This window comes from Erigeron canadensis, chromosome 3, assembly GCF_010389155.1.
Source record: "Erigeron canadensis isolate Cc75 chromosome 3, C_canadensis_v1, whole genome shotgun sequence".
Classification (NCBI taxonomy): Eukaryota; Viridiplantae; Streptophyta; class Magnoliopsida; order Asterales; family Asteraceae; genus Erigeron; species Erigeron canadensis.
Genome location: NC_057763.1, coordinates 6,565,705 through 6,626,652, shown reverse-complemented (window position 1 = coordinate 6,626,652; position 60,948 = coordinate 6,565,705). Strand labels below are relative to the sequence as shown.

The 60,948-nt window shown below is 37.3% G+C and overlaps 3 protein-coding genes and 1 pseudogene across 3 annotated transcripts; all 4 read right to left on the bottom strand.

The window, feature by feature from the left end:
• Positions 1-468: 468 nt before the first annotated feature.
• Positions 469-2,245, bottom strand: LOC122591436 (G-type lectin S-receptor-like serine/threonine-protein kinase At1g34300). Its single transcript, XM_043763704.1, has 2 exons — positions 668-2,245; positions 469-498 (listed from the first exon to the last, which is right to left on the bottom strand). Exons 1-2 carry the CDS (start codon positions 2,195-2,197, stop codon positions 469-471), a joined length of 1,560 nt encoding a protein of 519 aa, XP_043619639.1. The 5' UTR covers positions 2,198-2,245.
• Positions 2,246-8,807: 6,562 nt separating this feature from the next.
• LOC122594303 lies at positions 8,808-12,177 on the bottom strand (annotated as a pseudogene).
• Positions 12,178-14,627: 2,450 nt separating this feature from the next.
• Positions 14,628-17,164, bottom strand: LOC122594140 (dual specificity protein kinase zak2-like). The gene is made up of 2 exons (XM_043766613.1): positions 15,991-17,164; positions 14,628-15,857 (listed from the first exon to the last, which is right to left on the bottom strand). The coding sequence occupies exons 1-2, from the start codon at positions 17,042-17,044 to the stop codon at positions 14,782-14,784; spliced, it is 2,130 nt and encodes a 709-aa protein (XP_043622548.1). The 5' UTR covers positions 17,045-17,164; the 3' UTR covers positions 14,628-14,781.
• Positions 17,165-18,516: 1,352 nt separating this feature from the next.
• LOC122593695 (G-type lectin S-receptor-like serine/threonine-protein kinase At1g34300) lies at positions 18,517-20,463 on the bottom strand. The gene is made up of 2 exons (XM_043766140.1): positions 20,220-20,463; positions 18,517-19,837 (listed from the first exon to the last, which is right to left on the bottom strand). Exons 1-2 carry the CDS (start codon positions 20,260-20,262, stop codon positions 18,636-18,638), a joined length of 1,245 nt encoding a protein of 414 aa, XP_043622075.1. The 5' UTR covers positions 20,263-20,463; the 3' UTR covers positions 18,517-18,635.
• Between the last annotated feature and the right edge of the window lie 40,485 nt (positions 20,464-60,948).

The following is a 60,948-nucleotide window of genomic DNA, read 5'->3' as shown; positions in this document are numbered from 1 at the left end:
GATTCTTCGTTGGTGGTACCAGTCGAATGTGTATGTGATTTTAAAACGGTTACTTGTCTATAAGTAATTATCACTAGTTCATGGTATGATAGTGAATATCATTTTAAGAAAAGATTAAATTTGTCAACGTGATTGATATCGGTTGGTGGTACCACGTTATTGTCACATAGGTTCAATTGATAATTTGATAAGTAAATAAAAACTGATTGTTAGGAGAATTGTCTTGGTCTTGGTGGTACCGGCTTGGGTAATTCAACTAGTAGTTAGGTGATTCGATAAATTATTCATGGATGGTGGTACCACGTGAGTAGTTTAATCGTGTCACAACTACCTTTCAAACTCTAAAGAATTTGTTCCTCATCAAATGCAATCACATTTGAAGTCAAGGGAAGTCAAGGTGGATGACTTTTAATTATTTCGTCTGAATCTTTCTTTAATTTTATGCAATCAATTGGCAAATCAATTTGTTTAATTGTAAAAGGGAATTTCGAGCAACACCTGTTTTCCAAACCATTTAACAAGCAACTAATCATTTCACAGTCCCTGAGAACGAACTCAGACTTACCTCTTTGCTATATTACAAACGATCGGGTCCACTGCCCGTGAGTGCTTAGAAGTTAGTTCTTTGGTAGTTTTAGTTTACAAATATTAAAGCTCGATTTTGCACATCAGATCCTGAGTTTCCACCCACACACTGAATGACATGGGTGAAAAGAACCCTCCATATCCCCGGAAGATTTTGTTTTAAAGGATTGCTTAGGGCAACTGTAGGGTTTCTTAAGTTATGATTATACCCAATTGAAGGCAACCAAGCCTTCCATACATCATCACTAACTGCTTCAAGAATATTATTTTCTTCAGTTTCTTGGGGAAACCGAAGGGTATGGCGAAGTGATTCTGGGGTGATGGTGATTATTTTCGACCCCTGGCGTACAGGGCCGGTAATAGCCTTGGTGGACTCATCATAGTCACATGTCCACCAGAATTCACGAAGAAGATGAACAAAGATCTTCTCGGGATCTGCCATGATGCAATAACTTGCAGGGGATGCGTGGATAAAATCCAGCATAGGCTCATATCTCTTCATGAGAGGGGTCCCTGTGACCACGGTAGACCTGGTGATTACTTCGGATGAAGACCAATTTGAACCACCACCATTCCATGCTATTCGAGCCAAAGAATCATTAGCATCATTGACCCCTGAAAATAAATACGAAAAAGGATTTAAGGGCTCTGGTACCTCTAAAGCTCCTTCCAACATTTTCACAACAATGCTCATCACTGGCCTAGTCTCGGGCCTATACTGTACGCAACATAGAGCTACCTTAAGAATCCTTTCCACAGCTTCTTGATGTTTTTCCTCAAATCCGCAAACTATCATCAAATCTTTCAATTGCTTTTTTTCATATTTATCCCATGCCCATTTCGGGAACCACTGCTGACTATCACCAAGAGTCACATCCATGTTTCTCCTCCTACCTATCATCTCGAAAAGTAGCATGCCAAAACTATAAACATCACATTTGTGAGAAACCGGGAGAGGCATCCAGAGCTCGGGTGCAGTGTACCCTGGGGTACCCCGTCCCCCTGTCTTTGTTATATGAGTGTTATCCCTGTTGCAAAGTTTGGCTAAACCAAAATCGGCTACTTTTGCACAAAAGTTGGAATCCAACAGTACATTTCCTGGTTTGATATCATAGTGAACTATTCTCTGTGGACATTCTTCGTGCAAGTATGCAATGCCTCTTGCAGTTCGCACCGCAATCTCTTGAACCTTCTCAAACCCTATCATATCCCCTTTGTTTGCTTTAAACAGATGGTTATCCAAAGATCCATTAACCATGAACTCGTATACGATAGCTCTTAAACTCGACTCAAAGCAAAACCCAAAAAGCCTAACAAGATTAAAGTGATGGGTTCTTCCCATTGTGCTTACTTCCGCCATGAATTGTTCTTCTATTCTCTTGTCAGTGCTCCCTTTAAGTACTTTCACTGCCACGGCCGTTCCATTGCTAAAGATCCCCTTGTAAACTGTCCCAAACCCGCCTGAACCCAATAAGATGCTGAAGTTTTCCATTGCTATTCTTAGCTGTTGAGATGTAAACCGAATGGGCTTTTCTCGTTCCATGTCGTCCATGAACTTGACCATGGTCAAGGGAATAAAACGGGAGTCATTAACCAGTGGATCCACTTTCATCTTAGATCTTCTGTGACATACATATACAATGATGGCTATCTTTACCACAACCACTGCAAAAAAGAAAAAAAAAATCATTAAGATCAACAAACTTTTTAAACAACTACTCCCATGAAAAGATCAAGTGGAAAAAGTTACCAATAACGAAAGTAGCAACATTGACATCGGTTGGCATAACCTTAATAAGATTATTAGAAATTCAATAATGAAACCTCTTTAGATTCAAAAATGGATACATATATTATGTCTTATTCATTGACACTGTGAATATTTTCCACACACAAATCTTGTGTTAGAACTTGTAAGCTAGAGTAACATTAATGTCTAGGGATAAATATCTTGGGATGTAACAAACTTTGAACGAATGTCTATAGTAGGAAATAACTAAAGTTTTGTGTATTGTATATATAAACAACTTTAAAAAATGTTTATTTTATGTAAGAAAACATACGTGACAACGGTAAACATTATTTTCGAGTTGTTTACATACAATACACACAACTTTAGTTATTTCCTATTATAGACATTCGTTCAAAGTTTGTTACATTACAAGATACTTATCCCTAATATCTATGGCATAAACCTTGGTGGAATTCTCAACAATTGGAGACATTGCCAAGGTTTGTCAATGAAAATGACATGCTCTTTTTTTTGGGTTTAGTATCTGGGGGTGTAAGTAACTTTTACACTTTTTCTATTATGTGAATATATAACTTTCATTTGGTTCATTGTATGTAACTAACTCGCTAAATTGAACGATTAATGTAAAAGTGTATACGTGGCACACCATATGAGCTGCCACGTAGAAGTTTTTATTGGTCAATGTAAAAATTTTACATTAATCGTTCAAATTTAGCAGGTTAGTTACATAGAATGAACCAAATGAAAGTTACATTCACACAATAGAAAAAATGTAAAAATTACTTACACTTCTAGATATTTAAACTTTTTTTTCAATCTTCCGGCCACAGGTATTCATTTAATTTGGTCTAGTTGGATTTGTTTTTCCCCAAAAATGTTTGCATAGAGATGATTTTTTAACTTTTGATTTTACTTACTATACTACAAATTACTTTTAATACCAGTTTTGCCCTTAAAACTTATTACGAGTGTGATTTTGGTTCCTTCAATGATTAAATATTAACCCTTTTAATTATGGGATTAGTTTCCTGGAATGTAACTATCTTTGACTGAATGTCTATAGTAGGAAAAAACTAAAGTTATGTGTATTTTATGTAAGCAACTTGAAAAATGTTTATTGTATATAAGAAAACATACGTGGCAACCATATACAGGTGTCACTTGTCAGATTTTAATTGGCTAAAACGAAATTCTTACATACAATAAACATTATTTCAAAGTTGTTTACATACAATACACACAACTTTAGTTATTTCCTACTATAGACATTCGTTCAAAGTTTCTTATATTCGAGGAAACTGATCCCTTTAATTATTTGATCACACAAACTAATTTAACCTATTCCTCTTACCGCACGTACGTCAGCAGTTATTTTATAGGATTTACACAATACGATTGAAACATCTATTTTATATCAGAATAAATATTGCATTTCATATTTAATTGTTAATTCATGAAAGCACAAATTTTTTAAAGATAGCAAATTAAATTAATGCCTATTATCATATACTACTATTAATTTAATAGGTTTCTATTCTTTTAAATTGTTGATAATCTAAAACAACCACACTAACTATTTGTTCTTGTTGCAAGACGTACGATTATGATGTAACAAATTAATATTCATAGCCATAAAAGCATATGAAGATTTGTTTAAGTGTCCGAACCTTAATGAACCAACAGTTGTGATATACGTTATAAAACTAATTTAACCTTGTTTTTGTAATGTTAATATATACCTTTTTTGTATTACACTAGAAGAAAAAAAAAGAGGCCCAAACTATGAAATACTCAGGTCGGGTTATAAACTAAGAAGTATTCGCTTAACAAAAAATTCAAGGTACCAGTGGAGTAGAAAAACTAAATAATTTAAAGGGTCCAAAATCTATCATCTATCATTAAAGGGAAGAAGTATTATTAAATGCTAAGGGTAAAATTGTCAATAAAAACGATTAGTAGTATAGCAAGTAAAATCAGAAAAATCACCTCCCATAGATAAAATGATTTATTAAGCTATGAGTAGATAAAATAGACAAACACAGGAGACAGAATTGCAAGTCCATGGGAAATTTCGTGGGAAAGTGTCATGTTTAACATAAGACACAGCAAGTTCTATGGATGAATATCGTTAGTGAAACACTGTTTGGGGGTAGGGATGGCCATGAGTCAGTTTAGATAATCTTATACCCGGACCCGATAAAAAGACAAGCTACCAAACCAATTGGGTTTGTGGGGTTTTCCGAGGGGATCAGGTACCATTTAGCTTAAATGATAATGGTGTGTGTATGTGTGTGTTTATATAGATATTAGTCTTCAAAATATTAAAATAAGAGAAAATGTCACAAATGGTTCCTCTGGTTTGTCATATTCACATTTTGTCCCTTATGTTTTTTTTCGTTGCAAATGGTCCCTTACGTTTACATTTTCATTGCCAGAGACCCCTGACACTAACATCCGTCAAATTTCACCGTTAAAACCCTTCACGTGCAAAAAACGTGAGGGTATAATCGTCTATTTTGCAACCTATATCTACATATACATATTTATATTTATTTATACCTATATACTTATACATACATATATTTATTTAACTTGCCTCAATTTCAGTCAGACCCAAACCCAGAAACCACCCAAATCCCTTTTCCTTTAATTCAATCGATACGGAAGATGATGAAAACCCTCCCTGCCATGAGAATACGTTACCAGTGTTCAGAGTCAAGTCATGGAACAAAGATAAATATGCATCTGCATCTATGATATATATATATATATATATAGAAAAAAGAGATCTCTGTATTAATCCACCTGCCACAACAGGCCACCACCATGCCTAACCACTGATACCACCAGTCACTAATTCCGCCGACACATGTATTATTGATAAGATGTTGGTTTGAAATTTTAAGGATATTAAATATCATCTTTGATGAAGATGGTGGTGTGCTTTCGACCAGCGGTGACATTGGTTGTATCATACACTACCCTTTCCCCTCCTATCAACACACACAAATCATACACCGCCTCCCTATCTCTCTTATTGTCGTCGAACACACCTCAATTTCTTAAGTAAAAAACCTTACCAAGTATATTATTATATATACATACTCGTATATGTATATATATAAATATATATTCCTAGAAAGTCACCATAATCTGGAAAATATGTCAAGCACATTAAAAAAGACAGTAACACTTACCATCGATGGGTTCACTTTATGCAAAAAGGGGTTTAATTATCTTTTGATTTCATTAACTGGGTTTTGTTCATATTTAATGGAAATGAAGTTGAAATCCAACAACAACAACTCGTCATCATCATCCATGGTTGCCGATGAAGTAATCAAGACGATGAAGCCGATGAAGTAATAAGAAAAACCCGGTTTTGAACACTCCTATCCACAGTAACACACCATCACCATTCCCTGTTTTCCATTCTTTAAATTTCATTGTTGTAGATAAATATATAGATATATATGTGTCATTGAATATATATATATATATAGAGAGAGAGAGAGAGGGAGACACATAGAGATTGATGGATTTGGTTGGTTTATACAGGAAGATGATATAGATATGGATTCCCTTTATCTTTTATATAAAAGGAAAGAAATACAGTATCAAGTTTATTTAGATATTTATAAGAGAGAAGGTAAAAAAATAGTGTAAATATAGTGGTTGTGCTTTTCAAAAGGAAATATAGTGGTGGTGATATTTGAATGGACAATTATACCCTCTTTAATCGGTCAAAGTTAACAGAAGTTAGTATCAGAGGTCTCTAGCAACGATAATGGAAAAGTAAGGGACCATTTGCGATGGAAAAAAAACATAGGGAGCAAAATGCGAATATGACAAACCAAAGGGACCATTTGTGACATTTTCTATTAAAATAATAAATAACAAAACAGATGAAAAATAACAAAAATATGAACAAAACAAATTTATGAGAATAAACCCTTTTGTAATAGAAGAATAAGCCATAATCAAACTACAATTGACAACAAACTAAATTAAAAGAGATACAAAATAACAATAACATAACAATTCAATATCAAATCATAAACAAACACGAACAATGTACCAAAAATAAAATTAAAATGATTAATTTAAAAAAACAATCGTAGGTTTCTTTTATTGAGAAATTTATTTTAACTTGATTTGTTTATTAATAATAGGAAGCAGAGGAATAATATGAATGAAAATAATTTATAAAAATTTAGGTTGTATATAATTATTTATTGTGAGAGGTTTAAAGATAATGTATATCTTTATAATTTAAAAATATTTGTTTTGATAAAAGTGCATTTATAGTTTTAAATATAATTATTTATTTAATAAGTAAATAAAAATTTAATAAAATCTAGAAAAAAGGAAACAACTCTAGAGTAATTATGAGAGAGTTTTAGGTCTAAAAAAAACTTTAAGAGGTGTCAAGTGTACCCTCAACTAATATGTAAATAAAAATTAAAAAGAATGTAGAAAAAAAAAGAATTCTAGAGTAATTATGGGGAGTTTTAGGCCTAAAAAAAGTTTTAAAGGTGTCAAGTGTAGCCTCTACTTTCTCTTTTAGTTATGATATAGATAGTTGTGTTTAAATGAGAACAACTTAGGGGGAGGGAGTGAAAGGGGAGATGAGGCGGGAGATGAGGGAGTTTCGGCCGCCAGCCTCGCAAGCTCGGAGAGAGATGGGGGGCGCGAGCTTATAGCTCGCTGGAAGATGAAGGCGACAGGGACTGGAGATGTAAATTGGGGTATACCATTGGGGGTCCTGCAGTGTAAAGTTAGATGTGCCAGGGGTGTAAAGTGACAAGTCTACCAAACTGCCCTTTTTTTTTTTTTAGCTGCTGTGCACTTTTTGTTAATTGGAAAAGTGAAATAAATATTTTTTTTAGCAAAGTGAATAAAGTTTTTTTTAGCAAAGTGAAATAAGGTTTTTTTTTCCAACAATTTTTTTTTGGCATAATATAAAAAAAATTTTAGTTATGTAATATTTTATTTTTAATATGTAATGTGTTTTAAGTATTATGTAATGTGTTTTATTATTAATAAAACATATAAATTTAAAAAGGGTTAGTTATGTAAAGTTTATAATGTTAAGGATAAATTATTAAAATGTGAAGGAAAGGTTGAGAGTTTAGGTTACCACTAAAAAAGGTTGAAAAAAAGTTGAAGGGTTGAAATGAAGTGAAGTAATTTGATTGGGTATTTGAAGGGAGATGAGAGAGTTGAACACTCAGCTCCCTCCCCTTATAAAATGAGAGCAATGAGAACACTCAAAGTTTTTTAACTTTGATGCATTATAAGTCCGTAAATTAACATAGTCGGTGCTTATTAATCATTATTTAAGTGTTCAATAAATACTCTTATGTATCAAGCACATATTTTGTTTTATGTATCATTCTTGGATGCATCTTTATCACATTTGTTTTTTGTATATCAACAATTTTTCGACAAATGCATGTTGGAAATCTTATATATATACACACAAATATTCAATTACACACTATCTTGTATCTTATATTTATAACTTATACGTAGTACTATAGGGTGAATTATCATCAGAGCTTTTAAGGCTTTCCGGTACAAGGCTTTATAGGGCGTCATTTTTCCAACTTTTTGTTACAAGAAGCCATAAGAAGCCCAATAAAGCTATATACATTGCCCCCAAGGGCGTTATTGGACAAAAAATTGTAGATGGCGTGATAAATAAGACGCTCCTTTCCATGCTTCAAAGATATCAATTGACACATGGCATAAGATATCTCTATAAGGGGCTTTATGGAGAAGCCCTGCTCCTCATAGCCTAAGAAAAAAACGTGAGAACCTTTCTAAATCACATATTCTCTTCCCTTTTCACTCTCCTTGATGACTTCATCGAAATCATTCAAAATGTTTGATCCCACAAATCGTACATCGTTAGATGAAAAAAAAAGTATGTGTAGTCTTAAAGTTTTGTCCTCTTTCATTAGAAATGCGACTCGATATATTTTTGACGACTTTTAATTTTCATTTTTTTATGCTTACACATAACCTACACATGTATAGGTTAAAAAAAAATTGTGATTCTAATCAGTCTTCACTCTTGAAAAAAATCATAAAGGGTGGATGGTGGAGGTAATAGGTCATAGAGGCTGATAGGTCATAGGGGGTCATCGGTGGTGATCTACCTAATGGGCTCCGCCCTTAGCCACTTTGGCTCTGTCATGGACTGATGAGCACCGTCCTTAGCCACCATGGCTCCTTCATGGATTGACGGGCTCCGCCGTTAACCATCATTGTTGTGTAGAGATGTGTCATTTAGTAATTTACAGGTGAAAAGAAAGATCCTAAACATGTGTAAAGGAAAAAAAAAAAATTATTAAGTCGTTAAAAGTATATCTAGTCGCATCTCTAATGAAAATGGAAAGACTACGCGTAATTACCTTCAATTCTCTGTTTATGTATTCTGGTGTATAGGCCGACAGAGGTATAAGAGAGTTTTTAAGTCATTGCACTGGAAACAGAATTGATACATTATACAGTAATAAAATTAGTACCAGATGATTGGTTAAAAAATGCATGTGGGTAATGTCGCAGGTGGCATATGAGGGGAACATAAACAGGTGGACCGTCTTCTTTATTAATCCTTTTGTTACATAGTAGTTTGGAAAGTGAATTGCAGATCGTCGACATCATTTGAAGATCGGACATCTACCTGTGTAATAGTCAAATCATTATTTGAATTATCGGTTGAAGAAAATCTAGGAGACAATTCCTTTGACATGAAATACGCTGGTTCCTTGGGCCATGGCAAAACAACTTCATTGTCTAACATTTGAACTACACTTGTCATTTCTGGCCTGTCTCTTGCATCGTCTTGAACACATAACAATCCTAGTTGGATTGATCTTAAAACTTGAGGTTCATGGCATGATTCAACTAGAGTAGCATCAACAGATTCCTGTGACCTGTCTTCATTATAAGCACTCCATACCTGAATATAACATTGAAACATAGTTTATATGAAATTTTGTAAATCAAATTAAGGAATAGGTTTGTCACTGGTGAACATACATTTTGAGTAAGATTATGGCCAACAAATCCTGTATTTTTCTTCCCACTCACAATTTCCAACACCAAAATCCCAAAGCTATATACATCTGATTTGGTTGAAAATTTACCATACATTGCATATTCCGGTGCTAGGTAACCACTGCATACATAACAATCAATTTCACTTGGAAAAGAAAATATTCCATACTAATGGATTCGGGTCCATAACCATGGGTTCCAATGCATGAGTGGTATACTAATGAATTCAACAAAACAAGAATGAATGGTTTTTCAGAATGGCTTACTATGTGCCAACAATTCTACGTGTTTCTGATTCGCTCTGATTTTCTTCAAGACTCCTAGCTAGGCCAAAGTCTGATATCTTTGGGTTCATATTCAGATCAAGTAGTATGTTGCTCATTTTAACATCTCTATGAATGATACTTATTAGTGAACCATGATGTAGGTAGAGAAGTCCTTGAGCAATTCCTTTAATGATTTTGAAGCGTCTTGTCCAATCACATAGCATTCTTTGGTTTTCATCTGTGGAACATGTTTGTTAGTCAATTATTTGTATACATGGTAGTGCCTAATATTAGCAATTAACTTGAGTTTGCATATGTGAATGTAATTACCACCAAATATAAATGTGTCCAAGCTTTTATTTGGCATGTACTCGTAGATTAGTAACTTTTTGGCTCCTTTTATGCAACTTCCAATGAGCTTCACGAGATTTATATGCTGAAGTCTTGAAAGGAAAAAGACTTCGTTATTGAACTCTACCAATCCTTGGTTGGAAGTATTGGAGAGACATTTAACTGCGATCTCTAGCCCTTCTTTTAGCACACCCTGAAGATTACAATTTTCATATGTATGTAACTTCACAAAGTGCAGGGCTAACATTCTTTTACAAATTGCTTGTTTATACAATATATATGTATATTCATTCTCTTGTTTTTGTTTGATAGTAATTACCTTATAAACCTTTCCAAATCCACCCTCTCCAAGTAAATTGTTGAGTGAAAACGAGGCAGTGGCAGTAGCTATAGTACGGTATTTGAACATTGGCAACTGAATGTCGTCTTTTGTGTTGTTGGAGACATGCAACGACCTCCCTGGACATTATACAAAAATAAACTTCAAACAGAGAAAATATGTTCAAAATATGCTTCTTAAGTTTATCAATGATATATAGTCCTCGGGGTTTTTTTTTTAATCATTTTAGTACTAATTATTATATTTGAACATTGGCAACCGAAGGATTGAACCCGCTTTTTTAGAACTTTACATGTGGGCCTAGACTTCGTTGGTAGCGGGTACCTTAAAGGAATGGGCAAAGTGTGGATCGAACTCGGGACCTTAAGGTTACCAAGTGCTTGCCATACTACTAGGACAACTCTTCACATATATTGTGAACTTCCACAACTTTCTTAACCCCAAGATCAGTCGCACATGAAGAGGCCAAATAGTGTCATCAGAAATGTTAAGAATAGTAATCAAAAGGACATGGTCCATTTTAAGATGCATGTATATGGAATATGTGAGAAGAGAACATGGAGATGTAGAAATTTAGTGAATTTGCACACACTTACTTGAAGAGATTAGATTATCAGAGTTCTCAGGTCTGGAGGGGAAGGGAAACATATCAATCATTCTACCAAAGAATGTTTTGCCTGTAGTTTGCAATGAGTTTTCGATTTTCTCCTGTAAGGTCAATATAGATTCAAGACCGACAACAACCTCACCCATGGTAGGACGGTTCTTTGGATGGTTATCCAAACATCTCTGAGTTATTCGGACAAACTCCTTAAACATTTTGGGGATATCTGACTCTTTATATCATAGTCAATTATGTTCTTCAAATTACCTTCTTTGATGGAATCTTGAGCCCATGTTGCGAATCCCAAATCAAGACTTGAATCAAGTGGTCTTTTACGACACAATATTTCCAACAATACCACCCCCAACGCATATACATTGGATTTCCTTGTTAATTTACCAGTAGCGAAGTAATTTGGATCAAGATACCCAAAAGTGCCTTTAATAAGAGTATTAACATAAGTTGATGGTTGATTTGTTGGGCTTATCTTTGACAACCCGAAATCTGAAACTTTAGCCGCCCACCTTTCATTTAGTAAAATATTTAAGCTCTTCACATCATGATGTATAACCCCAAACTCAATTCCTGTACCAGTATGGAGGTAGTCTAACCCACAACCAGCACCAATGCAGATCCAGAGTCGTTGACGCCAGGAAAGACGGGTACCAAGTTTATGAAGATGATCACCCAATGCTCCATTGGGCATATATTCATAGACAAGGATAAACTCTTTTTCGTAACTACAATAACCAATCAAAGAAACTAGATAAGCATGGCGTAACTTGGATAGCATTTCAACTTCAGCCCAGAACTCGGTTTCCCCTTGGTTAGACATAGAATCCAAACATTTAATGGCAGCAACAACTAGCTTTGATCCATTGTTGATGTTGCCTTTGTAAACATTTCCAAAACCACCGCACCCAATTACTAATGATTCGTTAAAGTTTTCGGTTGCTAAAAGAATTTCAAGATAGTCTATTTGACGACAAGGTTGTGACCATTGTACCGAGGTGTAGTTGGAGGTCGAAGGCTTGGATCCTGCCATTCTATTGCTAGCTAGTCGCAATACTACTATTAGTCTATCAGTAGCAGTATTATTGGTTCCATAAGTAGAAGCAATGACCTCTAGATATAATTTTAAAGGATGATAGTAAACTCACTGGTAGATGATGCGCTTCTTCCTGGAAAGAGAGATGGACCCATGCATGTCTTTGACTCATATCAGATGTTATGTTTGCCATAAAAAAGTTCGGTGTAAAGCCAACCCCCAATGGTCTATTATATATTATTTGTTTTAACTTTCTTCCACGCACTCTTTTTGACCTGGTCAAATTACTTTATTACACCCATTTTATAGTTAACTTTTTAAAATAATATTTTCATAAACGAAACTAACTATAAAATATATATTATTGAACGGATAAAGATAAAGCAAGGTTGATCTTTTTAGTCTCAAAAGAGCTAACTTTTTTTTAACCACATTTTAATCTAAATATACTCCTAATTACACACATGTCTGGAATGAAACTCAGGACTTTCAAAAAATCTTCTATTAATCCATACCCACAAACGTAGGAAGTGGGACTCGAACCCTCGACCCCAGTTGGATCCTTCCAAGATCAAACACCTTACCAATTAAAATTTTGAAAAAAAACAACGTTGAGTGTTTTGAATTTGCATTAGTCCTATTCTGGGTGCAAAGCCTTTTCCATCAATAAAGACCTCTTTCTTTCTCCTCTGGTTCTTATTTTGTTGAAGTGTGACTCCCAACTCGTGTAACCCTTTACTTACACCTTAAAATTTTAATATTTTAAAGTTAAATGTTTTTTACAATGTCGCATATAACATAATATATTGTTATACATATGTATACATCTTATATTACATACGCGGTTTTGGGATGGGTAATCGAGTTCTGGTAATTCAATGAGTATGTGTACAAGTACACACTTTTCTTTTTGCGGTTTAATTTTTAGTTCCGGAACTCAGTGTAGATGAATAAATTTGTTATATTTTTAGTCACAAAGATCAGAATGCATGTTGTTTATGTAACGTACATGCAAAACTAATAGCGGATTAGGGCAAAAGAACAATGAATAACACATGCCAACCAACCTTTATGATCATTGTAGTATTTGTATCTAGTTTATATGAAATATTTGCATTCCTAGCCAGTTTATGCTAGTTTTTATCATTATAAGAAAACTTTGCATTCCTTGTTTGTGTAAATGACTTGAGCTTTGGTAATATGGTATGCTAGTTTTTTATTAATATTTGAGGTGCAAGACACCATCCCTTTCTATGTTTTCCCAGCTAATTTCGTATGCCTTTTAATTATGCACGTGTTTTAAATTTGAGTTATGAATGCATGTGATTGTCTCCATCTACACTCAATGTGATCATAAGTGACATATGTCTACCAAAAACATGTGCAACAATAACACTTTGACTTACCTATATGATATTTTTAAAAACCATATATGGATTTCTACGAATTCTAAGAGATTATAAAATGAATAGCAATACTTGGTAATTAATTATTATTCTCGATACAACGTGTTGAAATTCATGTTTGTATGAAAAATATAAAACTAATACCACGGAATTGTTAATTCATTATGTACGTTCTCAATTAGAAACTATCCTACACGAAACTATTACCACCAGTGAACACTAAAACAACATGCATTAAGACATTTGACTATGCATTTCTTAGTTAAACTACCGTGCAAACGTCGATGCATATATAATCAACAAACTTCAACCAAGACGTCAAACACCGAGACTTACCCCGCCGTGCATCGCACGGGCCTTCACTCTAGTAGTAATAAACATTCTCGATTCTTGATTGGGGGCGACTTTCATTTGGAGATCGAGGGTATAGACAATAAGTTTATATACCTGTTTAGAGTCTGTTCAACTTCTTGTTCAACTTAATTCCTATTTAATGTAAGATTGGGTTCATACTCAAAATTTAATCCTCTAAGTTTGCATTGATTTACCATTTTACATGAGACTTATATGATTTAATCCTATAAGAAAACACATACCAATTATATGTCACTTATATGAGACGTGTGACTTAATCACATTGAGTTTTAACCTTTTCTGATACATCCAAAGAATTGCATGCAAGACAAATCCGCGAGTAGCTCTCAAAAAGGAACTTTCACAGGAACATTCACAAGATTGAATTGGTCATTTAATTAAGATTTTTCTTATTTGAAAAGTAGCACAAAACATTAAATTAAGATTCAAGACGGCAAACTTTGTTTACCAAGTCCAAATTAGAAAATCATATGACAAATAAATGTAATAGAAGAGTTGGTCTCCATGATCTAGGAAATTACATAGGAAACTTGTGATGGTCCTCAGACGATTGATATATACATTAGGATGCTGTATATTTGTAAAAAAAGTGATATATCCACGTACGCAATAAAAATTGGACAGCCATGTAATGCACAAAAATGCAGGTAATTGGTTTTGATCAGGAATAAAACAAACAGCTAATCACCAATTAATATGAAAAAAAAAAAAAAAAAGCGAAGCACCAAGTAATGCACATATAATAAGTAAACTAAATTTTGATTTGAAAAGAGTAAACTAAATTTACGTTTAGCAACAGAAGCAGAACTTTGAGTTAGCCATAAGCTCCTGTATACATCAAAATAAACTCACCTTTCATTCTGTACGACTATTCAGATTTGTGAACTACAGTCGATTTGTGAACTGCTTCGGATGAAGACCAATCTAGGCCACCAACATTCCATGCCATTTGAGCCAATGTGATTACACCGATGCAAATGTGATCTCATGTTTCTTCGGATGAAGACCAATCTGAGTTTTCAAAATTCAATGCCATTTGCGTAAAAGAATCGCCTGCCTCACTATCACCTGAAATTATATGTGTAAAAGGATTTGGAGGCTCCGGAACCTGTAAAGTCCCTTCCAACATTTGCACAACGATGCTCATCAGAGGCCTAGCCTCGGGCTTATACTGAACACAACAAAGAGCCACCTTAATCATCCTCTCCGCAACTTCTTCGTCCTCTTTTGCAATCTGACAAGCTATCATCAAATCCTCCAATTGTTTCTTTTCATATTTGCCCCATGTCCATACAGGAAACCATTCTTGGCTATTACCAAGGCTCGTATCCATGTTGTTTCTCCTACCAATGATCTCAAAAAGTAGCATCCCGAAACTATATACATCACATTTGTGTGTGACGGGGAGATCCATCCATAGCTCGGGTGCTGCATAGCCAGGGGTACCCCTTCCTCCGGCCATAGTTGTGTAAGAACTATCCCTGTTGCATAGTTCGGCTAAACCAAAATCGGCTACTTTAGCACAAAAATTTGAATCCAAGAGTATGTTCCCTGGTTTGATATCATAGTGGACTATTCTTTGAGGACATTCTTCGTGCAAGTATGTTAGACCTCTTGCCGTCCCCAATGCAATTTCATGGAGCTTCTCAAACCCTATAACTGTTTTTTTCTCCGGTTTAAACAAATAGTGATCCAAAGAGCCATTTACCATAAACTCGTATACAAGAGCTCTTAAATTTGACTCAAAGCAAAATCCATATAGCCTAACCAGATTAAAGTGATAGGTTCTTCCCATTGTGCTCATTTCAGCTATGAATTGTTGCTCAATAATGCTCTCGTCGGAAGTCCCATTTAGTACTTTCACTGCTACAAGTGTGTTGTTACCAATGATACCCTTGTAAACAGCCCCAAACCCACCTGAACCTAGTTTGATTGTAAAGTTGTCTGTTGCTATTCTTAACTGCTGAGAGGTAAACTGAGTGGGCTTTTCTCTTTCCATGTCATGCAGGAACCGGGCCATGGCTAGGTGAATAAACGGAGAGTCACCTGCCTCATTGACCCCTGTAAATAGTGTCATCAGAAATGTTAAGAATAGTAATCAAAAGGACATGGTCCATTTTAAGATGCATGTATATGGAATATGTGAGAAGAGAACATGGAGATATAGAAATTTAGAGAATTTGCACACACTTACTTGAAGAGATTATAATATCAGAGTTCTCAGGTTTGGAGGGGAAGGGAAACATATCAATCATTCTACCGAATAATGTTTTGCCTGTGGTTTGCAATGAATTGTCGATTTTCTCCTGTAAGGTCAATATAGATTCAAGACCGACAACAACCTCACCCATGGTAGGACGGTTCTTTGGATGGTTATCCAAACATCTCTGAGTTATTCGGACAAACTCCTTCAAACATTTTGGGGATATCTGACTCTTTATATCATAGTCAATTATGTTCTTCAAATTACCTTCTTTGATGGAATCTTGAGCCCATGTTGCGAATCCCAAATCAAGACTTGGATCAAGTGGTCTTTTACGACACAATATTTCCAACAATACCACCCCAAACGCATATACATCGGATTTCCTTGTTAATTTACCAGTAGCGAAGTAATTTGGATCAACATACCCAAAAGTGCCTTTAATAAGAGTATTAACATAAGTTGATGGTTGATTTGCTGGGCTTATCTTTGACAACCCGAAATCTGAAACTTTAGCCGCCCACCTTTCATTTAGTAAAATATTTGAGCTCTTCACATCACGATGTATAACCCCAAACTCAATTCCTGTACCAGTATGGAGGTAGTCTAACCCACGACCAGCACCAATGCAGATCCAGAGTCGTTGACGCCAGGAAAGACGGGTACCAAGTTTATGAAGATGATCACCCAATGCTCCATTGGGCATATATTCATAGACAAGGATAAACTCTTTTTCGTAACTACAATAACCAATCAAAGACACTAGATAAGCATGACGTAACTTGGATAGCATTTCAACTTCAGCCCAGAACTCGGTTTCCCCTTGGTTAGACATAGAATCCAAACGTTTAATGGCAGCAACAACTAGCTTTGATCCATTGTTGATGTTGCCTTTGTAAACATTTCCAAAACCACCGCACCCAATTACTAATGATTCGTTAAAGTTTTCGGTTGCTAAAAGAATTTCAGGATAGTCTATTTGACGACATGGTTGTGACCATTGTACCGAGGTGTAGTTGGAGGTCGAAGGCTTGGATCCTGCCATTATATTGCTAGCTAGTCGCAATACTACTATTAGTCTATCAGTAGCAGTATTATTGGTTCCATAAGTAGAAGCAATGACCTCTAGATATAATTTTAAAGGATGATAGTAAACTCACTGGTAGATGATGAGCTTCTTCCTGGAAAGAGAGATGGACCCATGCATGTCTTTGACTCATATCAGATGTTATGTTTGCCATAAAAAAGTTCGGTGTAAAGCCAACCCCCAATGGTCTATTATATATTATTTGTTTTAACTTTCTTCCACGCACTCTTTTTGACCTGGTCAAATTACTTTATTACACCCATTTTATAGTTAACTTTTTAAAATAATATTTTCATAAACGAAACTAACTATAAAATATATATTATTGAATGGATAAAGATAAAGCAAGGTTGATCTTTTTAGTCTCGAAAGAGCTAACTTTTTTTTAACCACATTTTAATCTAAATATACTCCTAATTACACACATGTCTGGAATGAAACTCAGGACTTTCAAAAAATCTCCTATTAATCCATACCCACAAACGTGGGAAGTGGGACTCGAACCCTCGACCCCAGTTGGATCCTTCCAAAATCAAACACCTTACCAATTAAAATTTTGAAAAAAAACAACGTTGAGTGTTTTGAATTTGCATTAGTCCTATTCTGGGTGCAAAGCATTTTCCATCAATAAAGACCTCTTTCTTTCTCCTCCGGTTCTTATTTTGTTGAAGTGTGACTCCCAACTCGTGTAACCCTTTACTTACACCTTAAATTTTTAATATTTTGAAATTAAATGTTTTTTGACAATGTCGCATATAACATAATATATTGTTATACATATGTATACATGCATCTTATATTACATACGCGATTTTGGGATGGGTAATCGAGTTCTGGTAATTCAATGAGTATGTGTACAAGTACACACTTTTCTTTTTGTGGTTTTTAGTTCCGGAACTCAGTGTAGATGAATAAATTAATTTGTTATATTTTTAGTCACAAAGATTAGAATGCATGTTGTTTATGTAACGTACATGCAAAACTAATAGCGGATTAGGGCAAAAGAACAATGAATAACACGTGCCAACCAACCTTTATGATCATCGTAGTATTTGTATCTATTTTATATGAAATATTTGCATTCCTAGCCAGTTTATGCTAGTTTTTATCATTATAAGAAAACTTTGCATTCCTTGTTTGTGTAAATGACTTGAGCTTTGGTAATATGGTATGTGTTGGCATATAATTGCACAAATTTTATGTATTCAGCCTTGTTTAAAGAGCAACTCCATATACCCGCTCCAGTAGGGCAATATTCCTTCCAACTCGAGGCATCCCACTTATAATGATAGATGTGTGAAACGAATTATGTAGAGCCGAGCACAGGTCACTCAACCCCGGCCCTGTGCCACTTTACTGCTCAATGGCACCAAAAATAAAAGTTTGACACAAAATGCAAATCCATAACAAGTGCTCAATGGCACACCGAATTACTTAACAACATTCAAGTATCAGAATGTTTTCATTCTATCTATTCCAATAATTACCAAACAGTGCTTTAATAAAACAATAACAATCATACACAGTGCCACTTTACTGCTCAATGTGATTACACCGATGCAATTGTAATCTCATATTTCTTCATAATTGGTGTTTCCATTAATATTGTAGATTTGGATACGGCTTTAGATGAAGACCAGTCTAAGCCACCAACATTCCATGCGATTTGAGCCAAAGAATCACCGGCTTCACTAGCCCCTGAAAAGAGATGTGCAAAAGGATTTAGAGGATCCGGAATCTCTAAACCCCCTTCCAACATTTTTACAACAATGCTCATCATAGGCCTAGTCTCGGGCCTATACTGCACACAACAAAAAGCAACCTTAAGCATCCTTTCCACAACTTCTTCGTCCTCTTTTGCAATTCCACAAGCTATCATCAAATCTTTCAATTGTTTATTTTCATATTTGCCCCATGCCCATACCGGAAACCATTGTTGGCTATCACCAAAAGTCATATCCATGTTGTTTCTCCTACCAATGATCTCAAAAAGTAGCATCCCGAAACTATAAACATCACATTTGTGTGTAACTGGGAAAGGCATCCAGAGCTCTGGTGCAGCATAGCCTGGGGTACCGCGTCTTGCAGTCATGGTTATATGAGTGTTATCCCTATTGCAAAGTTTGGCTAAACCAAAATCGGCTACTTTTGCACAATAGTTGGAATCTAACAGGATGTTTGCTGGTTTGATATCATAGTGGACTATTCTTTGATGACATTGTTCGTGTAAGTATGTGATGCCTCTTGCCGAACCCAGTGCAATCTCATGGAGCTGCTTGAACCCTATAATAGTTTTTTTGTCCTCTTTAAACAAATAGTGATCCAAAGAGCCATTTACCATAAACTCGTATACAAGAGCTCTTAAACTTGACTCGAAGCAAAATCCGTATAGCCTAATCAGATTAAAGTGATGGGTTCTTCCCATTGTGCTCATTTCAGCCATGAATTGTTGCTCAATGCTCTTGTCGGAAGTCCCATTTAGTACTTTGACTGCTACAGGTGTGTTGTTACTGATGATACCCTTGTAAACAGTCCCAAACCCACCTGAACCCAGTTTGATGGTAAAGTTGTCGGTGGCTATTCTTAGATGATGAGAGGTGAACTGAATGGGCTTTTCCCTCTCCATGTCATCCAAGAACTGGACCATGGCCAGGGGAATAAACCAAGAGTCGTTGTCTAATGGCTCCTTCTTTTTTTTCTTGAAAGAACTTAAATTGCACATTAATCCACAGATGAGTACCGTTATAAAAGCTGAAAAAGAGAAACCAAGTACATTAAGATATAAGGATATGTTAGGCATGTTAAGGATCCTAATGGTCTAGCAAGAGACCCGGGTTCAAACCTCATTATTTAAAAAATCTTAGGTGGTTTCGGAAAAAGTCTAGTATATCGCCATAGAAAACCTCATTATTTAAAAAATCTTAGGTGGTTTCGGAAAAAATCTTAGGTGGTTTCGGAAAAAGTCTAGTAAATCTTAGGTGGTTTAGATTGCTTATATTAGAGCGAACGGCTTGATTCTCCACAGGAAGCTTGAAAAGGGATCCCTATACATTTACCAGTTTTTAGGATGTAAAATTACAAGTGGTATGGTGCCTTCAAGATTTGCTTCTTAAGATTGTGCAATAGAACTTACCGATAATTGCAACCACGATGACGCCAACAGCAGCATTTGACATAATGTTATAATGATAGGAACATTATTTATAAGAGACTTATTTATGCAGAGATCTTTAGTCGATCAATAGGCTGTTTGGAACTTATACTCTGTTAGTCTGTTATGGTAGTATTTTCTTAAAGAGACCAATAGAATATGACTTTTGGTTTTGTTGTTATACAATCATCGCCTTTGATTCAGTTATATGTAGGGCAGTCATGAGTAAGTTTCCACAGAGTAATATGTTGGCAATACAACCACGTAATCACGTATAAATGAGCTAAAAGGTAGCTTTCAGACAGGAAACTTCATGGAATATTTGCGGAGTTTTCTCTTTGCTGGAAGATGACAACCTTTCAGTTTCCTTACCCAACTTTTAAACATTCACTACAAAAAAAAATGGTTTTTTGCCACAAATTTTTTTGCAAACGAAAATTTTTCGTTGCAAAAAACACACTAAACGACAAAAAACTTTTACTTTTTGACTTTTTTAGTCAACTTTATTTTTTTAACGAATTTTCGTTGCAAAAGAGGAATTTAAAAATAGTTTTTATTTTCTTTTACTGAAATTTTTTTGCAACGAAAACGTTTCGTTGCAAATTTTTCCCCGAATTTTTTTTTGCGCTTTTTATTCCCGCCAACGTGAAAAAATTTTCCCGCCATCTTTTTTGCAACGAATTTTCGTTGCAGAAAAAAAAATTTGGCTTCAATCTTTTCCCTCTAAAAATTTCGTTTTCCCGCTAATCTCTTTTGCAACGAATTTTCGTTGCATAACAAAAAATTTGTTTTTCACATTTTGCCTCTATAAAATCTGTTTTCTCGCTAACTTTTTTGCAACGAAATTTCGTTGCAAAAATTTTTATTATTCTTTTTACTTTTTTATATTGTGAATTATAATTAAATTTAAAATTTATATAAAAAAGTTATTAACTTGTAATACTTTAATTAAATGATAGAATGAAAAATAACAATATTATAATCGTATACACAAATAATGATTATAAACGAGTTATATACAACGAATGATTATACGAACACTATAAACGAAGATTCTCGTAGTTTCGAAAGACATATATTGGGCCCATTAGTCTCAATGTTTTATGTTTGACCCAATAAACCAAATACATGAGTTATATACAAAATGAATGATTAAGCAGAGTATTGGGCTTATTAGGCCCAATAATTAGACTAGATGGATGCCATAAACGAAACTTTTCAAAGTTAGAAAAGACAGATATTTAGTCATACATGCATACATATACACACATACACACTTATATTTGACCCAATAAATCAAATACATCAGTTATATACAAAACGAATGATTAAGAAGTGTATCGGGCTTATTGGGCTCAATGGTTAGACGAACACCATCAGCGAGGCTTATTGGGCTCAATGCATACATATACACACATACAAACTTGTATATGAGCCAATAGATCAAATATACGAGTTATATACAACGAATGGTTAAGAAGTGTATCGGGCCTATTAGGCCCAATGATTATACAAACACCATAAGAGAAGCTTCTCGAAGTTAGGAAAGACAGATATCCAATTGTACATGCATACATATACACACATACACACTTATATATGAGCCAATAGATCAAATACACAAATTATATACAATGAATAGTTAAGAAGTGTATCGGGTCTGTTAGGCCCAATGATTATACGAACACCATCAGCGAGGCTTCTCGAAGTTAGGAAAGACAGATATCCAATCATGAGTTATATACAAAACGAATGATTATGATCACCATAAACAAAACTTCTAGAAAGTAGGAAAAAACAGATATCCAATGTTACATGCATACATATACACACATATTATACGAAATTTCCGATAGTTAAGAGAGACATATTATAAGATGATCCACAATAAACGAAACATTTGATAGTTAAGAGAGACATGCAAACATACATATTGAGGGTCAACGATGATCATGATCAATACCTAAAAGCACTTGAGACTCTTTAACTTCCTCTTAATCGTAAATGCAAATTCTTACTTTCACGAACACCAAAATGATCGACTTCACCATTGTCAATTTTAATTTTGTTCAAATGTGATTTCTATTAATTATAAGAAAAAATACAAATTGTGTATGGTATATAATCCAAATATACATCCTACAATATTTATTTAATGTATTTAAAACGTTATAAAATTTTTTTTTAATTATTTTCAATTTTTTTTAACTTTTGATTTAAAAAAAATAATCATATTGCGTACACCATGTTTAATTAATTCACAAATATAAATAAGAATAACATATATACGAAAAAATCTTCATTTTTATTCCATAAAAGATTACAATAATATATATATATATATTAAAAAGTATATAATAAATATAAATACAAATTGATTTTACATAAATAAAAAGCCCAAACTTAACTAAATTTCGGCCCAACCAACCCAAAACCCAAGCCCAAACCCACTAATAAACCCTACCTATATAAACACATTTACCCCTTTCTTTTTAATTTTACACACATACTCCCTAAAAACCTTATCTACTCTCTCCCTCCCTCCCACTTCTTTGAGGATCCAAGTCCGGCCAGCCGCCGGATGCCGGAAAACCGCCCCCTCCACCGCTGTCATCCGCCGGTATTTCTTCTTTTTCTCTCATTTTCTTACGTTTTTCTTTTTTATTTTATCAAAGCTTTGTTTCCTATTTTGTATAATCTTATAACCACAACCACCATGGCACCAGCCACCCACTAACCGCCGGACCACCACTGCCACGCCACCCTGCCGGACCACCAGCCGCCGCTCCATCTACCAGATCTGAATTGGTTTATTTTCTTTTCTTAACTATTTAATTATTAACCTTTATGTATGTATGTATGTATATATATATATGTTATATATACATATATATTTATATTTCAGAAAATTTTAAATTTTCAGTTTTATATTTTTGATTTATTAATTATTTAATTTATTTATATTTTTTCAGATTTGTTCAAGAAGAAAAAGTGAAGGATTGCATATTTAATTGTATAGATTTTGTTTCCTGTGTAATTTTTGTGTTTATATGTTGTTTGTTTATTATATATAAGGTATTGTTATATTTGGATGATATTGTTGTCATAAAATGTAAAATACATACAATTAGTTGTTTATTCATTGTTTGTATATATTTTTGATGATATTAGAAAAATATATATATATCTTTTATAATTTTGTGGATGTAAAATTGGTTGAATTATTGAGTATAAAGAAGTTTTTGATATTTGTTAATTTAATATTTTTATTTGTAAAAGGTGTTTTTAAAATAAAATTTTTTTTGCTTTGTAACAAAATTTCGTAAAAAATAAAAATCAAAAAATTCGATTCTTTGATTTCCCACCTTTGTTTTTGTTTCCCTCCACTTTTTTTTGTTAAAATTTAAATTTTTTTTTTTGCAACAAAAGTTCGTTGCAAAATTTGTTGCAAATTTTCGTCGCAAATTTTTTTTATTTTCTTTTCTATTTTCTTTAAAAAAGTGGGACCCACAAAGTTTTCGTTGCAAATTTCGTCGCAAATTCTTTTTTATTATCACTTATTTAAAACGAATTTTTTCGTCGCAAATTTCGTTACAAAAAACAATTTGCAACGAAAATGAACATTTTGGCAACGAAAAAATTCGTTGCAAAAGGTGATTTTTCTTGTAGTGATTGTATGAAAATAATAAATGTTGGGGAGCTGAGTTAACGGACAAGGATATTTAAGGCCACATGTGGTCTATTGACTTGGTCCTTTACGCGACTAAGTGAACCATTCCAATGATTCTTGAATAGAGACTAACAGCAAGTCATGTACAATATTTTGTGCACAACCTTCATAAATACTAACGAGCATGGTACCCACGCAATGCGACGGCGGTGGTGGGAAGGCGGTGTCAGTGATGGTACTACTGGTGGTGGTGAATGGCGTAGGTTGATGTATTTGTGATAGAGGAAATTTTTAGAAGATGAGGGCTTAAAGTGTTAATTATTAAAATAAAGGTTTAGAGTGTAAATTAATTCATTAAGGGCAAATTTGGTATTTTATAAAAACTTTTTCTATAGTCGGTTTTATTAAGAGTAATTTAGTAATTTCGTATGTAACTATTGTGTAACTATTTCTAAAAATGGTATGTCATAATTTTTATAAAGGGGTATAGATAGAATAACGACCCAACCGTACACCTCCAAATGTTTTTTTTTTTTTTTAACATTCAATTGTATTAATATGCCATCTAGCAAGATGCTAGTAAAAACATACAAAGTCAGGGGGGAAGTAATACAAGCAAGAGATCAACGACCAGGGAAATAACAACACATACAATGGAGATTAAAGATTGGAACCTAAAGGAGTTCCATTGTGGCTAGGTAATGATGTTTGAGTTCAATCGGTTGGAGAGCCATAGGAAGCTGGTTCCTTTGAAATCTCTGATGGCAAAGCGCATTGATGGTGGCTTGTTATTGAAGATACACTCATTCCGTGCTTTCCAAGTTATCCACAAATAGGCAATGATCACTAGAAGTAGAAATTTCTGTTTTTGGTGGTCTAAGGTAGTTCCAAGAGCTGTCGGAGAGATTTTGGGCTTTGGGGTGGAATCACACACCAGGAGAATATGAAGCTCCATAGCATTTTAGCGAACTAACAATGGAGGAATAGGTGTTTGATAGTTTCATCATGTAAGTTGCACAACGAGTAGAGCGTGGACTGGGTTTGGATGTTTATGATCAGCAACCGGTCCACGGTGGGAATTCTGTTCATTTCGATCCTTCATCCGAGTAGGTTTTCCTTGAGAGGAGCTAGTTTGTTCCATGGGAAGAGCCATCAGGAGGGCCCATACGAAGCAGTTTGAAGGCGGGTTCTTAGGGACTTGGTTGTGAAGTGTTTCGAGTGATCCAAACTCCATTCCCATGAGTCTTTCCTGTCTGAGAGGTTGTGTTTCATGATCTGGGTCAGCATGTTTTGGAGTTGATGAAGCTCTTCTGATGATGAGGGAGGTCGGGTCCAATTCCATTCCCAAGGTGAGTAATGGCCATTTCCAGTACATCTGTCTTTAACAAGACAATTCTTTTGTTTTTCCAACTTGAAGAGATACGGGAAGATCGATAAAGTGGCATGTTACCAGTCCATGTATCTAACCAAAACCTGAGTATTTCTCCATTACCTAAAGAACTTGTGATCAAGCATTCTAAAGAGACATCAAACTCGCACAAGTGGGAGTCTAAACCCGCTATGGATTTCCAAACTCCCACAAGGTTGTTTTTCAAGGGGATAGGTGAGCAGTTCCTTAAAGAAGAGTAGATGGAAGTGATGGCTCTCGCCTAGAGGTTGTTAGGCTCGTTACGAAGCCGCCGCCACTATTTTGACAAAAAGGAGAGGTTTTTAATTTCTAAATTACCCAACCCAAGCCCGCCCGAATCAATAGGAGCTGTTATTATGTCCCATGAAACCCAAGGTATTTTCCTAGTTAAGGAAGAACCCCCCTCCCCCCAAGAAGAATAATCTACGTATTGAATCAAGTTTGGATAACACACTAAACGGGGCCTTATACAAAGAAAAGAAGTAGGAGGGAAGACTATCAAGCACCGACCAGATTAAAGTGATTCGACCTGCGAGTGATAGTGTGGATGCTTTCCATAAGTACAATCGGGATTCAAAGGTTTTGATCAAAAGGGACTAGTTTTTCACAAGGTTCATATTTGATCCCACAGTTCGACCCAAGTAAGTTATAGGGAATTGGCCAGGATTGCACCTGAGGTTTTGACATGAGATGTTGTTGGTTTCGTTGGAGAGATTGATGCCATAAAAGGACGACTTGTGGTGGTTTACTTTAATGGCGTATAGGACCACTTGCCAATGATAATGGCGTCATCGGCGTACAAAAGATGTGTGATAACAAGACCGTTGTTTGGCAATCGGATCCCCGAAACAAGACCCATCGTGGCTTCCCTTTGCATGATGTTTGAAAATTCTTCCATTGCGATGATGAAGCAGAAGGGGGATAAGGGGTCCCCTTGAGGCACACCCCTTTCGCAGTTGAATTCATTAGTTGGGCACCCGTTAATAAGAACAGACGATTGAGTGGAGGACAAAATGCCCTTGATCCATAGGAGCTAGCGAGGTGGAAAGCCCATCTGGTCCATAATAGAAATCAAAAAGGTCCAGCTTACAGAGTCAAAAGCCTTTTCAATGTAGATTTTGTAACAGAAGGCTTCTTGTTTGGACTTCTTTAGCCAGTTGATCATCTCGTTTAGCATTAGAGGTCCATCCAGGATGTTCCTTTCACTAAGAAATGCTGATTGGGTGGGAGATATAATTTTCCCGATCTTTTGTTTGAGTCGGTTGTCCTGGGTTTTGGAAATCACCTTTCCGATGCATCCGATTAATGTGATGGGTCGGTAGTCATTCAAAGATTTTACCGCCGATTTTTTGGGGATGAGAGTGATGTGGGAGGATTCACATCCATGACTGATGTTTCAAGATGTGTAAAATTCGATTAGAATGGTGAAGAAGTCGAACTTTAAGTACGTGATCCCAAAATTGCTTGATGAACCCAAAATTAAACCCATCTGGACCGGGGGCCTTGTCACTTCCACAATCCCAAACAGCTTGCTTTACTTCGTTCATGGTGAATGGGGAGACAAGGAAATCAGCATCATGAGGCGAAAGAGAGATAAGTCTGTGACACTGTAACTAGGGCTTAATCTTAATGGGCTCAGAGAAATTGTTTTCGAAGAAATTGAAAGGAGCCTCACTGATTGAGGGGGGATCATTGTACCACTGCCCATCGATTTCGAGCCCAACGATTTTGTTCCTTGCTGATCTGTTATTGATGAAGCTGTGAAAGTAGGAGGAATTTCGTCTCCATGTTGGATCCATTTGGCTCTCGACTTTTGGTGTAGGTCCTGGGTTTTTGCATACTCAAGGGCCAAGAGTTTGTCTTTTATTTCGATCCATTGGGCCAGCTCGACATTATTGTAATCTCTACTGTCAATGATGGAATCTAGGTCCTCCAGTTTGTCAAAGAGCGAGGATAATTCAAGATTTTCCTGGTTCTTGTAATTACGGATCCATTCTTTTAGTGTCCTCTTGAGAGCTTTGAGTTTAGAATTGAGAATTTGGTCTACAAGTCCATGATGGAAACCAGATTCGAGGCTGTTGGTAATGATTTCAATGATTCCAGGTTTAGATAGCCAAGAATTGAAGAATCTAAACGGGGTTGGGCCAAAATTGAAGCTTGTGGTGATGAGGGTGAGTGGCCTGAGACCTAAAAGGTGGTATGCTAGTAAGGGCTGCATTGGGCCATAAGTCAAGGAAGCATTGGGAGACCTGGAATCTGTCGATTCGACTTTTTTTTGGCACCATTGTCTTTGATATATGTATAATAAACATTGTTTGTACAGCCAATCCGGTAGCCTAGAGAGGAGGAATGGGGGTGGTTATGGTTGTTATTTGGTGGTTTCCTTCCGGTAAGGCTATGCCTTTTATACGCCAAAAATGAGCATATGTGATTATGAATTTGTCTAGCCATCCTTCCCTCTATTTATAGGGGGTTCGTGACTTATTCCCCAAGTAGGGTTTTATGCGTTATGTATATCACTTCCTGGAATAAAGGATTTGATATGATCTTCTTTTCTAACATATAGGATTCTTGATAAATACAAATCCTTTCCTTGTTTATCAAAAGCGAAACGTAGCCTTTAGGTGTACCCTGCGTGCTTGCGTCTGGGTGGGTACGTCATCAAGCCCCAGTCTAATGGGGTGACTCTGCGAGGATCATCGTATTAGACTCTTAGCTGCCCTTCGTCTGTCTCTTTTCTTTTTCTTTTTTGTAATTTGATGCAAAGCGTAGGGTCTGTTTTCAAAATATCCTTGGTAGGTTTGCAGTATTTAATCCTTGAGTTAGTGGGCGCGTATCTCGAAACTTAAAACTCGATCGACGGCTACTCCTTTGGATGATCATATAAATATCTTCCTTGATTAATACCGATCATAATTTTGATCCGATCAAAACTTTTTGCTGCTTCATGAGAGAGAAAGTCTTCATCATAAAGGTACGATCCTTTGCTTCTTTTTTCTGTTCTCTTTAAATAAACCCTAGATTAAATGGCAAAGCGTGGTATTGGTGCTACAAAATCTGTTGTTGATGCCGATGCTCTTAGGGATTTTGTTGATCAATTTTTTCCTGGTCGTCATTCATCTTTTTGTCTTCCCACTCGTTCCCAAAGTGCTCTTAAACCCCCATATAGGTTTGTTAGCTTTTATGTGAAAACTTTTACCATGGGAAATCTAAGGTATCCTTTTCCCAACTTTTTTCTTAAAATCTTGAAATATTTTAAATGTCACATCTCCATGATGCATCCGCTAGGCTGTGGTAGAATAATTGCTTTTGAGATTGTGATTCGTGCTTCTGGTGTTGAACCATCTGTCACTTTATTTAGAAGGTTGTTAAGTATTTCCACCGCCGGTGATTGGATTACCATCGCCAATAGGCCAGGTATTGATTGTGTTATTAAAGGTGGTGTTGACATCCGTGACTGGAAGGATGAGTTTGTTTTTATGCATCATTGCTTGTTTCCCCAACATTGCGAGTCTTTATATGAGAGGAGTAGACTTAAGGTACAGAAAAAAGGATTTTTTGGTGATCCCATCCCTGACGATGATTGTGGTGAGATTTATGACATTCTAGAGGAAGAGGGTTTTGTTGTTTATCAATATCCGGATGGGATTTTATTTAGGGCTGGCCTTATTCCTGTTCTTGCTGAAGGAGAGGAAGAATTTGATGTGACTAATTTATACCCATTACTCACATCGTTATTGGCCATTTTAATATATGTTTTTAGTCGTTTTTGTATGCATTTGGCGCGTTTATGGTGTTTGTTAGTGTTTACAGGCTCTAAACAGGTTACGCGTCCATTTGGTACATTTTCGGGTGATTATTGGCCAGGAAGTACGTTATGTTGATGAGAGATGATTTGAATGGACGAGACGGCAGAGCTTAGCAAGTAATCGAGACCGAAATAAATTGGTCCTGTACAAGCTCTTGACTGCGCCGCAGTGGGGATGCACTAGCCCACTGCGCCGCTGTAACACCCCAACTAAGGCGGAACAATGAGATGTACAGAAAGTCGAGTATTCAAAACAAAGGATTATAAATAACATTCACCATAGTTTTATTTGATAAAATAATTTACAAATGTACAAGCATGTGACCCAATTTCCATGTACAAATGCGTCCACCGTACTTGAATATTAAGTTCACGAAACAAATAACAAGCGCATGAAGTAGTATACTACAATGATCAAGGCGGATTCCATTGCCTATCACAAGGTTTGATCTTTGACTCCAAAGGGCAATGCATATAATCATGAAGCATATAAATCCTCAATGCTTAAGCTTATTTCCTGAAAAGCATGAAGAAAAAGTGTCAACTACGAAAACGTAGTTGGTGAGTGCATAGGTTTTTATATAAATCTTGGTACATCACCGTTTTAATACTTAGCAAAACTGATTACTATTACATTTCGAAATATCCAAACCATATGATCGACAAAATTTTCATATCATGTTATCAAGTTTCCAAATACCATAATGTCATATCAAGACTTGAAGAATCTATAGTAAAATTTCAGGTTCTCATTTGTCAAATCATCATGAGAGAAAAAGTATCTAAATCGATTAATCGCATATCATACCAAAATCAATTGGTTACCAGAATCATTTCAATATCACCAATTTCAACGTCTTTCAAGATATCATATAAGGGACGATGCCCAATCCGTATGTCCAAACAATTTCCAATTATCAACAATATTAATATCAATTTCACTTAGCCACAAGGGCATAATTTACAAAATTTTGATGAGTAAATGCTTGAGCCACTACTACTACCATTTTATTCAAGTCCGATTACAATCCAATAATTCAATTCATAGCACAAGCTGTCAATCAAGTGCCGTAATAATAATAACAATAATGATAATGGGTCGTGCCATGGAGACGCCCGATTATCTTAAGGTAGTTAGAACACCCGGGGGCCAGACTAGAAGTGGAGGTTGTCACGAAGGCAACCAACCTTCCAACGGTACACTTTGGGTGGGCGGACGAAACCTAGTTGCGCAACTAACTACAGGCCTCCACTTTCGGAGTAAATAGTAGTGTACCGAACGCCGCGGTTTGACAGAACTCAAGCTCATCACATAAATCCTTTAATATCATTTCATACTCATATATCAAGAATCATTTCATTGTAACAAACTCTCTTTCAAGAAACATTGCATATATAGAAAGTAGTTTCATTTATCATGCTTTTCACCCCGAAAGTAAAACACATAAAAGAGTTTGAAAGGGGGCTATGACTCATCTTGTTATGCCGCATATTATATTCACTTATCCCAAAATGGGTACTTCCCATCAATCGCTCTATCATACATCCGTCACGTTTCTCAATCACATTTGAAAGCCAAGACTATCCCTACGATAGGACTAATACACGTAAGTTCCTATCTTAAGCCATCACTTAGAAATGCCACTTTCATTATGTTGCTATCAATTGTGGAATCCAAGTATATTGCCAACATTCGCATTGTTTTGGTTGTAGCGATTGATGGTGTAAAAGGTTACTTTCATTACATGTGTAGTTATAAGTTGTTAGATTTTCGGCAACTTGGCTTCATTTGTGGTTTCACTTGATATATTAGGTTATCATATAGAAATGCCATATTAAGTGATGTTATTGTTATTCATCATTTGTTGTGTAACCGATTTTGGCGTGAATAAACATTTGTGATATCAATATATAGCTTGGTTAACATAATTACTTATGTCAATCTCACTTTATTATCTTTGTTTTATTTTGATTATACTTATCTTCAACTCATATATTCCTCGATTTGTCTTACGATTACTTGGTTCATGAAGTTCGTTTAAGTGTTATGGGCCATTACCAATTGGGCCTTAAGTGTCATGGGCTTTTAAATGTTTTGGGCTTACATTAGTTATTGGGCTTTATCTTATTTTGGTTAGGTGCTTAAAGGGTCATAGTGGTTATTGGGCTATAAGGCTTATTGGGTCAAGTAGGCCTACTGATTTGTGTTCCTTATAGGTTCATTATTTGGGCCGGTTTAGCCCATTATGGTTCTTAGTTCATTACCTAGCCCATTATGCCATTTATAAGATTACTTACAAATTTTCTGTTTTATACTTTATTTTTATGAAATGATAGCTACTATTTTGGGGTCAAGACGAATTATTTGGACCTTCATGATTTTTACACAGTGACTTACATGTATCTAGTATTTTTGTGAATTTTTGGTGAATTTTTAGATGATTTTTAGTGTCCGTAAAAATTATCCAAACTCAAACTGTCCCGAATGGGCACTGCTTGCGACATCAGATGTTTTATAAAAGTTCTTGATGTTCTGATTGTTAGAAAAATCCCATAATTTTATTTTAAGTTCACAACACATTGAAATTACTTTCCACCAAGTATGACCTCCTGGAACTTTATGGATTAGGAGATATAAATTGTTAAAGTTTATACAATATTCATGCAAAATTACAGTTTTGACCAGTTTCAGTAGAAAAATCATATCTTTCGTTTGGTTTAGTATTTTTGAGTAATTACAGTTTAACTCATTTTTCTACAACTTTTATTTTGATAGTCTTTCTTGAAAATGCCCTCACATGCCCAGTTTTCCCGTTCAAAGACAGAAGATGGATTCTGTCAGCTTACATTGTTTGCCCAATGCATGCCTTTACTTTATGGCTTCACCCAATACTTATTTTGGCAAACCCAATACATTTTGTTCATCCTAATTCATCTCTTCATTTTTCATTAGTGTTTTCTCCAGATTTTATTTCATATTTTATGGACAAATCATGTGATGAAGGTGATGAATTTATATTTGTGTTCTTGTGATTTCGGTTAGTGACTTTTATGCATTGTTTGGTCTTGAATTCTTATAAAATCCTTATTTCTTGTACTAACTTCATAAATCCCAGATTATTAACATGTATTTTAACATCAAAGTATATATGAAATCATCAATTAAAGACCCATCTCAAATCTCAAATCAAATCAACTTAAACTAGTGCAAATCCAAGCATGCATGTAACCATCTCATCATTTTAACAACAAATCTTTATCCAACTTCAATTCAACAACTTAAAAACATATTTTTATGAAAAACTCCAGAAATATATTCATCAAGATATATAAAAATATGACCATATTTCAAAGGAAAAATCACTTTAAAAGTTATTTAATCTATAACAACACTTTTGGGTCTTAAACTTGTTGAATCCTTGAATCTTTTCTCTAGATCTTGACATGCAATAGCATGAAAGAAAAGATTCTATCAACTTGCCCTCATCAAGTGTATATTCAAAAGAAAACTTGAAGATTCATAAAGAAAACATGAGTTTTTGGTAAAACCTTTAAGCATAAACATAAACAAGATTTAATCTAGTGAAAGGAGGGAAGATTATACCCTTGAAGAATCACTTTTTTGAAGATGGTAATAGGCAGATTTTCGTGACCTATATAGCCTCCAACAATCCTTATTCAAGCCCTAATACAACCCTTAAACTATGCTTGAATCAACCCTTTATTAATCTAGCCTAAACCCTTATTATTAGTATAAGTTTATGTTGGATTTTTGCCTTGTTCTTGCCTCCTTGATGGCTGCCAATTTTGAGAGAGAAAGGAAGAGAATGGAAGAGTTTTTCTTGGGAGGAAATGATGTATGTGAAGTGTGTGTGAAAGGTGGAAGTTCCAAGACAAAAAGTGTGCATGTATATTTCAAAATGGGTGATGTATGTGTGTGTGATGGGGGGGGGGGGAGACGGCCAAAGGGAAATGAAGGGGGTTTTTCTATATTTTTTTTTTTGTTTAATGTAATGTAAGAGTGTAGGAGTATAAATATATAAGTTGTATATATATATATGTTTATTTTATAAGTGTAATGTTAGTTAAATGTGAGAAAATGGTTGTTTTAGTTAGGAATATATAAATGTATGTATAAGTCATGTATATATACATGTATGGATATGTTTTTGTATTTTTAGTTGGTTACGTAGGTCATTGGTTGTAAATATGTATTTATTTTTAAACATATATACTTACTTATTAAGGTTTCGACGCTTTTACGCACATATAACTTCCATTTATATTTTTAGTTGGAAATTTTATTCACCAAGATTATATTTACTTGATTTGGTTTGGTGTTTAATTTGTTAGACGATTTATAGGAATTTTGATTGTTATCTCAACTTGTGAGTCTTACATTATTGTTTATATAACTTAATTGATTAACAATAAAAATTTTTGTTCAAAGGTATTTTATGAAGTTCATTTAAAACTAGTTTATTGCTTGAGATTATCTCGAATGATTCTAGTTATTGTTTATGGCATTTCTAAGGCATTTCACCGTACTAGAGGGCAAATGTCAATATGCCTAAATGTCTAGAAGGTCAATTTCCCTAACGAACCTCTAGGGATTGATACCTAGACAAGTATAAGTAAATAGTTGTAATTGGAAAATGAGGGTTGTTACAGCCGCAGTCCTGATCCACGGAAATTATTGCACAAACCCCCACTACGCCGCAGTGGGGATGGCTAAGAGTTGACTGTGCCGCAGTCACGAGAAGGTCAAAGTCAAGATCACCTCACTGCGTCGCAGTGAGGGAAGGCTCAACCGCACTGCGCCGCAGTGGGTGCACGGGAGAATAGATCCTGACTTGATCCTGCATCAGATTTTGAAGGGGTATAAATATAAACCCTAGGGACGAATTTCAAGGTATCCAAACTCTTTCTAGGAGCTGCTCTATCAGGATTCTTCCTTCTCCAATCAAGTGAAACACTTAGGCGGACTCATCGAAGATATTACGGGCACCCATCTAGATCGTATCTACTTATTGTCTAGCATTTTATTTTCTTCAAACAATTGGTACATCATGTTTCTCTTCTATTTTATTCATTATTGTGAATTGATCATGAGTGGCTAACTGTTTAATCATCCACCTTGATGAAACTAGACGGATAATGTGATTGCAATATTTTTAATTCAAAAGGGTTTATTTAATTATCGTTGTTTTGTGATCTTGATGATATTAATTCTTTTCATTAATTAATTTCGATATTGGTTGCATATGATTCTTCGTTGGTGGTACCAGTTGAATGTGTATGTGATTTTAAAACGGTTACTTTTTTATCAACGTGATTGATATCGGTTGGTGGTACCACGTTATTGTCACATAGGTTCAATTGATAATTTGATAATCAATAAAACTGATTGTTACAAGAATTGTCTTGGTTTTGGTGGTACCGGCTTGGGTAATTCGACTAGTAGTTAGGTGATTCGATAATTTGTTCACGGTTGGTGGTACCACGTGAGTAGCTTAATCTTGTCATGATTATCTTTTAAACTCTAGAGAATTTGTTCTTCATCAAATGCAATCACATTTGAAGTCAAGGGAAGTCAAGGTGGATGACTTTTAATTATTCTGTCTGAACTGTTCTTTTAAATTTATGCAAACATTTTGCAGACCAATTTATTTAATTGTCAATAGGAATTTTGAAGCAACACCCGTTTTCCAAACTATTTTACAAGCAACTAATCATTTCACAGTCCCTAAGAACGAACTCAGACTTACCTCTTAACTATATTACAAACGATCGGGTCCACTGCTCGTGAGTGCGTAGTAGTGAGTTTTTGGGTAGTTTTAGTTTATAAATTTAAAGCTTGATTTTGCACATCAAGTTTTTGGCGCCGCTGCCGGGGATTGTGTGCCGATTTAGTTGTTTATTTAGTGGTTTGATCCTTCTTCACGCGTTAGGAAGTTATTTGCTTTATTAGTTTAGACTTATTTTGTTGAATTATCACAAGTGCATTTGACGTGTGGTGTTAGTTGTGTTTTGCAGGATACTTAAATAGTTGATGATTTTGCATTCTTCGGGGAGACCTCTTTTTAGTCCACTAAAAACTCCACCTAGACGTAGGATCAACTACATGGCACCACCAGATTCGGACGAAGAAGGCTTCTATCTGAAGGAATTCTTTGACCTTGCACTTGTAAAAGAAGAGATAGGTGACAATCCACCAAGAGATCCGAATGACATCAAATATGGGGACCGAGCCCGCAATATTCCTTCGGCTCGTGGTTCCGCCATCAGAACACCGGCGGTTGATCAAAGCTTTAATTTGAAACCGAATCATCTAAAGAGCATTGAAGAGCAAAAGTTTGATGGAAAGAAGAAATGGGATCCATATAAGCACTTGGAGAGGTTTGAGAAGTTGGCACGGCTCTACCAATATTTTCCTATCACTTTTATCGGGGAAGCCGAAGATTGGTTTAATGATCTTCCCGAGAATTCGATTACAACTTGGGATCAACTCAAGGAAGCTTTTATTTGTGAGTTTTACTCGGTTAGAACTCAAAGGCAATTGGAAAACTTGATTAGGTCTTTCATGCAAGAAGATGGGGAAGATGTGGTAGATGCATGGATCCGGTTTAAAGAAATGTTGAGGAATTGTCCGGGACATGAATTGACCAAGGAGAAGTATGTTGAATTGATCTTTGATGGATTGACCAAGGCTTCTAAAAGAGAGATGGGATATGCTTTTGGTGGAAGTTTTAGCAAGATTACTCCAAATGAAGGTTTTGACATTTTGGAGCGAATGGTGAAGGACAATGCGGCCATGGATGATAAGAGGTTTATGAAGAATGAGAGCCGATTCAAACAAAGTAAGGTTGCAAGGGCCGATGGAAGCAACAGTTCTAGTGTCTTTGATGAGATTCAAGCTTTATCGGCAAGGATGGATAAAGGGTTTGCTAACCAAGAATCGAGGTTTGGATATCTAGAGCGAGATGTGAAGGTGCTAGCTGATGGATGTGATCATTGTGGAGACATACACTATTCCGAAGAGTGTCCCAACCGGGGACCTGAAGATGTTAATTTTGTTCAGAATCAGCAAGGAGGTTTTCAGAGAAACACCGGTTTTCAGAATCGGTCATCAGGTAACAATTCTTATAACTCTTCTTTTCCTGCTAATACTTCTCGTTTTTCTGGTAACAGGTGGCAAAAGAGCAACTATCAAAGTCAGCTACAGCAGCAGGAGACTAAGCAAAGCCAAGGATCGGGTTTTTCCTCCTCTATTACCGATCCTAATGCAGAGCTGAGAGAGATGATGAAGCAGATGATGAGTAATCAGATTGAGACAAACACAAGTATCCAGAATATAAGGGAGGATACTAGGGAGTTGAGTGAGAGGCTAGACAGGATTAATGGCAAGGTGGAGATGAATGCCAAAAATCAGGATATTAACTTTAAGGATCTTGAAAGCAGGATAGCTGCTCTTACTAGGCCCCAGGGTGCTTTGCCCAGTAACACCCAGCAGAATCCGAAGCAGAATCAAGGATCCAACAGTGGTCAGAAGTACACTCCACCGCCTGTTCGTCATGAGCAGGCGAAGGCCATTACTACTCGTACAGGTAGATCCTATGCCCCTCCTCCTAATCCTAATGTTGTTGTTTCAGATGTGCAGGATACATGAAATGAAGAAGCTGAAGATGTTGATGAGGAGATTGTGATGGAAGATCAACCGACTGTGAAGACTCCGATTACCCCACCGGAACCGACGGTGACACCCGAGGCTAAGCCATATAAGCCTAAGGTCCCATTTCTACAGCGGTTCAGGAATGCCAAATTGAAGGAACAATATGATAAATTTGTTAACATGATTAATAATGTTCATATTAATGTGCCTTTAGTTGATTTGATACAGGGAATGCCAAACTATGCGAAGTTTATCAAGGAGCTTGTTACAGACAAAGGAAAGATGGATGAGGTAAATGCGACATATCTCAATGCTGAGTGTTCTGCTATCTTGCAGAATCAACAGATTCCGCCTAAGCTTGAGGATCCAGGGAGTTTTCTTATAACTTGTTCCATTCGTACTTTGACTTGTAAGGCATTAGCAGATTTAGGTGCAAGTATTAATTTGATGCCTTACTCGGTATGGAGTAAGTTGGCTTCCGGTATCTTGAGACCTACTCGTATGAGTATAAGACTAGCTGACCACTTTTTTCAGTATCCCATTGGGATTGCTGAGAACATGACTGTCCAAGTAGGTCACATAGTTTTTCTTGTTGATTTTGTGATCCTAGAAATGGAAGAAGACACTAAGGTACCCTTGATTTTAGGTAGACCATTCCTTAACACCGCGGATGCTATCATCCGGGTGAAAGATAAGGAAATTTCGTTGGGTGTGGGTACGGATAGAATAGTGTTTAATGTTGAACGATCTATTAAGCATTCTTACTCGACTGATGAATCTTGTTTCAGGATTGACGTAATTGATGATGCTTTGGATCAAGAATTTCAGGAAATCATGGAAACAGAAGTTGATGAGGAGCTCGTTTGCTTAGGAGCTGGAGATATTGGTGATGATGATTTGTTTGCAGAGGTGACGGCGCTTGATATGGATGAGACACCTCCAGAAAATGAGAGCTTTGAAAAGGTTGTAGCTGATGGAAGCTCAAGGATGCCAAATTCAGTTGATGTACCCCCTACTGATCTGAAGCTCAAGCCATTGTCTGCCCACTTGGAGTATGCTTACATGGCAGGTAAAGCCTCTTTACCCGTTTTCATCTCGTCCGCACTTTCGAGTGACAAGAAAAATCTTCTTTTGGTCGTGCTCAAAGCTCATAAGCGGGCTTTTGCTTGGAAAACCACCGACATTCCAGGTATTAGTCCTGATTTTTGCATGCATAAGATAGATTTTGTTGATGATGCTAAGCCCGTTGTCCAGAGACAAAGGAGGCTTAATCCAAATATGAAGGAGGTGGTTAAGAAAGAAGTGATTAAACTGTTAGATGCAGGGATCATTTTCCCGATAGCTGATAGTTCTTGGGTAAGTCCCGTCCACTGTGTTCCCAAAAAGGGGGGCATGACGGTAATTGAAAATGAAAATAATGAACTTTTGGCCACTAGGACTGTCACGGGTTGGCGGGTTTGCATAGATTACCGTAAGTTGAATGATGCCACCCGTAAGGATCATTTTCCCCTCCCATTTATTGATCAAATGTTGGAAAGACTTGCCGGAAATGAATATTTTTGTTTCTTGGATGGATTCTCCGGGTATTTCCAAATACCCATCGACCCGAAAGACCAAAAAAAGACCACTTTCACATGCCCATTTGGTACATTTGCTTACCGGTGAATGCCTTTTGGCTTGTGTAATGCCCTGGGCACCTTCCAAAGGTGCATGATAGCTATTTTCCAAGACATGCTTGAAACCTCAATGGAGGTTTTTATGGATGATTTCTCGGTTTTCGGGGATTCTTTTAGGTGTTGTTTGCATAACCTAGATAAGATGTTGACTAGGTGTGAAAAGGCTCGTCTAGTTTTGAATTAGGAGAAGTGTCACTTCATGGTGACCGAGGGAATTGTTCTAGGTCATAAGGTGTCTAGGGCCGGAATAGAAGTTGTTAGGGCCAAGATTGATGTGATAGCCAAGTTACCCCCACCTTCCAATGTGAAAGGGGTACGTAGTTTCCTTGGCCATGCCGGTTTCTACCGGAGATTCATTAAGGATTTCTCTAAGATTACTCGTCCGATGACCCACTGGTTGGAGAAGGACGTCCCTTTTGTTTTTGATGAATCTTGTTTAAGTGCTTTTCAGGTGTTGAAGGAGAAGTTAACCAACTCCCCTATTATGGTTGAACCGGATTGGAATTTTCCTTTTGAGTTGATGTGCGATGCAAGTGACTATGTTGTAGGAGCCGTGCTTGGGCAAAGGGATGATAAGCATTTCAAGCCAATTTACTATGCTAGTAAAACCTCCCGCCCAGCAAAATTACACTACGACTAGAAAAGGAGTTACTTGTGGTAGTCTTTGCATTTGATAAGTTTCGGTCATATCTAGTACCAAGTAAAACTGTTGTTTTCACTGACCACTCTGCTTTGAAGTATCTGTTTTCTAAGCAAGATGCAAAGCCTAGACTGATTCGATGGATTCTATTGTTGCAAGAATTTGATATTGAAATTAAGGATAAGAAAGGTGCCGAGAACTTAGCAGCTGATCACCTGAGCCGGTTGGAGGACCCAAACCGGGAGGAGCTTCAGGATGGGGAGATTAAGGATCACTTCCCCAATGAATATTTGAATGTCATTTCTAATTCTGATGAAGGTCCATGGTTTGCTGACATTGCTAATTATTTGGTTGCAGGTGAAATACCAAATGATTTCTTGGGTCAATAGAAGAAGAAGCTCATATCGAATGCTAAGCATTATTTATGGGATAATCCATATCTGTTCCGAATTTGTGCAGATGGTATGGTCAGAAGATGTGTTGCGGGAGCTGACACTAGAGAGATTTTGGATGCTTGCCATTACGGGCCAACCGGAGGTCACTATGGTCCGTCAGTTACAGGTAGAAAGGTTTTTGATGCAGGTTTCTATTGGCCGACAATCTTCAAAGAGGCCCAAACATTGGTTGAAACCTGTGACATTTGCCAACGCCAAGGAAGCATCACAAAAAGGGATGAAATGCCACAGCAAGGGATTCCGGTATGTGAGGTTTTCGATATTTGGGGCATAGACTTCATGGGACCATTCCCACCGTCTAACAAGTCTCAGTACATCCTAGTTGTTGTTGACTACATGTCTAAGTGGGCCGAAGCCAAGGCTTTGCCTACAAACGACGCGAGAGTAGTCATTGAGTTCTTAAAACGGTTGTTCAGTAGGTTTGGTTGCCCTAGAGCCTTAATTAGTGATCGTGGAACACATTTTGCTAATCATCAACTAGATAAGGTTCTTAAGAAGTATGGTGTTCATCATTACTTTTCAACTTCTTATCACCCACAGACCAGTGGTCAAGTGGAAAACACCAACAGGGCTTTGAAAAGAATTTTGGAAAAAACGGTCGGGGATAACCCCAAGGTTTGGTCAAAAAAGTTAGATGACGCCTTCTGGGCATTTAGGACCGCTTTTAAGATGCCCATTGGCACTACGCCATACAAATTGCTCTATGGTAAAACTTGTCACTTACCGATTGAATTAGAGCACAAGGCGTATTGGGCATTGAGGAATTTGAACCTAGACATGATGGAGGCCGGTGAGCTTAGGTTGTTGCAACTGCATGAGCTCGATGAGCTTAGATTGGGAGCTTATGAGAATTCCCGGCTTTACAATGAAAAGACCAAGATTTACCATGATAAAAGGATCTGTAGGAAGGAATTTAAGGTTGGTGCAAAAGTTTTGTTATTCTTGTCAAAGTTTAAAATCAAACAACCGAAATTAACTTCTAAGTGGATAGGTCCTTTTGTGATTAAACATGTGTATCCGTCCGGGTATGTCGATCTTCTAAAAAGGGATGGAAATGGGTCTTTCTTTGTCAATGGTCATAGGCTCAAATTGTATTTGGAAGAAGAACAGGAGGAGGGGATGGTTGAAGAAATCCCCATTTTTGATTCACAAACTTGAAATGGTAATCGAGTCTAGCTCACGACTCATATATAAATTAAGCGCTTCTCTGGAGGCAACCCGTGTTTGATTTTGTTTTGTCAAATTGATTTTAATTTCGTTAGATAGGTTTAATTTGTTTTGTCAAGAATGTTCAGGTTCAAGTGTGGTGTGAAGCGGATTAAGGTAAGTTTGTGTTTTAAAACCGAAAACATTTTTTCTGGAAAAGAACCTCACTGCCCCGCAGTGGGGATGGTAAAACCGACTGCGCCGCAGTCCATTTCCACGTCCTATCTTGACAATCACCCCACTGCGCCGCAGTGGGGGTGTGAAGAGATGACTGCGCCTCAGTCCAAAAGCTCCGCACCAGTTGCTCCAAGCCTCACTGCGCCGAAGTGAGGAAAGCCTTAGCCCACCGCGCCACAGTGGGGCACATTCCTGCAAGAATTTTCTTTGATTTTAATACGGTTCCTGGTTTGTATTCCAAGTTTAACTTGTTTATTTATCTTATGATTTGTGCTTGTAGGATGCTTCAGGAACCGACAAGAGGAAGCAAATCGAGGAGGGCCAAGAAAGCGGGTCGACCCAGAAACAAGCCAAAGCTTCTCGGGAGGCAGTAGAAGCGCCAACACTCAAATTTTGGCCAGGGCAGTTAAATGAGAAGCATACGTGGTTGGAATTTAGCAGGGTTAAACAACCCCACAAGAACAACTTTCTCAATGAGTTGTACTCCATACACAAGGAGGTGGTCTGTCCACCTAGATATCTTGCTCCCACTGTCGCCCAGCATTTCGGCATTCAAGCCGACATTAATGGGTGGTTTAGGATAGAGGCTCAGGTTGGGGATAGCTTGGTTGTGAGTGATATGTGGCAGAATGTGTTCAACAACCGGGAGCCTGTGTATAGGGAGTTGTGTTTGGAGTTCTACTCAACTCTGAAGGTGACGAAGGAGTTGAATAAGGTGAAGGATATATTTGAGGAGCGCTGTGTGACCTTCCACTGTGGGGGTGTTGCGAGGAAGATATCTATTGCCCAGTTTGGCTATTATACTGGGATGTACACTCTGGACCAGTTGAGGAGCAGCGAGTTTTGGGGTTTGTTGAGACAGGGCCTATATGTTAAGCAGGCCTTTGATGGTGAGTCCATTCCTCAGTACTGGACTTGGATTACTGGTGGAGAAGCTTGGCCGTCTGGGTGGGTCAGGCAGTGTTTCTAAGATCAGAAGTGTGCGATTGAGGATGCTTCATCGCATGATTGTCACGTTTCTGGTACAGCGGTCCACTCACTGGGACAAGGCGTACCAGACTGATCTCTGGATGATGAAGTTGTTCGCTGAGGGGGCGCCCAGGAGGTTTGCTTTGGCCCCCATTGTTGTGTTAGCTAGGATGTGGAACCACTCTGACTCGGAGCTGGTTTTGGGGCATTTTGTTACTATGATCTATCGGCGCATGGGCATTTTTGACACGGATAAGTGCCAGACCGATCTTTCGCCCCCTATCTTTCAGGAGACTTTGACTGAGACCGAGTTGGTGAGGGCCAAAATTGTGAAGAAGATGACGCAGACGGAGAACTCTAGGCTGCTGGATGATACTGGGTTTGTTGCACTGCCTCCAGTTATGGAGGGAGCTGAGGATGTTGAGATGGGGGATGCTCCACAGGAGCAGCCTAGGAGGCGGGCTCCAGCAGGTATTGATTTTACGTCTCTTTAGTTTGTGGTAGAGAGGATGTATGCTGATCAGCAGGCTTTCCACGGTCGTATGGATAGTTTTAGGGAGCAGGTTGGCGGGGATATGACTATGATGGGTTCTGGACTTGGGAGAGTCGTGTATGATTCGCGCCGTTACCAGCCCATGTGGGAGGCGCAGTTGAGAGGGCAGGATTTTAGCCCATCCATGGATCTTCCAGATTATCGTCCTCCCGCCATGTTTATTCCAAATTAGCGAGTTGGTGGAGGTTTCTACTTTCCTCCCGAGCATGTGGTTGAGGAGCCTCCCAGTCACGATCCAGGTGCCTTGGGACCGGATATGCCGGTTCGTTTTGGTTCTTATACAGGTACTTATGCAGGTATGGACGTGAGTCAGACCGGAGCTTCTGAGCCGACGTTTGCTAAGCAGGTGGTTGGTTCTTTCTTCGATTACAGTAACCTTCCTGGTTACCAACATTACCCACCACATCCTCCACCACAGTGATTCTTGCAGGTTGAAGAGCTAGGAGCCATTTGGCTTGTACTATTTGTTTGAACAATTTCCTATTTCGTACTTTTTAATTTTCGGTTAGTTGGTTTGTATCCGCCCTACGGGGTGATGAAACATTATGTGTGGTTGTTTTTTCTTTTTCTGTTGGTTGATTGCAATAACGGTATAATAATGGGATGCTTGATATTATGATGAGTTTTCTGATGCAATGTGAGCAGGTAATTGATAGCTTTAGTGCAACTCAAGTGTGGGGGGAACCCTTTGGATTCCCTTCCCATCTATTTTCTATGGTGAAATTGTTGATTGTTATGGTGTGCATATGCTGGCAGTAAGTTTAGCGCCTTATTTGTATTGCTATGTTTGATGCACACACTACTCTCGCACCTTCCGTTTTGGCACAAGTTGTTTATCGCGCCAACCAAAGTGTCCTTCCTATTTCGGAAGTGCCATTTGTGACACGGGGTCGATAACTTGTTTCAAAACGAAATGTGTCCTCATTCCGGCATGTGCTTTTATTTTTTATATGTCGCTTACCCCTTTTTACCTTTGGTTGACCGAATATGGACATTAAGAGCATTGTCCATCTTAAGTGTGGGGGGTGGCAAATAGGTTTAAGCTACCGGGTATATCACTTTTGTTGTTTTGCCATTGAGATTTCTATTAGTTTTGTTGATATGTCCCTCTCGTAGGCCTTTGGATTCTATCTAGGGGTTTGAGTCTCTCTTTTGAACTCTTAACTGTGATGTGCATGTTTGAAACTGGTGCTATCAATTTGGCGGGATAATAGGACTTGATATTGATTTTTAAACTTGAGTTGAACTTGTCCTTGTGGTAAATTGCTTTTGACATTTAATAGATTACTTATTAAGCAATTTTACTACAAATTATTTCCTTGACAAAAAATTTTTAATTGGCGAAGTGTGTCCTGAACGGTTATTTGGCTAGTCCTTCGGGATTGATAACATCACTTGCATACTCATATATATCCAAAACACCCAATTGTGAGATTTCATCGTTTCATATATAGTGTGTCAGGTGATGGTTTTGGTTTGTTTTCTTCGTAAATACGTCCCTCTCTTAGGCTCTTGGATTTATTCAGGGGTAAGGGTTTCCATTTTGATGCCCTGCACTAAGATGTGCGTGTTTGAAGTATTTCTAAGCCATATCCGGGTTCTTTTCTTGATAAGAGTATACCGGTGATGTGTTGATTATAGAACTTGGCCTGGTGATCGTGACGAGTACATTGGATGCATGACGAATTGGCATTTTAGGTTTGACCTATACTTTTTCTTTCCTTCTTTTCAATTTTCTTTTGTATATCCATACCCTTATACAACCTTATACACATATACATACAGTTTTTCACTTTTCTTTGTACATTTACACACTTACACATCCGTGTAACTTAACAACTCCATTGTATATTCCTATTTATACTTGTAAACTATACCTTACTATACCGATAGTCTAATGGGGGATCATTGTATGTCATTGGTTTGTTTGGGTAGTTTGGGAGAGCTTCAATGAATCGTCTAGAAGGTTATTCTTGTCTATAAGGATATGTCATTTGGTCGAGTTATTGAAGATATCTTGGATTGTTTAAACAAAGAATGTGAAGTAATTAGACATAATTCATCATTGTAAGAGGGTACTTGCTAGTAGAGTAAAAGTAGTTCAAAAAGAATAAAAAGAGAGAAAGATTGAAAAACAGAAAAAAATAAAAAAATAAAAAGGGAAAAAAAAGAACTTGGGGCTACTAGTAAGTATTTCTCGAATTTTTATATGTTTAGAAGATTTGTTGTATATTTATGGAAGACTTAGTGGATTAAAGTTGTTTGAAGTTGATACACCACAATGTTGTCGGGTTTTGCTTGGCTATTTGGAGTTGTGTTCGCGGGATGGCAGCTTTGGGTTGGTGGTTTGTTGGCAATCAATGGTATGGGTTTATATTAGACTATTTTGTACACTTAACATATACATTATATCCTATTTCATTTTCTCACAATTATCATCAACCTTCATCCCTCGATTCAATTTTACATATTCATATACATAGCCTCAGTTTAACTTTACATCCACCCTTAATGCCTATTTTGACAATGTACTTGATCCTTGCGCCTTAATGGTGGAGTGACGATCCTGGTTCAAGCCTATGGAAAAAGAGTATACATCACAACTAAGCTATGAGTGATTCTTCAAATATTCAACCCCGAAAGTAAGTTTGTTGGAGTAGAATGATATTGATAGGGTCGTTTGTTTTCATTTATGCTTAGTTGATTATCGTGGCTTGCGGATTGTTCAGGTATTGTCAAACATTTCGAGTTTTCATTTAAGATTAAAACTGCTTCACCCCTTTTCTGTCATTTGACATACTTGGTGTTGCTTCTTTTTGATACTTGTCATGAGTTTGATAGTTTGATTGTCAAGGATTACTTTTTCTTAAATTCTAGATTAGCTTGAGGACAAGCAATGCTAAAGTGTGGGGGGATTTGATGTGACTAATTTATACCCATTACCCACATCGTTATTGGCCATTTTAATATATGTTTTTAGTCGTTTTTGTATGCATTTGGCGCGTTTATGGTGTTTGTTAGTGTTTACAGGCTCTAAACAGGTTACGCGTCCATTTGGTACATTTTCGGGTGATTATTGGCCAGGAAGTACGTTATGTTGATGAGAGATGATTTGAATGGACGAGACGGCAGAGCTTAGCAAGTAATCAAGACCGAAATAAATTGGTCCTGTACAAGCTCTTGACTGCCCCGCAGTAGGGATGCACTAGCCCACTGCGCCGCAGTCCTGATCCACGGAAATTAATGGACAAACCCCCACTGCGCCGCAGTGGGGATGGCTAAGAGTTGACTGCGCCGCAGTCACGAGAAGGTCAAAGTCAAGATCACCTCACTGCGTCGCAGTGAGGGAAGGCTCAACCCCACTGTGCCGCAGTGGGTGCACGGGAGAATAGATCCTGACTTGTTTCTGCATCAGATTTTGAAGGAGTATAAATATAAACCCTAGGGACGAATTTCAAGGTATCCAAACTCTTTCTAGGAGCTGCTCTATCAGGATTCTTCCTTCTCCAATCAAGTGAAACACTTAGGCGGACTCATCGAAGATATTACGAGCACCAATCTAGATCGTATCTACTTATTGTCTAGCATTTTATTGTCTAGGTGGATGACTTTTAATTTTTCCAGTCTGAACTGTTCTTTTAAATTTATGCAAACATTTTGCAGACCAATATATTTAATTGTCAAAAGGAATTTTGAAGCAACACCCGTTTTTCAAACTAGTTTACAAGCAACTAATTAATTCACAGTCCCTGAGAACGAACTCAGACTTACCTCTTAACTATATTACAAACGATCGGGTCCACTGCCCGTGAGTGCATAGTAGTGAGTTTTTGGGTAGTTTTAGTTTATAAATTTAAAGCTCGATTTTGCACATCAGTATGCTCCTCTTATGTGAACTTTACACTTTTCCAAAGAAGTCTCCCAGATGCCTAACCCCAATGCTTCTACTGGTGGTGGCAGCCTTGGTGAACGAACTGGTGAAACTGGTGAAGTGGTTAGTCGTCCCCTTCCCCTTGTTGATGCTATTGATGTTGATACCATTCCTGATGCTGGCAATAAGAGAGTAAGTGTGCTTCCTCCTAGTGTTCTATTGGTGCTCGTTTGAAGAAGGCTAAAATTGTTGCTGCTGCTCACGCTACAACTAATGATGTTGAGGAAGGTAATAAGAAATCCCGTGCTTCTAACAGGAAACCTCGTAAGTCTGCATCTGCCAAAGAGTCTCCCAGAAAAGGTAACTTTTGAAATGTTGTTCTTTGTTTTGTTTTTTTTTTTTTTTTGTTACTTTCTTCTTACTGCTGCCTTTCCTTATTTCTTCTTTTGTTGTCTGCAGATTTTTATGAGTCACATTGGGTTTTTAGGTCGCAAGTTCCCAAGCATACTGCTGATGAAATAAGGTCCATGGAGCCCTTGGAGTTCTTAGCTTTATATGATGAAGATTGTGATGCTCATAGCACTATGCTAACTAAGATGTGTTTCCGGTTTGAGGTTGTGGTGATGGCATTGAAGGAGAGTACACACAGGGAGTCCTTGTTGAATGATAATGTTTCCGATTTAGAGAAGAAATTGTCAGACTATGTTGATCAAAGTGAACCTGCTTCTTTGGTGGACAAGTTGAAGGAAAAAGAAACTTTGCTGGAGTCTCAAGGGTCAACTCTCTTTGCCAGGAATGAAGAAATTGCCAAGCTGAAAACAGAATTGCAGTCAAAGTCCATTGAAAGCACAAGATTGTTGTCCCAGACTCAAGCTGACAAGTTGATGATAGAGGATCTTTCGAAGCAATTACAGGCGTTGAGGGTTGATCGTAACAGGGTAATATCTGAATATGTCCCCTTTGTATGCAGGTCTCTTTTGGCAAATCCTGATGTGTTAAAGTCTGTTGGTGACAGAATTTCAGCTAATCGTTTGGAGGAGAGATCTAGGGTGCTAGAAGAATTCAGCCAGGAAGGTCATGTTGACCTGTCATCCCGTCTTGATTATGATGCAAATGCTTCCCAGAAGGTTGAGGCTGCTGTTAAAGAATGGGAAGATGCCAAATTTCCTGTGATTGCCTCACTTGCTGCTCATCCTGATTTGTCTGTTGATCAATTGCTTTCCCTTGAAATCTGAACAATATAAATATATGCCCTTGGTTTATTAAGACACTATTATCTCCCCTTCCCAGTGTGACTGGGTTATTTTGAGTCGTAGGTTTATGAACAATGTTTATGATGTTTATATTTATATTTCCTTTTAGCTTCTTTGGTTTGTGAATTATTTGCATACCTTTTTCAGGATTTTGTAGAAATCATAGGGGTATGATTTTATAATGCTCTTTGCTTTTCTTAGCATTTGGGCATGTATTTTACTGAAATCATAGGAGTAAGATTTTCGATGTACTTGCCTTTTTAGGCATTTTTGGGCATACATGTTTAAAAATTATGTATGTGAGGTTGCGGTCCTTCTTCACCATGAATCATAATTTTATTTGAATGAACTCAAATTTATTTAAACAGAAAAAGTTCCAAATACATAAGATAAATAGACTTATTCTGCTTTAGGAATGTCGTCTTCAAGTTCTGGGTTTTCTTGCTTTTGTATTTCCATTGTGTTGAATGTCTCTGCAAGTTCCCCTTCTTCTCTTCCTAGCCTCATTTTCTTGATTGGCATACTTATGCCTATTCGTCCATGGACGCTTGGTGATTCGTAGCTTCCCCGGATGCTTTCTATTCCATCCTCCGTTTGAAATTTGACCATGTTATGTATTACGGAGGGTATCATTCCAAACTTTTGCATTGCTGGCCTTCCCAGGATGGCATTGTAGGGTGAGGATCCTTTGATTATCATGAATGTTAGCTCCTCTGTCCTCCTGCGTGGTCCTGCAATAATTGTGAATGCGAGAGTGATCTTACCTGCAGGTTGAGTTTTAATCCCAGAGAAACTTATTAGCCAAGTGCCTGGGGGTGACGATAAAAGATACGCAGGAGTGGATTATCCCCTGGGAACGCATGCTCGTATAATATGTTGCATTCACTTCCATCATCAATGTGGATCTTATCTACCCATCTTTCTTGCAGTATTGCTTTAATTGTTATCAGATCGTCGGAGACATTTGTTCCTAAAATTGGGGGGAATGAAATTTCTCCTACACTCTGGATTAGTGCATCAACTCCTTTTCTCTTCTCGACTTGTCTTTCCCTTCTTATCGTATAGATTGTTGCCTGGGTAATGCTATTTTTCTGCTCCCCGGACTCTTCTACTTTTGGTCTTGGTTGTTGTCGGATTCCTTTTACCAGATGTGCCAATTTACTGGTCTTGATGGCTTCATCGATTGCTTTTCTCAGTTATATACATGAGTTTGTATCGTGCCCTGCATCATTGTGGAAATCATAATATTTGTCTTTATCCCTTCTTCCTCTTTCACTCAATTTTGTTGGGATAGGGAATGTTTTTCCTACTGCTTCTGTGAGCAATATTTCCTTTGGGCTCTTTGTCATCTCTGGGAGTGTGACTATGTTGTAATCTTTCCTTTTTTCCTCCCTATTGTACGGACTATATCTTCCTTGTTGATCCTTGTTTTGTTGCCATTTTCCCTTTTTATATCTTGTGTCTTCCACATTACTGGCTCCAATTTCTTTTGTGTCTAGGAATTTGTGGGCTTTTTTCTTCGCTTCATCAAATGTTTCTGCTTAATCTGTGTTTAAGCATTCAACTAATTCCCTGTTCCGACAACCATGTATGAGCCCAGAATTTGTGACTCTGGTAATCCTGTGATCTCTTGTGACTCTACAGTGGACCTTTCTATGAAATCCCTAGAGGTTTTGTTTTCTCACTGTTTGATGTTATGGGCTGCCACATGTGTCTTCTTATGCTTCTTCTGTTGACAGAAGTGCAATAAATACTTTGTTTTGAGTTCATCGAAGCTATTTATCGATCCTTCGGTTAGGCTACCCAACCATTCTCTTGCATCATTCATTAATCCCATTTTGAATGCTTTACACGCCACTGGTTCAATCCAGTTTTGCATTTCTGCTGTTCCTTCAAACCTTTATAAGAAATCATCTGGGTCGTCCTTGCCATTGTAAGTTCCTAGGTGGGTTGGGTATTTCATATTTGCTGGTAATGGGTAATTCCTTATCCATTCTGCGAAAGGTGACTTTGATGGCATCCTACTGAGGCTGAATGGTCTGGGCATGTTTGGTTGGTATATCGGCAAGGTTTGGTACATATCTGGTCCCCAGGCATTTGTCCCGTAGGTGATTAAATTTGGGCCCCCATCCTGATAATAGTGCCCATATCCTTGGTTATTGACCCCTAGGTTATTTAAATAGTATTGGTTGTATCCCTGACCTGGTTGGGCTCCAGTGTTCTGATAATGTTGTCCTAGGACTTGTCCCTGTATTTGGAACCCTTGCTGGGGTTGGTTCTGAGTAGATCCTGCCTGCGCATATGGCGTGGCTTGGTTTACTTGCGGCACGTAGGATTGGCCACTATCTTGCGTGCAGGAACCCTGGGTGTGACTTTGTGCTCCTGACACATTGGGGTTTTATGTGTTGACTGAGAAGCCTTGATTAAATTGTCCTTGAGGATTCTGCTGGTATCCTGTCGTGCTCGACCTTTGGCCCCCATTCTGAAGTTTCTGAGTGAATGTTCCCTGACTGTGGTATCCAGGGGTGCTTATTCCTTGTGCCTTGTACTGCATTAGTGAACTTATCGAATACTTGGGAATATTGGTGTGTTGCGTATAGTGCAAATACCCTGGTCCATTATATAACTGTCCTGGATTTAGTATTTCCTGGCGGATGTTTTGGTTACCTTGGTTGTTCGAACCTATGTTAGGTTGTCCCTGGGTGTTTGACCCTGGGTTTCTTTGTCCTTGGGTGTTTGACCCTAGGTTGTTTTGTCCCTGGGTGTTTGACCCTAGGTTGGTTTGTCACTGGGTGTTTGACCCTAGGTTGTCTGGGTTCTGGGTATTTGACCCTAGGTTGGCTTGCCCCAGGGTGTTTGACTCTGCGGCATTGCTTTGTTAATTGTTGGTTCTTTGCACTCTTGATCGAGGATCTATTGTTTGCCTACGCCTTCCACTTGGCGGTGTATCACCATCATATTCATCGTACTCTTCATCGAAATTGATTGCCCTTCCTGATAGTGCTCTCGCGTCTTGAAGGCGTCGTAGGGTACTCAAGATACTGGAGTAGTTCTGCCGTATGTATGCTTCGTTAATCTGAGGTACAGCTGATGTAGAGGCGTGTGTCACCCCTACTGATCAAGGTGTTATTGGTATGCTTCCCTGATTTCGGTTTAGATCTATGCTTTCTTCACCGAAACTCGGTGGCGGCCTATTTTCCTCGCTCATTCTTCTAGGGTTTTAGGGCTTGGGAAAACAAAAAATGTTGCAGGTTTAGCTGTTCGGAGAATGTCTCACGGATGGCGCCAATTGTTTGTACAGCCAATCCGGTAGTCTAGAAATGAGGAATGGGGGTGGTTATGGTTGTTATTTGGCGGTTCCCTTCCAGTAAAGCTATGCCTTTTGTACGCCAAGAATGTGTATGTGTGATTATGAATTATTCTAGCCATCATTCCCCCTATTTATAGGGGGTTCGTGACTTATTCCCCAAGTAGGGTTTTATGCGTTATGTATATCACTTCCTGGAATAAATGATTTCATATGATCTTCTATCCTAAGATATAGGATTCTTGATAAATACAAATCCTTTCCTTGCTTATTGAAAGCGAAACGAAGCCTTTAGGTGGATGAAACAGTTCTGGTGGATGTTGTTCTGGTGCATGAAACAGTTCAAGGATGTAGCTTCAGAGAAGGTCGAGTTTTTGCGATCTTCTAAGCCTCGAACTGAGTTAGAGTCCCCGAATATGATCCATGGACCTTGCAAGGAGGACTTATGGATGGATATGGTATCCCAGAGGAGTTGCTTTGCAGTCGATTCTTGGGGTGCGTATATGTTAAGAATGTGGCATGTGGACATGGTGCTGTTGATCTGGCCTGAAATTAGGAGAAAGTGAGGCGATTTAATGACGTTTGTAAGGGTAAAAAGGGTGGAGTCCCATATAATAAAGATGCCACCAGAACGACCTTCTGATCCGGTGGATGGGATAAAATCGAAACCATAGTTGGAGTTTCCCCAGAATTGTTTGGGCATGAGATCATGAACAGTGGTTTTGTGGGTTTCTTGGATGCTGATGAAACTGATTTGGTGTTCTTGTTTTAATTGCTTAATCCAGCAAGATTTGGTTTTGTCTGAATAGCCACAATTATTGATGGAGAGGAAATTCATTGAGAACCATTGTGAGCACGATCTTGAATGATTTAGTCTTCCACAAGATGTTCAAATTCAGAAAGACCAACTCCAATGCAGTCACCAATCTCAACCAATCTCAAGAGTGCCTTGCACCTCTTGACGGAGTGTTATGGGATAGGTGGATTCAGAAGATGGGGGTTGAGGTTGGGATGTCTGGTGGTCAATAGAATTAAGTGATGGGGAATAACTTGTTGTAGTTATGGTTTGAGGAACGGTTACAGGGGGTTGTATGGGTTGTCGATTTTTGAATTCTGGGAATTCATGTGTTAATGATTGAAACGGTATGGGAGTGGGGTTCTGGCAGAACGAGAGATTAAAGTTGTTTGAAGTGGGAGGGGCGGAGTTACAAAAGTTTTGGAAGGAAAAGTTGTTGGAGGAGGTGGATGGGGTCAGGTAGGTTGCAAGGGGTGTCATGTAGGGTATGGGATGAACGTCTTGGACGTTTTCTGGAAGTGGGTGGGGTGACAAGATTTTTGATGGTGCAAGAAGGTGGTGGTGGGTAAGGAGGAGATGGAGAGGAAGAAGAGAGTTGATTTGTCCCATGAGAAATTTGGAAATTGTTTTTTACGGTAATTATGGGGGCAATTGATGGGGCTTTGATATGATTTGGAATGTTTTCTTTAATTGGTGTGTCAGTAGGGAGGGGTTGGTTGGGCTTTGGAATGTTTTGTAGGGGCAACTTGTCAGACTTACATGTTTGTTTTGGATTTTCTCCGTTTACCGAAAACTTATCGGACAATGAAGAGTCTATTTCCATATTTTCCATATTTTCTTTTTTTTCAATAAAGAGATCACCTGTTGGTATTCCGGCCGATGGAGTGTCGTTGTCGAAAACAGATGAATGGGATAAGAAAGGAGGGGGCAATCCTCGCTGTCCTTGATTACTCTTGCTAAGAAGCACTTGTTTCTCCATCCGACCCTCACTTGATAGTCAATTCAGTGTTGGGAGTTGATGAGAATGGTAACTTTATCAAATGATAGGTTGCCATCTGAAGCACTTGCAGAGGAAGGATCCATTATCGTTCCCATAGTTGATACCACTTTGTTATAAACTGACTTGTCTCCAAGCAATAGGGGTATACCATGGATCTTAACGGTCACAATTTGTCCACATTTAGAGTCTTGGCCATCCCATAAGTCAAATGACGAGAACCATTCTTTTAAAAAATCTAAGTTTTAATTGATGAAATTGGTGGCCAGAACAGTTGCAAAGATGGACAGGAGGATGGTGAGTCCTCCAACGTAGGAGATGTTGATGTGGGTGTCGGGTTTAGTTGTTTTCAGGATGGTTTCGAGGTTGATTAAGGTGGTGAAGTTTTATGTAGTTGTTATGATGGTGGTTTTCTTCTAAATACTGGGGTTAGGAGGTCTTGATCGGGTATGGCGATGGTTGAAGGGGGTGAGAAGGGTGGTGGTGAGAGGATATCTCTGTAAGATTTCCAACTGGGTTGATGATTCGAGGTGGAAGGGGGCTAGTTGGGTTGCTTTGGATGAAAGTAGTGTGGTCTATGGTTGGAGGATGTCGGCTGATGGTAAGGCTTTTGATGTTGTGGTGGGGTTTTTGATGTATGGTTGTATCTGCGATTTGGATTGCCATTTTTGTCCATTCTTGAGATGAAAACTCCAAGAATCAGTCCGTTGCATTTTGTGTTTTGGAGTGTTAGAAGAAAGGTAGCTGAATTAGGAATGTTTTTGAATCGAACGAAGCCGAAAGGGTTGTTGTATTTTTCCTTTTTCCAGGCAACATAGGCGTCAACAAGATGACCGTGATGTTGGAAAAGAGATTTGAGTTCAAGGCTGGTGAGTGTTGAAGGGATGTTGTAAACGAAAAAGGTGGTTGTTGATGAAGGTCGTCGGTGCCGGTGCTTTACGTCTTCCCATTCTCCGTCTTTCCTGGTTGTAAAAGACCGCCAGTTAGTAGTCTGGGAAGGGAAGGGATTCTCTCTTACTCTCTCTCTCTCTCACACATTTATCGCATTAAAATATGCATATACATATATAGGTGTTGGATTGTACAAAGTTGTGGAACATGTTTAATGTTGTAGCCTGTAGGGCTACAGATCACCTCCCCTAATAATTGGACTAAATAAGCAACCAATTAAGCCAAGATTAGAGAACTATATTAATCTAATTTACGTACCGTAAGGGTGCGCCTGGTTCAAACAGGGGAATGGAAAAAGGAAAGGGAAAGGGAATGCAATTAAATATCAAGGAATATTATCATTCCATTAGTGTTGCTTGGTTTATAGAAAGGAATGATTACCATTACCATTGATATTGCTTGGTTATTATATATATACTATAATAAAAAAAATTGCAATTGCAGTTGCAGTTGCATCACCTCAAGTCCTCAAACTCTCTTATACGCAGCATTAAATTATAAGAGAGTTGAATCATCATCATATAATATTTACCTTATCAGTAGCTATTGTGTGTATTTAGAACCAGATAACAATTATGGTACCAAAACTCAAAATAAAATACCAAATATGACACCAAACCTCAATAAAATACCAACGTTATAACTAGCAAAACCAACAAGACTCTTTTATGTCAAACAAAATAAAATAAACCATGACTCATAAACTAGATTTGTAGATGTAAGAACCCCATAACATAAGTTTTCCTCATATACGACGGCAAGGTAAACAAGGTCTTCACTTTAATGGGATCGTTGTAGCAAGCCTCGACAACCCTGCCAACATCCAAGTGTGAAATACCAATGTTGAGGAGTTCGTTCATTACCTCTTGCATCTTCTCTTCACTCACAGATTCAGATTTACTACCATCGACTGTCAAAGCATTAGAAGCAACACCTATTTTTTCTACCATTACACTACAAATAGACTTAAAATCAGTAGCAAATGAATCCAACTTTGTATCCATGGTGTCTTGAAGTGTCATTGGCTTCTTTTTCTTGTGAGAACTTTCCGTTAGAGGTGATACCTTTTTTCGTTTCTTTAAGCTTGGAAAGGTTTGTGGACTTGTCTCTTTGACAACTTCATCCTCACTATCAGAGGAAGAGGATAACACTACATCAGTTTTGTTATTGGTCTCGACACATGCTTGTGATATATCTTCGGCTTGTAGCCCTGTTGCCCTATCTCTACCCCACACAGAATCCAATTCCTGTAGATAAGGGAATTTGAAGTTCCATAATCCACTTGCATTTTTATGAGTCTGAAAGAAAATAAAAAAAAATCAATTGAGATTAGGAATTATGTGGGGAAATTTATCAATAATTAACAATGAGCATACCTTACACCAATCATCGTACCATTGCCTCTCACAAGCAATTTTGTTCTCAACTGTATCCCATTGACAACCACTTTGCATCAACATTTCTGAAATTGGATTATACTTATTTCTTAGGTATTTAATCCTAGAGTCGATGTGAGGATTACCATCTTTATCAAAATTTGGAATCTTTTTTACCATCCTCTTGCGTACTTCAACCATGTAATTATTCTTAAATCCTCCATCTACCTTCCATAAAGGATCAGAAGCAAGTTCTTGCAATACATCAACCAATGCATCAGCTTCCTCATCCCTCCAAAATTGTTTGTTTTTTCCCCTACCACGGTCACCACATGAAGATGCAGCCATTACTATCTGAAAAACATTCAAGTATATATTAGACTTCACAAATAAAAAGTAAAAGAAAGAAGTGATCAGGAAACATCTATGTAAGTAAAAAATGACAATGCATGTATTTAATAGGTACTTATCATAGATGAACTTTAAAACCATAAAAGAAATCATGTTAAGAACTTGAATACAATAATTAAAACATGACTATATTGATGTAGGTAACTTTATCTGTTTCTCCATTCATTGAACATGTTGGTTGACATATTATTTCTGAAGTCTGGCCACTCATCACTTGGGCTAATGTAGGTAACATATTCCAAATCTTCACTTTCATCATCTGTTTCTAAATCTGATTCTTCTTCCTCTATATCTTCTTGCGGACCGTGGCTCATATATTTACGGATCAAGTTGTGTAACAAACAACATGCCATGATAATTCGAACTTGAGTTTGAATCGAGAAGAATGACGAAGATACAAGGATCTTCCATCTTCCTTTTAACAATCCAAAACATCTCTCAATCACATTCCTTGCTTTGGAGTGTTTCATGTTGAAATATTCTTGAGGAGTTTATGGTCGATGACCATCAAACTCTTTAAGGTGATATCGTTGTCCTCGACATGGAGCAAGAAAGCCATTTGCATTGCAGTATCCAGAATCAACTAAATAATAACAATCGCGAGAGACTCGTAAACCTTCATTCCTTGAAATTGCATCTCGAAGCACACGACCATCATGTGCTGAACCTTCCCAACTGTGACATCCGGCAAATTCGGGTTCCGTTTGACTCGGGAGGAACCACTTTCTTTGACCATACTATATTATGATTAATAATGAATATGTATATACTCATATATATAAATATATCTAGACTCATACTTGAAACTATGTGTTAGTTAATTTTTGCGTATAAGTAAGTTATCGGTAAAACGTTAACTAGTATATATGCTTTCACTCGATCACTTTTGCATGAGATGGATTAAAAATGAAGAATTCGATAAAAGAAAATGATTAGTTTGTCTAATAAATATATTGATAATCTTATGTTAAAATACTATACCTTAAATTAACCTACTAATTAAATAATTCTTCTACTAACTAAACTAATTAAAATAATTAAACTAAATTACACTTCAAGCCCTCCAAAACCTCCTAGATTTCAGCCTCACTCCCTCCCCATACTAACCCTAACTATATAAACTCACTAAACTATTACATCTTAACCCTAAACACATACTAAACAATTCTTACACCCAAAAACACACATTTCTCCTCCCTCCCTCTCTCAAGACTCACGACCACCACCACCCTAAGAGGGCTGCCGCCCTTCAACACCACAAACCACCACCAAAACAACCTTATATCATCCTAATAACAATCTATGGTGGTTTAAGCATCTAAACTTGAAAGAATAATACTTAATAATAAGATTTAGCAAGTAAAAACTCATCTTCTTCTTCTCTTTCTTGTTTGATCCGAAATCAGCCCCTAAACTCCATAAAACACCACTTTCTAATCATCTACAACAAGCAAACAACTCTTAGATTCGATCTAGTATAAGAACAAGGTATATGGAAGTCGAAAAGACCACCCTTCTTCTCCATGAAGGGCTGGCCGAAATTGTTGTGGGTGTCAACCCACATATTTTTCATTCATTTCATCTTCTAAATCCTCTTCAATGATTTGTCTATGCATCCTTGATGTTTGGCCTTTGGGTTCAAACCTTTAATCATTGTTTAAGACAAGAGAATGATGGATTTAGTTACTATTATATTACTAGTATAATATAAATTATTTTCATTGGGATTAATCACCAAAAATTTATTCTTTTATTCTTTGTTAAGATCCAAGTTGATTTATTCTTTTGTTTGTATATGCTTTGTTCTTTGTTTGTATGTGATAAAGAAAGTTGGATCTAATGATTGGATAACATAAGAAAAATAAGAAATGTAAAGTAAACTCTTGGACTCATTAACATGAGTGAAGATTTATTAATTATATATACTTTTGTTTGAATCTATGCATGTGAAAGAAATTCCAACAAGTTGTATGGTTTCACATCTTAAATTCATACACTAGTATATAGTTAATATGTCCATCAATCATGTTATATCATAACACTCTTATATTAATACATACTTGTGCGCTTTAACTACAAGTGTACTGCACACACGTGAGTATGTGCACAAGTATGAGCACAAGTATGTATCAACTAGTGTGTCCATGCAAACGATTATACCTACCCGATACACCACATCCTTGAATTGATAGGAACCGGTGTCATGTACGGTCTCGTCGGCATCAACACGTACATATAAATATAATGTATATATGTATATATGTTTAAGATGGAAATAATACAATACACTTTTATAACATCTACATGTATTTGTCACTCTTAAATGATAAACTCAATAACCAACTAAATAAACTTTAAACCATATTATTTATAAAGCTTTGGGGTGATGAAAACCTTTAAAAATAATCTAACACCAACATTCTATACTAAAATAGATTGTAATTTCTTCTATAGGGCATACTTAATCAAGTACATTTATGAACACAAGTACATGCACCAACATTCTATACTAAAATAGATTGTACATCTATACCATCAAAAAGGTGAGATCTCTTTAGCCCCATCTTACTTATATATTTTGGGCTGCAATACATACTCTTACTTTTATGAACACAAGTACATGCACAACGGTATAAAGGCTATTATAAGTTACTATGTTCACAACAAGTCCTCACACATGATACGTTAATTATGGATTTAAACGTGGATATGTTGAATAGCGCTATTTGGGTTGACACACCCCACCCGACATAAACACGGCGAGGAGCCGAACGGGTGACACATATTTGTAAACATTCGGTACCTTGAACAAGTACCGGGAGGCAAACTACAACAACGTGCCAGTTTCGTATGATGAGCTTATATAGATGTATATGTAATATTACAGAAATCGTTCGTGTTCGGGTGCGGAAGTAAGGTGATTAACAATGGTGGATGTGTGTGTGTTAGTGTGTGTATTGAGAGAGACAGGGAAGTGTGTGTGGAAAGCTTGGAATTATATTTTGCAAGTATGATCAAAAGGTTACTAAATGTTAAGGCTTGAGGGGTATTTATACTCTAAATAAATACATAAGCTCCCCCTCAACCTTATATTACATATACATAATTACAAAGATAATGAAATATAACTAAGCACTATTTTGAACTTCTAACATTCTCCCCCTTAGTGCTTGTTGTCTACAATCAATTCCTCCTGTTCCTCCTCCTCCTTTTCTCAGCTCGTCTTTTCTTATTCTTTCTTTTCTTGTAATCTTGAGCTGCTTTTGATGCAGATGGTTTATCTTTCATGGAATTCCAAAAAGCTCTTTTCTTGTAACTATTCCAATAGTCATTCCAATACCTCTTAGGAATGAAATGCCAGTTAGCACCTTCTGGACGTTCATCAGGCAATCTGATATTATCTTGAAAGTTAACTGGAGGAATATTATGAGGACCTCGTTCATGACTTGGATTCCAAAGAACCCATGAACCTGTCTCAGTATGAATGATTCCTTCTTTTGGTCTAATAATTCTGACAGCAATAAGATCTCTAACTCTTTGACGCATGTCAATTGTCTCTTGGATCCTTCTTATGTGTCTTTCTCTTTGAATCTGGATGTTTTCATTTTCACTGGGATCAGGATTATCATGAATTGCTCTGAGGAAGAATAAGCAATATTTCAGAGTGCCATCTGAATATTTGGGAAAATCAGATGCACGGACAAAGATTTTTCCTCTGAAGCTGTTAATGAAAACAAATCCATCCAATTCTTCTATTGGATCTCCAATCTGATAAGAATCCAACTCATAACCTCCTGCTCTCTGAATTGGTCTTGTAAGATTGATTCTTCTTGTTCTCCTTTCTAAACCAATCTGGAGATTATTGAACTCATAATATCTGATTAAAGCCTGAATGTGACTCTTCAGAGCTTCATAAGCAAGGAGTTGATCTGGAGTCTTTGTGATCAAATGAGCATACTGGTTGTAAAGAAAGAGGATGTCAGAGATTGGTAAGTATTGAAAAGATTCTTCATGAATAACATAGATGTGATCATCAGCTCTTTGCACTCTAAATCGGACAAGTCTTTGGTTCTGATACTTGATAGGAGCAATTAATGTCAACACTCTTGTAATTGGACTCTGGAACTGATTATACCACTCTTCACTTCTTACTGTGCTTTCAGCATTCATCATTTCCAAATATGCATCCCTTTGATTTTGATGTCTGAAAAGAAAGAATGCTCTCAACCTATTCAAGGTCATGTTGAGTCTTTCCGCAGATGAGCAGTAAATCAGGAAGGCTCTTTCTTCAATGTATCTAGCCCTGCATACTAATTCTTCAGGTCTGACATTCAGATTCAGCATTTGTGCATAATTCTCATGAAAATATCCTTCATTAATTTGCCAGATTTTGTCTCAAGTGATTCTTGGATGTCTAATGCCCATGCTAAGCTCTCTTGGTGTGTCAAGATTGTTTGTATCTCTTAGATCATAGACAATTTCTTCAAAGATATCTTTTTCAAATTGTTCTTGAGACATAGCAGGTCTTGGTGGAGCATCAATAGAATCATCCGAATTAGAATCACTGTCATCATCAGTCCTCTTCCCTGGTTGAAACGGATCAAGATCACTAGATGGATCAGAACTTGATGTGGTTGAGTAGTAGTGAGAGATATATTTAACAAGTGGAGGCAGATCATCTGAATCAGAATTATGAACTTGATGAGCTTGAGATGATGAAGGAATATCCACACTTTGAACTTGATCTTGATTTCACTCTATTGTAACTTAAACATTTACTTCTTGTGTTGTATTATGACCTTCTCTACTATCTTGAACATTATTCTCCCCCTCGGGCTGATCATCCGGGTTTTGATCATCCCGACTCCTTAAGATAGTGGCCGGTCGACATTGTTGTTCAAGCTCACTTAATCTCTTTCGAATTGCTTCAATTTTAGCTTTATGAGCAGTATCAGTATCCATGAAATGTTGATAAGAAATGATTGATTGACAGATGGCTTGCTTTGGTGGATTCAGATTGGACTCAGATCTTAATCTACGAAGTACTGCCATTATGAGAGTATCAGTGGATATACCACTTTCATGAAGCCTGTTAGCAGTAAAATCATTCAAATAGGTATCACTGAGATCAGAGTCTGATGAAGATGAATAATTTGAAGAAGAATCAGGAGAATCAGGATCAGGAAATGATTGTTGAGTTGATGAAGTTGGAATTTCTTGGGGTGTTGGTGATGAAATTGGAGATGATTGAGTAATCGGCGGTGTTGATATGATTGGTTGAGATGACAAAGGAGTAACAGTTGGAACAGTTGAAATATGAGTAGATGATGTAGAGATTGGAGTATTAACAGATGAGCCAATTCTAAGTGCACCACCAGTAAGCAATCTGCGTGGTGAAAAACTGGTTTGAGTCATTGGAAGTTTGCCAGTGATGGTATATCGGGATGCACGTAAGACACTTTCTTGTTCTTGTTCAATCCCTTCAACCAGATGAGTCACAAGAGTTCGAATGATT

Excerpts from the sequence above, each read along its gene's own strand:
- LOC122594140 (XM_043766613.1), bottom strand. The coding sequence starts at position 17,044 with ATGGCAGGATCCAAGCCTTCGACCTCCAACTACACCTCGGTACAATGG. Across the intron at positions 15,858-15,990 it reads TGATATTATAATCTCTTCAA|GGGTCAATGAGGCAGGTGAC; the intron begins GTAAGTGTGTGC and ends CACTATTTACAG.
- LOC122591436 (XM_043763704.1), bottom strand. The coding sequence starts at position 2,197 with ATGAAAGTGGATCCACTGGTTAATGACTCCCGTTTTATTCCCTTGACC. Across the intron at positions 499-667 it reads GTGGAAACTCAGGATCTGAT|GTGTTGCTCGAAATTCCCTT; the intron begins GTGCAAAATCGA and ends TTTGGAAAACAG.
- LOC122593695 (XM_043766140.1), bottom strand. The coding sequence starts at position 20,262 with ATGTCAAATGCTGCTGTTGGCGTCATCGTGGTTGCAATTATCG. Across the intron at positions 19,838-20,219 it reads CATCGTGGTTGCAATTATCG|CTTTTATAACGGTACTCATC; the intron begins GTAAGTTCTATT and ends TCTCTTTTTCAG.